Here is a 72,089-nt window from a genome sequence, read left to right as displayed (position 1 = left end):
GGACTCTCTAAGTCCCTAGTGGAGTCGCCAGCTGTCGCGCCCCATTTTTTACAAGAAAAATAAATGTGTTGATAAATGGTTTAAAAAGGTGAATTTCAATTTGATTTGAAAAATGAATTTTTGATTTAGTAAAGAAAATGAAATGGGAATTTGAAATGCGACGATTTTGATCCAAAGTGAGTTTAAAAAAGGGTTTTGAAATAAATATCGGAGTCGCCACTTGGTATTGAGTTAAGGTGTACCAAGTCACCAAAAATGAGTTTTCAAAGGAAAAGTAGAAAAACCCCTTCTAAACAACTCCTAGTCTACGAAAATCAAAGGAAAGGTTCGGGAGTCACATTTGACGAAGGGGAAGGCAAGGATGTGAGGACTCGCAAATTCCTTGTATTTTTCCTCAAAAATAACCTTTTATTTGAAAATTAGTATTTATCAAAGGCCACTACCCAAATATTTCACATTAAGTGTAGATAAACCTAGAAAATAGGGTTTTACGCTTCGGTTTCAAGTTTGGAGCGAAATTAGGGTTTTCGCGATTTTTAGCCGGATGAATTTTCGGTACAGAGTAAAAATTAATTTGGGGATTAAAAGTGACTTTTAAGTGAGAAATAATATGTGACTAGTGGCAATGATATAAGGTTAGTGAATGGGAAGTAAAAACCCTAGTACGTGAGTTTTTAAGAAAAACGGCGCGATCCGGCGGGTCCCGCGCATTACCGATTGAACGCACTGCTTGACCACCATTTTTCTTACCCAACAAGTTTGTTGACTTTTGTACATAATATCTTCTTAAATTGCAGCAAGGTTGACCGAAATTAGTGGCCAAGAAAGGCAAGAAAGAAAGAGAAAAAAAAGAGGTGGTGGTGGTGACACTTGTCACCACCTCATGGCTTCTTAACCAAGACAATTACCATCCATTTAACTCCAACACTTAGCCAATTTCTTCTTCATTTCTGCTGCTGCTGGCCGAGAGAGAGAGGAGGGAAAACACCAAAGGAAAACATTTCATTTCATCTTCAAATCCAACAACTTAGTGAGAAAACAAACAAAGTAAACCGATTAAACTTGTTCTTGAGTGATTAGCTAGTGGCTTGTGGTGTGATTTTTGAAGGAGAGAGCTTGGGCTACTCTTAGTGACCTTTATTCAAGGTAAAAGAGTTTATCTCTCTAAGTTTTGCTTTCAATTTTGTTAAATTAAGCTTAGTAGTTTGATTTTGTGGTGGAATCATGGATGATTAGCATGTTTTAGAAGTTTTCCCCAATTTATTTGATGAACTAGGGCTTGTGGAAATTCTGCCCAAATTGTTGTAAGATGCTTATATGTTGCAATTGAAGTTTTATAGGGTGTTGTGGTAGTGATTAGACCAAGAAATTAAGGAAAGTTGCACTAGAAACTCAAAATTCCAGAATCTGGAAAATTTTCCCAACATTCTGTCCGAATTTGTATCTGTGTGTTAGAGGCCGAATTGGCCTTAGATCAAAGAAGAAAAGTTGTAGAGAATGGAATTTTATAGGTACCTACAAAATTTCAGCTCAATCGGAGCAACGTGGGAAGTGAAAAGTCCAAAATACCCTTACTGTTCTAAGTATTTCCCAGCAGTCCGTTTCACCAGTTAAGTCCAGTTTATCGCGTTTTTTGACTAGGATCCATTCTGATTTAGTGTTTTGCCAAAACATGAAAGTTGTAGAATTCTGAAGTACCTTTCAAATGCCTCTAAGAACACCTGATTCGGACTTGTGTACTCTGAGTTATGTCCATTACAGTGTTCTGCGTTTAAACAGCCGACGAATTGGTTTCTGGTTTAGTAATTCGAGATTTTGACCAAGTTACATTAGAAACTGGACTAAGTGACCTTCATGAACATTGTAGCCCTGAGTCTTAGCTTCGAAACGGCATAGGTTGCGTCTTAATCCGATAAGCGTAGCCTCGGATAAGTTATTTCCGCTTTCATACGTCAAATCTGTCTTTTGCTAAATTGAATTTCTGCACTTGTTATTACTGTATTTCTTATTCTTATGATATTGTGAGCCTATGGAATGGCTCTTGACTTGAATTGCTTATGTGTGATGTTGGGTTGTGTTTGAGGAAAAATAATGAAGCCAAAATGGCTGGAAAATTAGGTAAAGACAAAGGGCGTGCTGCCCAAATTTTCGCCCGAGGGCTAGGTTTCTATTTGAACTTGTATACTTTTGTTAGGCCAATACCATGACCGGTTTTTCATTTTAAAACATGATTTTTCATCCTTGGGTTCAAACAACCATCTTCTTACTTGAAAGTCATCTTTACACGTTTTACTCCTAATTAGTCGGATTTCTTTGTTTCCCTTAAATGTTTTGCTCGATAAACTGTAATATGTTCTCTTGTTCAACCTTAGGTTTCATTGGTGATTAAGGGTAATATCCGGAAGGATATTTTGCACGATATTTTGCATTTCTAGGTGAGTGTTCCTTATTTGATTCTATGGCTTGTTGTTATCATTTGCTAATGTGTTAAGTGCTTTTAATGATTTCCAAAACGAGCTTCCTAGGCGAGTGTGTACTTTATCGCACTCGACCTAAATAACTGTGCAATTTTCAAGGATTTAATGATTGAAATGTTACTTGCGCATGAATGTAAGCCTTTTGGGCTGAACTGGCCATTGCCCCTTGTTACCGGTCGTCTCGAGCCAGAAGCGGACTCGGTCGGGCGATTAGGGACTTGGGTGAACGTTTGGTATACTCGAGTATTACCCTGTAGGTTTGTGGAGACTGGCCAACGGCCAGGACGGGGGTGAATGAATGAATGAACGAACGAACGATCGAACGAGGGTTATTGATAAACGAAAAATGCAGTTTCAAATGATTGGAGGAATAAGGGGAAATGTCAGGAGAACGAATGAACGAAATAACGAATTGCTCCTTGTGAGCCGTATCCTTTTAATGAATGTGTTACTATCGCTTTCCATTGAAAATGTTTCTTGAATTATTGATACTCCATGTTTAATGTATTGGATTGATTATCTGATTATGTGTTCGGAACCTCACTGGGCTTTTAGCTCATCCCTTTAGTTTTGTTTTCCTTACAGGGGAAGGCGAGCGAGGACGTGAGCTTGAGATAGACTAGCCAATCTAGTTTTGTTTCTTTTGTTTATTTTGTAGTGGTTCTCGCCTAGTGCTTGGCACGGGCTGGGCGTATGAAGGATTGAGAACCCTTGTATATTTGATGTTTATATTCTCTTTTGGGTTGGCAATGTATATAAGTTCCGCTTTAAGTTTGGATCAATGCCCTATTTATTCTTGTGATTTATTTCAATTTTTAATTGAGGACTGTAGCGAACGACTGAGTCCCGGCGAGAGCTGGGCAGGCGGCCCGCCGAACCCTCTGGTACGCCTTAGGGGGAGGTGGGGTCGTCACAAAGGATACAAATCCAAGGCACCCCTTCGACCTAGCCAAGGCTAGTTGCGTGATTTAGTCAAAAATTTTTCTTGTTTTAACCTAAAGATTTATCACATTTGGATGTACTATATGAATGCAAACCCTAGACCTAGGAGGGTATCGGGGGGATCGAAATTTCTCTTCAAAGCTTGAATGGTGCCAATCACATTAATTGTGACGCCCAATAGTGATTCTTTGGAGAAGTCACGAATAATGCAAAATATGAGACTCTAAGAAAAGAAAAGGAATAAAATAATCATACAAATATACATGTCTTAAAGGAGTGCATCATGTCGGGTACGGGGGACTAATGTTCGTGACTCAATTTTCCCTTTAAATAGAGGGAATACGAGCGTGCTAAGGCTAGAAAGCCAAACTCGTCCATATCCCATATCCAAGGGGTTATCTCTAGTCTAATCAGGCAAAATGCACTAATCTACCCCATAATTTCCTAAATGAGATGCAAATCTAAATGTTATATATACATAGGGGTAAGGGATATTTTATTAGAGGAAATATTATGTAAAAATGATAAGATCCTAAAATGGAAAAATATGCACGAAGTGTAGTGTAATCATACAAACATGATCTAACGAGGGAGGTCCCTAAGGGTCTAGCATTGGACTAGCCCATGTCTATGAATCCTCACTAGCATTGGACTAGTGAGAAATCGGAATAAAGAGCCACTACTAGCGTTGGACTAGTGTGGTGACGGGAAAGGAATCACATCTAGCATTGGACTAGTGTGATGACATGCATTTATCACAGTCTAAGAAAATTAGATAAAGCAAAATAAAGCAAATAAATGCATAAATCACATAAGACACATAGCACATAGGCATGATATCTAGATGCACGTCCTAAGAAAGCGGTAACACATAGCACGTAGGCATACAAATCACACACAGCGAAAATAAAACGAATAAATCCCTATCTATTACATTCGGGGGGAAGCCTACTACAATCTAAGAGGGGAAGCGGAATAAAAATAAATAAAATAACCTATCTATTACAACTTTGGCATTCGAGTGCCTCCCAAATGATAAAATTGAACTAAAATTAAAGCAAAAACTAAGCAACTAAAGGAGTAAATAAAGTGAAAATGAAATAAACACTTAAAGTCATGCAATTGCACACATAAGCCACGTAGATACACATAGGATCAAATAAAATGAAAATAAGGAATAGAGTGTACCTCCCTTGAGTTGGAGTCCTAATGGAGTGAAATTACTCATTTACCCTCCAAAAATAAAGAAAAGGTCAAGGCACCAATTTATTTGGAAAAATTAAAGGAAATAAAATTAAAGGAAATATGCAACACAAACTCACTTTGGTTATAAAACCCTTAAAATCATGAATTAAGTGCAATTTAAACAAAGCATGATGGTTAATTGAAGTAAACAAACAGTGAAGTTGCAAAATTAAAGCTGCCAAGGACTAAATTGCAAACATCAGAAAGTTTTTATGGCCTAATCATGATTTCCAGAACTTTGGGGGCAAAATTGAAGGAATGATGAAGTTCAAGGACCAATTTGCAATTGCAGCAGGGACTCTATTGAAAGCATTTATAAAAGTCTTGGGGTCAAATTATGAAGTCCTAAAACTTTGGGGTTAAATTACAAAGAGATGGGAAATGGAAGGACTAAAATTGTAAATAAAAAATAATCATCTTCTCCAAATGGCTCAACATCAGACAACCATTTTCGTTTGTTTTTCGCGATCAGAGCAAACCACAGAAATTCATTTTCTACTCTAGCCATTCCCAATCAAAACGAAAATCACACAAGCCCCTTCTCATACCCTTTCAATTTGAATTCATACAACAACAAGCACGTCAGGGCCACTCGAAACATAAGAAAAGAAAACAACAGCAAGCCTATCAGAGTCACTCGGAACTCTGCTTTCTACCATGAATTCTTACTCATTTTTCTTCACGCAAAGACACAGATAAATCATCTTTCCAATACAGCGCTTAGTTAGGCATTTCGTCGAACAGGTTGGGGACATTAAAATTTTCACTAATTCCTTACTCAAATGCAGCTATAATTGGCCCAAAATTATTCAGTAATCCAAAGAACATCAGCCCAAACAAACACAGAAAACATGTGCGATCAAAAATTTACAGAGAATCAACAGGAAAATTGCAATTTCAAATTCACAAGACATGTTTCGGGATTCCAGCGTTTATCTTCGACGAAGAAAGAATAACTGATATTCAAAGGGAAAGAGATGGCTTGCCGTGCTTTTGCTCGGTGAAAATCTGCAGGCTGCGACGGTGGAGTCGGTGAAGTGGTGATGGCTACGAGCGGCGGTGGCTCTGTGTTTTCCCCGTCGTCCGCCATCCTTTCTTTTCTCTGTTTTTCTTAACGCCCGAAGCCCCCCTTTTTGTTTCCTGAAGCCCCCTTTTTATTTTCTTTTCCTCACTCTATTTCCTTTACCAGCCGTCCGCTCTGTTTTCCTTTGATTCTGCTCAGGCCCCAGACAAAACTTGTTTCTTTTCTTTCTCTTTTCGCTTTCCTCTAGCCGAAGCCCTTACTCGAATCCCCTTTTTTGTTGCTCTGTTTTCCTCTTTTGTTTCTTCACTGGCTCTCTCTCTCGTTTAATTCCCGAAAACCCTCTCCAATTTCCTAGATTTCCCCCTTTTGTTCTTGCTCGGCTTTCTTGTTCGGTCGTCCCTCTGTTTTTCTTTCTTCTCCCTCTGTTTTTTTTTTGTTGAGCCGCCACTCCTCTCTTGCTCTCTTTTCCTTTTCCTCTCTTTTGCCGAAGCTCCCTCTTCCCAGTTTTTCTTTTTCCTTTTCTGTTTTTCTAAAACCTAGCCGTCAATCACCTTTGTTTTCTTGTTCTTGTCTTTTTCCTTTTCTTTGTTTTCAAATCCTCAACCTACAAGTGTCTCAATCTCCCCCCCTAAGTGATGTGTTGTCCAAATATAAAAGGGACACTTGTCCTGCATGTAAAGCCTACACATATTCACATATTTTCTTTTTCCTTATTTTCCATTTTTCATTTTCATTTTTTTCAAAATCAATTTAAATAAATAAACCAAATTATAAACAAATTAAAAAAACAAACTAAAACTTTCAAAAATATCAATTACATTTTTTCTCTTCTTCAAATTGAAACTCAAAAATGATTAAAACAATTTTTTGTGGGCATTTTCTTTTTTTTTTGAAAAATAATAAAGCTAAATAAATAATAATAAAAAAATAATAAAGAAATAATAAAATAAAATAGCCGATATTATCAATAAAAGTAAAAATGAAATAAATTAAAAATTTGGTGTCTACAGTTATTTCGTTTCTTATTGAGGTTGCACCCTATTTTATTTTATGTGAGTGAGTGAGTTCTGGCGAGAGCTAGGCAGGCGACTCACTAAACCCTAGGGTACGCCCTAGGGGAGGTGGGGCCGTCACAGATGGTATCAGAGTTCCTATCGAGCTCGTGCCGGGAGAGGGTTCTCGGAATATGGGGATTGGCTTGTTAAGTGTGGAACAAATGTCTATTGTTGGGGACCTTAGATATGTATGTTGGGTAGGAATCTCAAGAGTGGTTGATTTCCTCTTGAGCCTAGCTAACTCGAGTGGTGAATTATCATATTTTCATATTCGTGTACCCGACTACCAAAGAGTGATACCTTTATGATAAGTCGATATCCCGAGCAATATGAGAGTAAGTTTGAATGGTGAAAGCCAAGGCACGGGGAATGCGAATAGTTTGGATTTAGGATATATTGAAGAAATTAGTGAGATTGGGGACCTTGATTATTCACGCGTACGTACTTGGTTGTACTTCGTCAAGTTTTAATTAAATATAGTTCTTGAGCAATACCTAGGGTTAATGTCCCGTAGGATGTGTGTGATATGTATATAAAGAAAGTATGTTATTTTCAATGTGTTTTATTAGTTTTCATTTTATGATTTGAAAATGCTTTTACCGGCCTTTATAGTTACTTTATTTTGCTTCTACTTATATAGGAAAAGAAGTATGGAGGGTAGACGGAGTCAAGAACGTGGAACTACCCGAGGATGCGGTTCTAGCCGTGGCCGTGGGGCTAGACCGACACAAGAACCAGTACGGTAACCAAGAGATGAGAGAGGTGAAACGGTTGAATCACAACTTGGACCCCGAGCTGAAGGGGGCGACCAGGTAGCAACAGCAATTCAGCAAATGACCAATATACTTGCTCGACTGGTAGAGCAGCAGGGTCAAACCCCTGTTAATCAACTCAGGAATCTTGAAATTGGACAAGATAGGGCTTTAGAGAGATTCCGAAAGTTCTCTCCTCCTAAGTTTCTGGGAGGGCTGGACCTTGAGACAGCTAAGAGGTGGTTAGAGTCGATGATCAATATTTTCGCTGCCTTAAACTATATGGAGGATAGGCAGGTGCATTTCACTGTATTTCAGTTTGAAGGACCAGCTAAGGCCTGGTGGAATGTAATTGGGCCTAAATGGGAAAGAGAGGGGACTGCATGGACTTGGGTGAATTTTGTGCGAGAGTTTAATGAGAAATAGCTTCCACCGATATTCCATGAGAAGAGGGAAGATGATTTTATTAATCTTCGTCAAGGAACCCTAAGTGTATCTGAGTATGAGACTCAGTTCACGAAACTATCTAAATTTGCTCCCGAATTGATATCTACGGAGCAAAGGAGGGTGAGAAGGTTTGTCCAGGGACTGAATGTGGAAATACAGGAGGCTTTGGCGGAGGCACAAATTAATACTTTTACGGAGGTTTTGAAGAAAGCCCAAAGAATAGAAATTGCTAGGGCACAAGTGAGGGCTTTTCATGCAAAAAGGAGAGGTGTGCCAGGTGGAAGTCAAGGACAGGGACAAGGTGATGTAGATATGCCACCCTCTAAGGTGGGTCGAGGGGATGGTGGTAGGCAAATTTCGGGGACACCGAAGGAAATTACTCCAAGCGGAGCCTCGAGTGGAAATGGACAAGCAAGAGGTGCCTCGCAGGGAGGTCAGACCTCAGCCCCTCGAGTATCTTGTGGGTACTGTGGGTAGACCAATCATACCGAGGATGATTGTTGGCAAAAGGCACGAAAATGTTTATGGTGTGGTAATGCCGAGCACCAACTTGCAACTTGCCCCCGAAGGTCACACCTAAATTTTGAACAAGTAAATGTATGAGGGACTAAACCAAAGGTGCCAGCTAAAGTGTACGCCTTGGACCAACAGGCAGTTCTTGAACCATCGGAGGTAGTAGAAGGTACGAATTGTGTTTTCCATTGTTTAGCTAAATTGTGGCTAGGGCGAGACCTGGGAGCTAGAAGCGGATATGCAAAGAAAATATCCTAAGTTGTTTACGACTAAAGGTACGAATTTCGAGGTCCAAATTTTCTTAAGGGGGAAAGAGTGTGAGGACTTGTAAAATTTCTTATATTTTTCTTAAAATCCCCTTTTATTTGGAATTTATTACTTTAGAATTGCCATACTACTCATTTACCCCACAATAAGTGCAAATAAACATAGAATCAAGGGTTTTTCCTTTCGTTTTCAAGTTATCGTAAATTAGGATTCTTACGCCTTTTCGTCGGTACGGAGTGTGTATCAAATTTAGTGATTAAGAGTGAGTTTTAGATGATATTAAGTGTGTGATTGGAAGTGATAATAATAAGTTAGTGAATCATATGTGAAAACCCTAGTACATGCGAGTTAAGGAAAAATGGTGTGAACCGACGACTACCGTTCACTATCGATTGAACACACCATTTGACCACTATTTTATCAAGTTAATCTCATTGTTATTAGAGCCTATATATCAGCTCTAAATTTGATCAAGGGGGCAAAAAATGTTGACTTCAAAAACCAATAGAAAAGAACAAAATTTAGATGTAAATTGGTGGTGACAAGTGGAAGCAATCCATGCATCTTTGACCCAAACTAGGACTAAGCCTTATAACCTTTCTTGGCCTTCATTCCTCTTCATTTTTCAGCTATGGTGGCCGAGATATTGAGGGAGAAAAACAAGGGGAGAGAACTTCATTTCATCTTGGGATTTTAGCTTAGTTTTAGTGAAAATCAAGAAACTAAACCGATTAATCCTTTCTTTGACCACTTGGGAAGCTTGGTGAGCTAAAACTTTACAAGGAGAGGTGGTGGATATCTCTTACAAGCATCTTAGTGAGGTAGATTGGCTGTCCATCATCTTTATTTCCCTTAATCTTGCTTAAGTTGCTCATATTCTTGGTTAATTGATAGCTATGCAACTAGTTTTTATGATTATGGAGAATTTGTGAGTTAGGGTTTTGAATTGTTCAGCTATATTTCTTCTTGTTTAGATAGAATATGATGTGAATAAGCTTAGATAAGGAGGTGAAGTAGTGGTTCAAGCTAGAATAAGAAGAGTATCACTTGAATTTATCAAATTCCAGAATTTAGGATTGAAGTTACCCTGTTCTGCCAGTTTCATTCGGCCATGATGGAGGCTGAATCAGCCTTAGATTAAAACATGAAAATTGTAGGAAATGATGCTTTATAGCTGTCTGCAAAATTTCATCTCAATCCTAGCACTGTAGCATGTGAGAAGATAAAATTACCCTTGCTGCCATAGGTATAGTTTTGCGGACAGTTTTGACATTTCATCATTCTGGGTGCATTTTTTCACCTTGATCCATATCAAATTAGCCTTTATCCAAAACATGAAACTTTTAGCCCTATGTTTCAGCTTTCCAACGCATCCGAAAACACCTCAAAAAAAATTGTGTAGCCTGAGTTATTGTCATTTGAATTCAGTACTGACAACCGTACTGACAAGGACATTCTGGTTCTGTAATCTGTACTTTCGACCTGGATCAATTGTGAACTGTGTCGCGCCCCATTTTTTTTATATGAAAAATAAAAGACGAGTTTAGAAAAATGGCTTTTGATTCAATTTTTTGATTGAAAATGAATTTTTGATTTAAAAAGAAAATGAAAAACATGGGTCTAAATGGGACTTGAAAATGCGACGATTTGACCCAAAATATAGTTTTAAAAGGGTTTTTTGAATGAAAAATGGAGTCGCCACTTGGTATAGAGTTAAGGTGTACCAAGTCACCTAAAAAATGAATTTTTAAAGAAAAAAGTAGAAAACCCTTTTTAAACGACTCAAAGTCTACGAAAATCAGAAAAAAAGATTCGGGAGTCACATTTCAAGAAAGGGAAGGCAAGGATAAGAATCCAAGGCACCCTTTCAACCTAACCAAGGTTAGTTGCGCGATTTAGTCAAAGATTTTCTTATTTTAACCTAAAGATTTATCACATTTGGATGTACTATATGAATGCAAACTCTAGACCTAAGAGGGTATCGGGGGTCGAAATTTCTCTTCAAAGCTCAATTGATGCCAATCACATTAATTGTGATGCCCGATGTGGACTCCTCGAAGAAGTCACGAATAATGCAAAAATATGAGACTCTAAGAAAAGAAATAAAATAATTATACAAATATACATGTCTTAAAGGAGTGCATCATGTCGGGTACGGGGGACTAATGTTCGTGACTCAATTTTCCCTTTAATAGAGGGAATACGAGCGTGCTAAGGCTAGAAAGCCAAACTCCTCCATATCCCATATTCAAGGGGTTGTCCCTAATCTAATCAAACAAATGTACTATCCTAATTCTAATTCTTAAATGAAATGCAAATCTAATGTTATGTATCACACATAGGGGTAAGGAATATACATATATAAGGGGAAATACGGAATAGGGGATATAAATAGAAAGGAATATGGGATAAAGGATGTACATATAAAAGAAAGTGTCATGCAACATGGTAAAACCCTAAAAAGTGAAAACATGCATGAGATGAAGTGATTTTATCACACAACCATGATCTAACGCTCGAGGGGCTCCTAAGGGTCTAGCGTTGGACTAGCCCATGTCTACAATTTTCCACTAGCATTGGACTAGTGAGAAAAGTCGGAACAAAGGGCCACAACTAGTGTTGGACTAGTGTGGATTCGAGAAATTGACCACAACTTGTGACAGCCCCACCTCCCCCTAAGGCGAACCAGAGGGTTCGGCGGGCCGCCTGCCCAGCTCTCGCCGGGACTCAGTCGTTCACTACAGTCCTCAATTAAATTGCAAGAATAAACCTCAAATATTACAATATAAATCTCCAATATACATCAAATTCTCCAATAATTACATGTCAAAAGCAAAGCGGAAATAATTCTCAACTATACATAAAATGATTTCCAAATCCAAATTGTACAAAACATAGGCTATCCAGACATGTGAATAAGCACAACAAGACCTTCCTTCGCTTTGAGCCCTGTGGAGGGGAATAAAATATTTTTGGGGTGAGCTAGAAGCTCAGCGAGTAACCAGTAAAATCCTTAAACAAATATATTTCACAATGTTGCATTTCGATCATTTCGATGATGTCATGATTCAGAGATCAAATGTTCGTTTAGTGCTCTCGTGAGCCAGGGAAATCATAGCACTTGAACACCCAACGCTCAAATAGATCATTTAACATTAACATTAACATTCAGAGGGAGCCCCTTCTTGAGCTCCAAATAAACATGAACATGAACTATAAACAGAGTGGAGACGTTGGTGTCCAGCACAAGACTTTCCCAGAACTCATTGAAGCCAAATCATGTCATGAGCTCACATGCAAGCACGCATGATATGCAATCGAGTACATAATGCAAGAAACATTTCACAAGTACTTTGGAAATAGTTTAGGGTCACTCACCTCCACGACTCAGAAATCATCCAGCATATAACATTGCCTTGCTCAAATCCAAGTCTTAGATCACAAACTCAATGCAATCAAGTCCCTTCAAAGTTCGGACAGCACTTCCCCTGAATTTGCTAACTTTTCCAGCCATCATGGCTTCATTATTTTTCTCATTCAAACCCAAAGGTACACCCACAACAACAAGTTCATCCAATAGCCATTCAGCAAGCTCCAAGTAAGACAAGTACAAGTCAAGCTAGGGAAAAGTTCGGAAACGAAAGTTAAGCTCAAAACCAGAAAAACAGTTTTTGACGTCATTTTGCGGTAATGGCACCAATGGAACTACGATGGTCAGATGAAGGTGTACGATACACCGTTTCGAATCTAAGAGACAGGGCTACAATATTACAGAAGGTCACTCAACCCAGTTTCGAGTGTAACCAGGTCAAAAATACAAGATACTATACCAGAATCACAAAAACAGATTCACTGAACGCATTCTAGCGGAAACATCATAACTCAGGCTATCCAAGTCCAAATCCAGAAATTCCAAAACCAACTGAAATATAAGGAACAGGGTTAAATTTCATCAGAAGACCTCAACAACCAATTCTGAAGAAATTCCAGCCACAACAACCAATTACAGGCGCAATTCTTACATTCGGGTAAAACCAGAACAGCAATAGTAATTTCGACTTTTCTCACTCTACACTACTACGATTGACCTGAAATTTTTCATACACCTCTAAAATATCATTCCCTACAACTTTCATGTTTTATGCCAAGGCCAATTCGGCCTCTAACTAGGAGCTAAAAATTCGGGCAGAATGTTCCTTCACAAAACCTAATTTTCTGAAATTTCTTCCAAAACAGAAATTGATTGCAATTGTCCACTTTTTCCACCTTCTAGAATAATTATATACCATTTCCAATCATCATAGATAGCCACACAATCATGCTTATATTAAAACAGAAAAATCCCCAAAAATAATAAAACTTCATCACTTCAACCACAAATCAAGAAATATTCCATAAAACCATCTCTTTAGCCATCACAAGTCACTAATTTAGCATAATCAAGAACAAAGAAAGGATTGCTAGACATGAACCTTGAAATATCAAGAAAGTTGATGGCTTAGTCCTTTGCCTTCTCTAATCACTCCACCACTACCTTCAATCTTCCTAAACAAGTGACTTTTGTGGAGGAATTTGAAAGTTTAACGGTTGATTCACAAGATTGAGCAAGAAATGGAGTTGGAGTTGAAGGCTTTCTTCTTGTATTTTTGCTCCAAGAGGTTCGGCCAAGACAAGCTTAAAATGGAGAGAAATTGGTCAATTTTTGAGGTTTAGTAAAGGTGATGCAAATTAGTCAAAGTCCAACTGTGAATAAGAAGGTGACACATGTCACCTTTTGGTTTAAAACTTATCTTTTTGTCTCTCCAATACAAATATCTTAACACTCTGTAAAATAATATCACTTAATACAAAATTCCAACAAGTTGTCAAAAATATAATGCATTTACCGCACTTGCGGGTCCCACGTTCAAAATACGCTTTTAATTTCTCAAAAACTAACCGATACTAGAAAAATCATTTTCAAACTATCTTTGCTCATAAACTTTATCTGGGGAATGTTTCTAATAAAGAAAATGTAGAAAAAGCGGGCGATTAAATAAAATAAACACTAGAAAATTAGAAAATTTCCGGGTTCTCACACTCATTCTTTTCGGGGCGTCACACAACTAGCATTGGACCAGTGTGGTGACGTCACACATCGGTTACAATCAAATAAATCATGTAAGACCTAATAAAAGCATGTAAACACATAAATCACATATAGCACATAACACATAAGCATGATATCTAGATGCAAGACCCTAAGAAAGCGATAACACATAGCACATAGACATGCAAAATACACATAAGGCAAATAAAGCAAATAAAGCCCTAACTATTACATTCGGGGGAAGCCTACTACAATCTAAGAGGGGAAACAGAATAAAATAAATAAAATAATAACCTAGCTATTACAACTTTGGCATTCAAGTGCCTTTCAAATGATCGAAATTGAAAATAACTATACAAAACTAAAACAAATAAAATGGATAAATAAATAAATAAATCAAATGAAAACATTCAAAAGGCATGCAATTAAGCACATAAATCACATAGACACATAGGGTCAAATAGAGTGAAAATAAGGGATAGAGTGTACCTCCCTTGAAATGGTAATCAAATGAAGGAAAAATAGCTTCAAAACAATAAAAGGGTCAAGGCACCAATTAAATAGTAAAGTATAAACAAAATCACCAAATCCCTCCCAATTGCAACTTAAATGAAATCAAATAATGCATAATTTCCAAGAAAATTCAATTATTGATCAAATTTCTAAAATAGAAATACTACCAAGGACCCAATTGCAAATATTAACCAATCACTCAAGCCCAATTAACACATTTTGGGAAATTCACGGGTCCAAGAGCAAAGAAGGGGTCAAGTAATGGTTCAAATTGCAATTACTCTAGGACCTAATTGCAAGAAATTAGAATATAATTGGGCCTTTGTAACATGAGGAGGAACATGTGGGGTTAACATGCAATTTTTCTGAAAATCTTCATGCAATCTACGTGGGAGAAGCTTATACTTCTGCAGCTTCCAGCCACAATATTTCTGCAACTCCGAACCATTTAGTAACCCAGGCAGCTTACGAAAATATGAAACAGAGCTTCAAATTCCATACACCCTTATCAAACACAAGATTAACATACAAATGGCGGAAATCTAAGATGAGAAAACTAGCAAGTTCGAATGCATTCATGGGTTCATTTCAGGCAATTTTCAGCTTCCATATACACGGGAAAACAACCATGAATATTAACTCAAATGAAACCTGCAAACCTGTCAACTAATCCCACAAACTCAAACCAACAAAAATCATGCAATGGCACGAGATCAAAGATTCAAAATCCCTCCTCCCAAACAGATTTGCAAAGACAAGAAAACATCTTTGTTGCTTCTACTAGGTTCTTGCATGTTGGGTTCAATTTTCTGGTAGGTTTTTGAATGCCATCCAAACATAACTAATGGCCAAACCAACAAAACTTGGATCCAAACAATAAGATTACCCAGTATTCTTTCCATTTTTAACCACAAAATCTTATGTTTTAAACATGAAAATCCGAGAGAAAGAGGATGCGAAAATCTGGACAGTGTTCGGCCACTTGGGTGTTCATGTTCAGAAATCACAGAAAACTCGCAGCCCAACATTCATTAGATTCACCATAAACACACAAATGAACATGCAACCAAGGAAATCTAGGGTAGAGAGGGGCCAAAGATATCAAGACACCAAGCCTTTCTTCACTTTTGACCATAAACTCTCATGCTTAAACACAAAAATCAGGAAAAAAAGAGATATACGAAGCCAGAAATAAACTTTCTGCAACTTGTATCTGCCATTTTCACAACTTCCAGCTATTGCACATTCAACACAGGGTAGGAAAGAAGAACTACAGCACGCCATTTTAACAAGAACTAACCATCCCAAACCCCAACATAGTAACTGTAAAGAAACTCAACGAAAGCTACCAAATTTGCAGAAAACGGAACAGATCATTGGACAAGGAATGAACGGGAAGAAACGAAGGAGAAGCGACAAAAAAATAGCAACCATGAGCATCTAGTCTCAACCAAATCAGACGCGACGTTGATGCACATTGGCTTAGCAGAGACCCAACAAATGAACCAAAACCAAGTTTCGGTTTAGCAGATCTGGTTCCGAACAAGAAAAAAAGGTTTGGTTATTACCTGTTTCAGCGTCTTTGGACTTCAACCTTCTGCCTGGGTTTGATGAAGAGGTAACTGCAGATCCTGACGGAGAAATCTACCTGGGTTTTCAGCATTTTCCTTGTTCTTTCTCGGATCTATCGGTTCCTCCACCCCCCACGGCTTTTCTTGCTTTCTTTTGCCCTCTCAAGTTCACAGACTTCCCTTCCTTGCTGTTTTTCCAGATTCTCCCTTTACTAACCGTAGCCTCTCCTTCACTCCTTGCTCAGCCTTTCTTTCTCTCCCTTTCGCGCTTGCTATCTCCCCTTCCACTGTTAGCTCCTTCGTTGTCGTTTTCTTTTCTTCTCTGCCTCCCACTCTCTCTCGGTTTCTTCTCCAGCCGTCCAGTCTTGCCCTTACTCTCAGTTTAAGCCCCAAGTTTCAACCGTCAGTCCTCTTTTTCACTCTCATTCTCAGTTCTCCCTCGCCCTCTTCAGTTTTCTCAACCTCCGCCGCAACTCCAACTCTCTGGTTTCTTCCTTACCTAGCCGTCAAAATCTCCCTTTCCGCCGTTTTTCTCTCAGCCCCAACCTTCCTCAGATTTCCCTTCTCTCTTTTTTTTTCTCTACCAACCTTCTTCATCCGCCGCCACCCCAAAAACCTCTCCATCCCTCGGTTTCTTTTCGTTCAAACCCTTTTTTCCCCGTCCAAAGAACCCCTTAGCTGCTAAAACCTCCTCCTCCAGAAAGCTCCTCACTTTTGCTTAGTTTCCCTCTAGCCGTCTGTCCTTTCTCTCACTCTCAATTCACTCCCCCGTAGCCTCTCTTCAGCTTTCAGCCGCTACCCCCCCTGTAGCTCTCTCTCTCGCTTAGTTTTTTCAGCCGCAGTTCACTCTTTTTCCTTTTATATCATCATGAATCTCTCTTAACCCTCATCTGGATGGTCACAAACCACCCCAGCTCAATGCTTCTGCCTTGGCCATCCGATGGCTATTGTTCTAGAAGGTTTTTGATAAGAATCCAAAAGGGGATGAGGTGGCCGAAGGTTTGGAAGAAAGAAAAGCAGAAAAAATCGTGGAAAATGGTATTCTTCATGATTCTGTAATTCCGCTGCATGCGTGGCTTTTCCCCCTTTTTTTATAATAACTTAATAAAAATGAAAATAACATCAAATAAAATGAGGAAAACCGGGAATAAAAGATAAAACGCTAAAGGATTTTTCTGCTTGTTGATTTTCTTTTTCATTTTTTTTGTCCAAAAATTTAGTGTAAAATGCACTTAAATCGATTAAAATAAAATGAGAGACATGAAACATAATCAAAAAAAAATAAAACAAAATCAAATCAAATAAAAACCTAAAATTGAATCAAATAAGTCTAAAAATAAAAAATTTGGGGTCTACAAACTGGATTGAGTTGTCTTCATGAACATTGTAGCCCTTTGTCTTAGCTTCGAAACGGTATAAAGTTCACACCAATCCGATAAACGTAACTCTAGTTTTGACCAAAATGTTATAAGATGTCGAATCTGCCATTTAGTCTTTTGCCTTCAAAACTTGATTTCCGATTGGATTATTATACTTGTGTTGTACTTGGATGATTTTGAGCCTATTGAATGGCTATTGTGATGAGATTATTTGTATGTGTTTTGGGGCTGAATTAAGAAAACAATTAAGCCATAAATGGATGGAAAATAGGTAAACACAAAGGGCGTGCTGCCTAAATTTTCACTCGAAAGATATACTCACGGCTTGAGTAAGGGTTTGAGGACGAATTGAACTTGAATCGTCTAGGGTATTCAAGTCTTATTTCATAGAGGTCTATAAGTTAGCATTCGGCCAAAATTTGTACCCTTTAAAAAATGAAATTTACGACTAATAGAAATATGTTTTCTCCATTTCTTCGACTCAAATGGTATTTCAAAGTATAATTGCTTCAAAGTTTCAAAGTTTTAAGAACGAGCATGAATTTTTCGGAATTTGATAAGTATCTTGAATACTACTTAAACGAGTTGCATTCACTTGATTTTCTTGAAGCGAAACTCCTATGTTTCGAACTCTAGAGAGTTTTACATTCGCAAATTGTGACGCCCCGAAAGAATGAGTGCGAGAACCCGAAAATTTTCTAAGTTTCTAGGGTTTATTTTATTGATCGCCCGCCTTTTTGAAAGTTTGTTTATTAGAAAATTTTCCCAGATAATTTTATTGAGTAAATATAGTTTTTAGATGATTTTTCTAGTATCGGTTAGTTTTTGAGAAATTAAGAGCATATACCGGACGTGGGACCCGCTAGTGCGGAAAGTTCGGAAAAATTCGGCCATTTAGGTTAAGTTTGGGATACTGTGATTATTTTACAAGGTGCTAAGAGATAATTAGATGTTACTTGGATGGATTATTATTGGAGAGACAAGAAGATAAGATTAAAGCTTAGAGGTGCCTAGTGGTGGCTAAAGTGCTGAAATTTGTGGTTTGTTTCTTGGTTTGAGATGAATTGGTGAAGTTTTTATTTTATTGAGGAATTTTCTGGTTTAATGTGATCATGATGTTGTGGTTATTTATGATGGTTGGTAATGAGGGGTTATGACTCTAGTGGATGTAAATGATTGGTAATTGCAACCAATTTTGGGTTTGGAAGGAAATGTGAAAAGTTAGGGTTTCATAACCCCAATTCTGTCCGGTTTTGTATCATATAGTTAGAGGCCGAATTGGCCTTTTCTTAAAACATGAAAGTTGTAGGTATTGATATGTTTGAGGTGCCTGTAAAATTTCAGGACAATTGGAGTAGTGTAGAATGAGATATGTCGAATTTACTATTGCTGTTCTGGGTTCATCAGGATGGCCGAACCGCGCCTGTAATCGTCTGTGTTGACTGGAATTTCTTTGGATTTGGATGTTGGTGTCTTCTGATGAAATGTAACCTGATGGCCTAGCTATCATATGCCTTTGGAACTTCTGCATTTGGACCTGTATAGACTGAGTTGTACTGATTACAGCATAGTGTGATTTGCAAACCTGCAATTACGGTTCTGGTTTGGTATTTCGCATATTTGACCTAGTTGTGCTAGGATTTGGACTGAGTGGCCTTCTACATTGTTGTAGCCCTGTCTTTTAGCTTCGAGATGGTGGGTCTTACACCCTCATCCGATAATCGTAGCGCCTTTGGTACCATTACCGCAAAATGACGTCAAAACTGTTTTTCTGGTTTTGAGTTTAACTTTCATTTCCGGACTTTTCCCTAGCTTGACTTGTACTAGTACTACTTGGAGCTTGCTGGATGGTTATTGGATGAACTTTTTGTTGTGTGTGTACCTTTGGGTTTGAATGAGAATATAATGAAGCCGTGATGGCTGGAAAAGTTAGCAAATTCAGGGGAAGTGCTGTCCGAACTTTGAAAGGACTTGATTGCCTTGAGTTTGTGATCTAAGACTTGGGTTTGAGCAAGGCAATGTTATATGATGGATGATTTCTGAGCCATTGAGGTGAGTGACCTCAAACTATTTCTAAAGTTATTTATGAACCGTTTCCTGCATTATTTACTTTTGAACTGTTTCCAAAGTTACTTTTGAACTGTTTTCTTGCATATCATGCGTGCTTGCATATGAGTGTTCCTTGTTTGCTGTATTCTTTGACTTATTGGCTTGTTATTATTGTGTTAAGTGCTTTCAATGATTGTTAAAACGAGTTTTCCAGGCGAGTGTGTACTTTATCGCACTCGACCTAAATACATGTGAAATTTTCAATGGTTAATGATTAAATGCTACTTGCGTATCAATGTAAGCCTTTTGGGCTGAACTGGCCATTGCCCCTTGTTACCAGTCGTCTCGAGTCAGAAGCGGACTCGGTCGGGCAATTAGGGACCTGGGTGAACGTTTGGTATACTCGAGTATTACCTTTGTAGGTTGGTGGAGGTTGGTGGAAAATGATGCAATTTCAAATGAAAAAAAAAAAGAAATGACAGGAGAACGAACGTATCCTTTTCATGAATGTTACTATCGCTTTCTATTGTACATGTTTCTTGAATTATTGATACTCCATATTTAATGTTTTGTAAATGTTGTAATTGTTTCTGGACTTATCATTTGATTTATGACATCATTGAAATGAACTATTGTTAAACCGATTTGATTACTGATTTTACTGGTTACTCACTGAGCTTCTAGCTCACCCCAACACTATTTTATTCCCCTCCACAGGGCTCAAGGTGAAGGAAGGACTTATAGTACTTATTCACGTGACTGAATAGCTGATATCTTGTATAGTTTGGATTTGGAATCATTTGATGTATAGTTGGGAATTGTTTCCACTACATTTGTGACATGTAATTATTGGAGACTTGGATGTATATTTGTGGACCATGTGATGTATATTTGAGGTTTATTCTTGTAATTCATTTGAGGACTTTAGTGAACGACTGAGTCCCGGCGAGAGCCGGGCAGGCGGCCCGCCGAACCCTCTGGTTCGCCTTAGGGGGAGGTGGGGCTGTTACACAAATGATATTTTATCGCAGATTTGGACGCCAACCAAGGAGTTGGACCTGAACGTGACTTTTGAGAGGCATTAGACCTTTGGTGAGTGCTTCCAAATACCTGATTGAACTGAACCCTTGTTTTCAATACTTGACCAATGTGATTTAATGATATGTAATTTGTTTAATCTGGCAAGAGTGTACTTTATCGCACTTGCCCTAATATGATATATACTTGTTTATTATTGCAATGGATTTGATATATTTGTGTATAAGGTGCGCACTCCCTGGAATTCCAGAAACCATGTGGCGAGTTACTCGAGTCGAGCCGACAAGGGCTTGGTCAATTGGGTAATGAACCCTGAGTCTTTTCTTTTGTCGAGTGGAGTGATATCTTCTCGGCTAATCGGTATACTCGAGTATTACCACCAGTGTTCATTGACGATTTTGGGCCCAGTAGGGGGTTTGGATGGTGGAAGGAGAGTAGTTTAAGTGGTGTTCTACTGGAGTGGTTACTTACTTGAAAGTTAACGGAGTGTCAACTATTACTTGATCAAGCTCTGGTGATGCAATGGGAATTTGGCTCCTGAGAGCCATCCGTATCCTTATACTTTGGAATGATTAGTACTTATCGTGTTATTGTTTCGTTTTAAAATAAAAATTTTACACTCGCTCTTTTTGAGATTTGCTACTTGAAGTGTTATTGATCACTTTTATGAATTTTTCATGCTCATTACTTTGCTACATTGAAACTTGTACTTATAAACAAACAATGGTCGATTTGTTATTTGGAACCTCATTGGACTTTTAACTCATTCCACGCCATTTGTTTTCCTTACAAAGGGTACGAGCGAGGCGTAGGACTGGTACAGACTAGCGTAGTCTAGTTTTTCAATTTTGTAATTGTACTCGCACTAGTCGCTCAATTAGGGTTAAATGTATTTAGAACTCCAATCTTTTAATGTATTTGGGATTGTATGGATGGTTGAGATAGAAATAAATGTATTTGTATGTCCCAAACTTGGGAACTGTTATTTCATTTATTATTGAGGTTGCATCCTATTTTATTTGAAGTGAATGAGTGAGTTCTGGCGAGAGCTGGGCAGGCGACTCACTAAACCCTAGGGTATGCCCTAGGGGAGTTGGGGCCGTCACATATGGTATCAGAGCTCTTATCGAGCTCGTGCCGAGAGAGGGTTCTCGGACTATGGGGATTGGCTTGTTAAGTGTGGAACAAATGTCTATTGTTGGGGACCGTAAATATGTATGTTGGGTCGGAATCTCAAAAGTGGTTGATTTCCTCTTGAGCCTAGCTAACTCGAGTGGTGAATTATCATATTTTTGGATTCGTGTACTCGAGTACCAAAGAGTGATACCTTTATGATAAGTCGATATCCCGAGCAATATGAGAGTAAGTTTGAATGGCGAAAGCCAAGGCACGGGGAATGCGAATAGTTTGGATTTAGGATATATTGAAGATATTAGTGAGATTGGGAACCCTGATTATTCACGCGTACGTACTTGGTTGTACTTCGTCAAGTTTTGATTAAATATAGTGCCTTATCAATACCTAGTGTTAATGTCCCATAGGATGTGTGAATTGCTATGATATGTATATAAAGGAAGTACGTTATTTTCAATGTATTTTATTAGTTTTCATTTTATGATTTGAAAATGCTTTTACCGGCCTTTAGAGTTACTTTATTTTACTTATACTTATATAGGAAAAGAAGTATGGAGGGTAGACGGAGTCAAGGACATGGAACTACCCGAGGACGCCGTTCTAGCCGTGCTCGTGGGGCTAGACCGGCACCAGAACCGGTATGGGAACCAAGAGACGAGAGAGGTGAAATGGTTGAACCTCTACTTGGACCCCGAGCTGAAGGGGGGGACCAGGTAGCAACGGCAATTCTGCAAATGACCAATATACTTGCTCGACTGGTTTAGCAGCAGAGTCAAACCCCTGTTAATCAACTCAGGGATCTTGAAATAGAGCAAGATAGGGCTTTAGAGAGATTCCAAAAGTTCTCTCCTGCAAAGTTTCTAGGAGGGTCGGACCCTGAGGCAGCTGAGAGGTGGTTAGTCGATGATCAATATTTTCGCTGCCTTAAACTATACGGAGGATAGACAAGTGCATTTCGCTGTATTTCAGTTCGAAGAACCAGCTAGGGCCTGGAAGAATGTAATTGGGGCTAATTGGGAAAGAGAGGGGACTGCATAGACTTGGGTGAACTTTGTACGAGAGTTTAATGAGAAATACCTTCCACCGATAGTCCAGGAGAAGAGGGAAGTTGATTTTATTAAGCTTCGTCAAGGAACCCTAAGTGTATCTGAGTATGAGACTCAGTTCACGAAACTATCTAAGTTTGCTCCCGAATTGATATCTACGAAGCAAAGGAGGGTAAGAAGGTTTGTCCAGGGACTAAATGTGGAAATACAGGAGGCTTTGGCGGCGGCACAAATTAATACTTTTGCGGAGGTTTTGGAGTAAGCCCAGAGAATAGAAATTGCTAGGGCACAAGTGAGGGTTTTTCGTGCAAAAAGGAGAGGTGTGCCTGGTGGAAGTCAAGGGCAGGGACAAGGTGATCTAGATATGTCACCCTCTAAGGTGGGTCGAGGAGATGGGGGTAGGCAAATTTCGGGGACACCGAAGAAAATTACTCCAAGCGGAGCCTCGAGTGGAAATGGACAAGCAAGATGTGCCTCGCAAGGAGGTCAGACCTCTGCCCCTCGAGTATCTTGTGGGTACTGTGGGAAGACCAATCATACTGAGGATGATTGTTGGCCAAAGGCACGAAAATGTTTATGATGTGGTAGTGCTAAACACCAACTTGCAACTTGCCCCCGAAGGTCACACCTAAATTTTGAACAAATAAATGTAGGGGGGACTAAACCAAGGGTGCCAGCTAGAGTGTACGCCTTGGACCAACAGGCAGTACCTGAACCATCGGATGTAGTAGAAGGTACGAATCGTGTTTTCCATTGTTTAGCTAAATTGTGGCTACGGTGAGACCTGGGAGCTAGAAGCGGATATGCAAGGGAAATACCCTAAATTGTTTACGACTAAAGATACGAATTTCGAGGTCAAAATTCTCTTAAGGGAGAGAGAGTGTGAGGACTTGTAAAATTCCATATATTTTTCTTAAAATCCCCTTTTATTTGGAATTTTTTACTTAGAATAGCCTTCCTACTCATTTACCCCATAATAAGTGCAAATAAACATAGAATTAAGGGTTTTTCCTTTCGTTTTTAAGTTATCGTAAATTAGGATTTTTACGCCTTTTCGTTGGTACGGAGTGTGTATCAAATTTAGTGATTAAGAGTGAGTTTTATATGATATTAAGTGTGTGATTGGAAGTGATAATAATAAGTTAGTGAATCATAAGTGAATAATAATAATTTAGTGAACCGACGGCTACCGTTCGCTACCAATTGAACACACCATTTCACCACCATTTTATCAAGTTAATCTCATTGTTATTAGAGCCTAAATATCAGCTCTAAATCTGATCAAGGTGGCCAAAAATGTAGATTTCAAAACTAAGAGAAAAGAAAAAAAATTAGATGTAAATTGGCGGTGACAAATGGAAGCAATCCATGCATCTTTGACCCAAACTAGGACTAAGCCTTATAACCTTTCTTGGCCTTCATTCCTCTTCATTTTCAGCTATGGTGGTCATGATATTGAGAGAGAAAAACAAGAGGAGAGAACTTCATTTCATCTTGGGATTTTAGCTTAGTTTTAGTGAAAATCAAGAAACTAAACCGATTAATCCTTTCTTTGAGCACTTGGGAAGCTTGGTGTGCTAAAAATTTACAAGGAGAGGTGGTGGTTATCTCTTACAAGCATCGTAGTGTGGTATATTGGCTGTCCATCATCTTTATTTCCATTATTCTTGCTTAAGTTGCTCATATTCTTGGTTAATTGATAGCTATGCAACTAGTTTTGATGATTATGGAGAATTTGTGAGTTAGGATTTTGAATTGTTCAGCTATATTTCTTCTTGTTTAGATAGAATATGATGTGAATAAGCTTAGATAAGGAGGTGAAGTAGTGGTTCAAGCTAGAATAAGAAGAGTATCACTTGAATGTATCAAATTCCAAAATTTAGGATTGAAGTTACCCTGTTCTGCCCAGTTTCATTCGGCCATGATGGAGGCCAAATCAGTATTAGGTTAAAACATGAAAGTTGTAGGAATAATGTTTTATAGCTGCCTGCAAAATTTCAGCTCAATCCGAGCACTGTAGCAGGTGAAAAGACAAAATTACCCTTGCTGCCATAGGTATAGTTTTGCAGACAGTTTTGGCATTTCATCATTCTGGCTGCATTTTTTCACCTTTATCCATATCAAATTAGCCTTTGGCCAAAACACAAAACTTTTAGCCCTATGTTTCAGCTTTCCAACGCATTTGAAAACACCTCAAACGGAATTGTGTAGCCTGAGTTATTGTCATTTGAATTCAGTACTGACAACCGTACTGACAAGGACATTCTGGTTCTGTAATCTGTACTTTCGACCTGGATCAATTGTGAACTGGATTGAGTTGTCTTCATGAAAGTTGTAGCCCTTTGTTTTAGCTTCGAACGGTATAAAGTTCACTCCAATCCGATAAACATAACTCTAGTTGTGACCAAAATGTTATAAGATGTCGAATCTGCCATTTAGTCTTTTGCCTTCAAAACTTGATTTCCGATTGGATTATTATACTTGTGTTGTACTTGGATGATTTTGAGCCTATTGAATGGCTATTGTGATGAGATTATTTGTATGTGTTTTGGGGCTGAATTAAGAAAACAATGAAGCCATAAATGGCTGGAAAATAGGTAAACACAAAGGGCGTGCTGCCTAAATTTTCACTCGAAAGATATACTCACGGCTTGAGTAAGGGTTTGAGGACGAATCGAGCTTGAATCGTCTAGGGTATTCAAGTCTTGTTTCATAGAGGTCTATAAGTTAGCAATCGGCCGAAACTTGTACCCTTGAAAAAATGAAATTTACGACTAATAGAAATACGTTTTCTTCATTTCTTCGACTCAAATGGTATTTCAAAGTATAATTGCTTCTGTGACGGCCCCACCTCCCCCTAGGGCGTACCCCAGGTTTCGGCGGGTCGCCTGCCCAGCTCTCGCCAGGACTCACTCACTCACTCAAAATGTAAGAAAATAACGTACATCCATAGAAAATAAACAACACAGCCACTTCAACTTAATATGTACATTGATACTCAAAACCAGATACAAAACTTCTACACACCAAAATACTTCAAAGTTTTACAATTTGAGTACAATCAACCCTAGTCGGGTACTAGCGTGAGTACAATATCAAAAGTCAAAATAACTAGACTACGCTAGCCGGTATACGTCTCACGCCTCGCTCGTACCCCCTGTAAGGAAAACAAATGACGTGGAATGAGCTAAAAGCCCAGTGAGGTTCCAAATAGCAAGTTAACCCTTATTTAAAAGTGCAAGTATCATGTAGCAAAGTAATGAGCATGAAAAGTTCATAAAAGTGAGCAATAATTGTGATGCCCCGAAAAAAAATGAGTTTGAGAACCCGGAAATTTTCTAATTTTCTAGGGTTTATTTTATTTAATCGCCCGCCTTTTCTTCATTTTCTTTATTAGAAAAATTCCCCAGATAAAGTTTATCAGCAAAAATAGTTTTAAAATGTTTTTTCTAGTATCGGTTAGTTTTTGAGAAATTAAAAGCGTATTTTGGACGTGGGACCCGCAAGTGCGGTAAACGCAATATATTTTTGACAACTTGTTGGATTTTTGTATTAAGTGATATTATTGTACAATGTGTTAAGATATTTGTATTGGAGAGACAAAAAGATAATTTTTAAACCTAAAGGTGACAAGTGTCACGTTCTTACTCAAGGGTGGACTTTGACCATTTTACTACCTTTACTAATTGATTAAAAACTTGACCCAAAATTCATCTTCTTCATAAGCTCCTTGGCCGAACCTCTTGGAGACAAAAAGAGAGAAAAGCTTCCAATTTCTTCCTTCTGTTGCTTGCCCAATCTCACAAACCAACCGTTAAAACCGTGATTTGCTCCATAAAAACCTTTCTCTTGGTGGTATTAAGGTGTGTGGTGAAGTTGTTTGAGAAGCAAAGGTGCTAAGTTGGGTCTTTCCTTGGGTTTGCATGGTAAGTGACTTAGGAACCTTTCCTTTGATCTTGATAATGTTCAATTAGTGATTGGTGGTGGTTGAATAAGTGATTTTATGGATGATTTCATGATTTTGGTTGAAATTAGTGAAGTTTTATATTTAATTAGGATTTTTCTGTTCTCATATGATTGTTATTATGTGGTTATGTATGATGATTGGAAATGATGTTTAATGATTCTAGAAGGTGGAAAAAGTGGAAGATTGCAAGTAAATTCTGTTTTGGAAGAAATCTGGAAAATTAGGGTTCTTGGTTCTTCATTCTGTCCGAAATTTTTGGTCCTAGATAGAGGCCGAATTGGCCTTGGCTCAAAACATTAAAGTTGTAGGTATTGATTTTTTAAGGGTTCCTGTAAAATTTCAGGTCATTTGGAATAGTGTAGAGTGAGAAATGTCGAATTTACTATTGCTGTTCTGGGTTCTTCAGGATGGCCGAACTGCGCCTGTAATCGTCTGTTTTGACTGGAATTGCTTTGGATTTGGTGCTTGAGGTCTTCTGATGAAATGTAGCTTGATGTCCTAGCTATCATATGCCTTTGGAATTTCTGCATTCGGACCTGTATAGACTGAGTTGGACTAATTACAGCATAGTGTAATTTGTGAACCTGCAATTACGGTTCTAGTTTAGTATTCTGTCTTTTTGACCTAGTTGTGCTAGGATTTGGACTGAGTGGCCTTCTACATTGTTGTAGCCCTATCTTTTGGCTTCGATATGGTGGGTCTTACACCCTCATCCGATAAGCGTAGATCATTTTGTGCCATTACCGCAAAAGGAGAACGAAAACTGTTTTTTTGTTGAGGTCAAGTTAGTGCATTGCTGAAATTTCTGGTTTGCTATAATGCTTATATATGCATATGAAACCTTATTGGGATTGTGATTGGCATTGCTTTATGACTCGTTATCGAGTCTCATTGCACTTGTTTGCATGTTCTAGGAAGTGACGTTGGTGCACGACGTTCGTTTAACGACGGTGCTTGAAACATCACCTACTTGAGTGGTGAGTATACTACTCACTTGAATGTTACAATGTGGCTTTGCTAAATGTGATTTTTATGCCTTGAAGGTTTATTTGGCTATTGGAATTGATTGAGGTGAGGGTGTACTTGACCGCCCTCACCCCTTGTGATACCGTTAATGACTGATTACCGTTTTACTGAAATACTGCACTTGCTATATGAGATATTGAATTCCATTCATGGAAAACTGATTTGGTGTCGTTTGGACGAATATCCAACGGCCTTACTGTATTACTGAGCTCAACCCCGTAGGTAGTCAATTGAATCGAGCCGGCGAGGGCTTGGTCGTGAAAATTGACATGCCACGGGGACTGTACTGGGGAATCTTGTAGTAATGAGACTCTTGGTTCCGGTATACTCGAGTATTACCAAAAGCTACTGATTGGAGTGCGGGCCCGGTTGGGGTATGTTTGGTGGAAGGAATGGGAGTGAAGTGGGTTCTACGGTTGGTACTCATAAACGTTGACGGAGAGTCAATGAGATCGGATCAAGAATGTAAGCGTGGAAATGGGCTCTTGAGAGCCGTCCGTATCCTTTTACTGATTTGTTTCATTCCTTAATTGTGTACTGAAATGAAAAGTTATGCTTAAGTGATCTTTGTTGCTTATGTGGTAGTAACTCACTAGGCTTAAGCTCATTCCGTTCCATTTGTTTTCCTTACAGGAAATGACCACTTTTGGAAAAGGTTGTGTTAGTTGGTTGCCAAATTGAGCCATGTATATGTCTATTTTGAATAGCTCTTTGCATGAAACCCTAATGTGTATTGGGTTCATCTTTTGATTGGCAAACCGAATATGTGTATCCATGATGATTAGCTTTTGACATGCCAATGTGGTTGTAAATGTTGAATTTCAATGTATTTATGTCTGGTTGATGTTTGGTTGACTTTCGGATCGATTCAGCTTGCAAACGGCAAAAGAAAAATTTTTGACGGAAAGGCACTGGACTGAATCCGGCCAGGAATCCGGCCAGGAACTGGCCGGATTGTCGGCCGGATTGCTTGGGGAAAATTTTGAATCCGGAAGTTCGCCACTGGACAGTATCCGGCCAAGAATCCGGCCACTAATCCGGCCAGATTCCGGCCGGATTCTGCTGTCTCAGGCCACTATTCACTGTTTTCATTTTTTTTATTTTGTTATTTTGATACTTGTGGCTTGTCCGAGCGCGCTTTTATTTTCCCGAAACGTTTTAGAACGCGTGTAACTGCTCGTTAGTCCTGGCGAGAGCTGGGCAGGCAGTCCGCTAACCCCTTTGGTTCGCCTTAGGGGAAAGTGGGGCTATTACAATAATACTTCAAGTAGCAAATCTCAAAGTGAGCGAGTGTAAAAGTTTTTCAAAAGAAACAATAATCCAATAAATAATAATCACTCCAAAGTATAAGGATACGAATGGCTCTCAGGAGCCAAATTCCCATTGCATCACCAGAGCTTGATCAAGTAATAGTTGACACTCCGTCAACCTTCAAGTAAGTAACCAATCCAGTAGAGCACCACTTACACTACTCTCCGTCCACCATTCACACCCCCTACTGGGCCCAAAATCCTCACGAAATATTGGTGGTAATACTCGAGTATACCGATTAGTCGAGGAGATATCACTCCACTCGACAAAACAAAAGACCCAATGTTCGTTACCCAATCGACCAAGCCCTTGCCGGCTCGACTCGATTAACTAGCCAATGGGGTTTGGGGTCCCCAAAAAAAAGTCGATGAGGTAACACTCCAATCGACTGAATTAAAATAAAAGTATGGAGACGGGAATGAGAGGCACCTCCCACTCGGATTGAGTGTGGTACATACTGCCGCTCCACACTTACAAATCAAGTACAAGTATATCAAGTTAATTGCAACAATAAACAAGTAGATATCATATTAGGGCAAGTGCGATAAAGTACACCCTTACCCGATCAACAAATCTCGTATCATGTATTTTCATGGATCAAGTATTAAAACAAGTGTCCAGTTCAACCAGATATTTGGAAGCACTCACCAAAATGAAGTGCCCCTAGTATTCACGTCTGGGTTATACTCCGGGTTCGGAGTCCAAATCTGCGATAAAACTTTGTTTCAGAACTTTAAAAATCAACTAAGGTTCGAAACGTAGACGTTTCGTTCAATAAGAATTTAGAAATGGAAATTCACTTGGAGAGTATTCGTGAAACACTCGCTCGCTTTTCAAACTATATAACTTTGTAACATTTATACTTGGAAATGCCATTTGAGACAAAAGTACAAGGAAAACATACTCTGAGCAGTCATTATTTTATTTCTCAAGGGTACAAGTTCGGCCAAATCCTCACTGATATACCTCGATAAAAGAAGACGCAAATATCCTAGATAGTTCAAGCAGTAATCACTCTTAACCCTTACTCAAGTTGCAAATATATCTACCTAGCCCTCGAGCGTAAATTTGGGCAGCACGCCCTTTGTATTTACCTAATTTTTCAGCCATTTACGGCTTCATTATTTTCCTCAGCCAATCCCAAAATCATACACAATATAAATTCATCACAATAGCCGTTCAATAGGCTCAAGGTAATACAAGTACAAAATCAAGCTAGCAACATGTGCGGAAATGAGGTTTAGCAAAAGACAGATTTGACATGGTTTTTCTGTAACGGACACAACCGAAGCTACGTTTATCGGATTGAGGTGTAACTTATACTGTTTCGAAGCTAAGACAAAGGGCTACAATTTTCATGAAGATCACTTAGTCCAAATTCCAGTTTAACCCAGTCAAATTCCCAATTCACAGAGCCAAATTCCAACTAATAGACTAGTTAACTGCACTACATTTAAATGGACATATCTCAAGCTACCAAAGTCTGTTTAAGGCGTTCTTGGAGGCGTTGAAAGTTAAGACAAAATACTAAAACTTTAATGTTTTGGCTAAAAGCTAGTTCAGTACGTATCCAGGTGAACAAATGGAACCAACTTAGTGTACTGTCAAAACTGTCCACTGACTTTACTCCTAAGGTGGTCAGGGTATTTTCATCTTTTCATAGGCTATGTTGCTCCGATTGAGTTGAAATTTTGTAGAAAACCATAAAATGTCATTCGCTACAACTTTCATGTTTTGTACTAAGCCTATTTCAGCCTCTAACATGATGAAATAGAACCAGACCGAACTGAAGCTACAATTTCCAGAAATCTGGAATTTTGCTATATTCAAGCTATACTTCTCATTTTTATCTTGAAACTACCACTACTATCTCCTTTACAAGATTATATACCACATATATACATCATACAACTCCTAACCCATAAGAAACCCTAACTTAAAAGTCATCCATCTAATCATCAAAATCACTTGAAACAAGCATCACAAGCACAATACTACCATTAATACCCAACTTAATCAGGATTAATGGGGAAAGAAAGGTTGATCAGCCATTATACCTCAAGACAAGAGCTTGCAAGAATGATCCTCCACCTTTCCTTGAAATTTTTTGTTCCTTAAGCTTCCCAAGCTTCCAAACTAGGGATTAATCGATTTAGTTTTTCTTGGTTTCACTCAAATGGTTCAAACTCAAGATGGATTGAAGGTGTTGCTCTTGCTTTCTCTCTCTCTCCCTTAACCTCGGCCAAAACAGAAAAAAAATGAGGAAAGATGAACTCAAATGGAAGATAAGAAGGCAAGACAAGAGGTTGGTCAAGGAACCATAGATGGTTGACACTTGTCACCACCAAAGCCATCCAAGTTTTGCTTTCTTTTTCCTTGCATTTTGGCCACAATTTTCAGTTATATGGCTGAGGATGAGGGGGATATTTTGCAAAAATATCAAGGGTATGTGGTGGTAGGGAAGTGGTGGTCAAGTGGTGGGTTCAATCGGTAGTGATCGATACCCGTCGGTTCGAGCCGATTTTCCTTAAATCGCGTATACTAGGGTTTTAACTTATAATTCACTAACTTATTATTATCACTTCTAATCACACTCATAATATCATTTAGAACTCACTCTAAATCACCAAATTTGATCCCCACTCTGTACCGGATAGTCACACTACGGATAGACGTAAAACCCTAATTCGCGCTAACTTTAAAATGAAAAGTGAAACCCTACTTTCTAGGTTCATTTGCACTTATTGTGGGGTGATTGAGTAGTAAAGCTATTAGAAAGGAATAAACGCCAAATAAAAATACATTTAAGAAAAATGTGAGGGATTTTACAATTCCCTTGATTCCAGTTAGGGTTTCGGGTAAAATATGAGAGATTTGAGAAAACCGAGTAGTCACAAGTAAAACTAGAGTTTTTTATTAGAATTTAGGGTTTCTAGTCTTTAAAACAAAACAATGTCTTAAAATAAAACTAAACTAAAGAAAGCGTAATATTTTTTTTTTTTTTAGACTAAACAACAATAGTATCCTAAAAGTTGGGGTATCACAGCTTCAAAGTTTCAAAGTTTTAAGAGCGAGCATGAATTTTTTGGAATTTGATAAGTATCTTGAATACTACTTAAACGAGTTGCATTTACTTGATTTTCTTGAAGCGAAACTCCTATGTTTCGAACTCTAGAGAGTTTTACATTCGCAAATGATATTTTATCGTAGATTTGGGCGCCAACCAAGGAGTTGGGCCTGAACGTTACTTTTGAGAGGCACTACACCTTTGGTGAGTGCTTCCAAATACCTGATTGAACTGGACCCTTGTTTTCAATACTTGACCAATGTGATTTAATAATATGTAATTTGTTTAATCGGGCAAGAGTGTACTTTATCGCACTTGCCCTAATATGATATATACTTGTTTATTATTGCAATAGATTTGATATATTTGTGTATAAGGTGCGCACTCCCTGGAATTTCAAAAACCCTGTGGCGAGTTACTCGAGTCGAGCCGACAAGGGCTTGGTCGATTAGGTAATGAACCCTGAGTCTTTTCTTTTGTCGAGTGGAGTGATATCTTCTTGGCTAATCGGTATACTCGAGTATTACCACCAGTGTTCATTGATGATTTTGGGCCCAGTAGGGGGTTTGGATGGTGGACGGAGAGTAGTTTAAGTGGTGCTCTACTGGAGTGGTTACTTACTTGAAAGTTGACGAAGTGTCAACTATTACTTGATCAAGCTCTGGTGATGCAATGGGAATTTGGCTCCTGAGAGCCATCCGTATCCTTATACTTTGGAATGATTAGTACTTATCGTGTTATTGTTTCATTTTAAAAGAAAAATTTTGCACTCGCTCTTTTTGAGATTTGCTACTTGAAGTGTTATTGCTCACTTTTATGAACTTTTCAAGCTCATTACTTTGCTACATTGAAACTTGTACTTATAAACAATGGTCGATTTGCTATTTGGAATCTCACTCGGCTTTTAGCTCATTCCACATCATTTGTTTTCCTTACAGGGGGTACGAGCGAGGCGTGGGACTGGTACAGACTAGCGTAGTCAAGTTTTTGAATTTTGTAGTTGTACTCGCACTAGTCACTCAATTAGGGTTGAATATATTTAAAACTCAAATCTTTTGATATATTTGGGATTGTATGGATGGTTGAGATAGAAATGAATGTATTTGTATGTCCCAAACTTGGGAAATGTTATTTTGTTTATTATTGAGGTTGCACCCTATTTTATTTGATGTGAGTGAGTGTGTCCTGTCGAGAGCTGGGTAGGCGACTCACTAAAGCCTAGGGTACTCCCTAGGTGGAGGTGGGGTCGTCACAGATGGTATCAGAACTCCTATCGAGCTCGTGCTGGGAGAGGGTTCTCGGACTATGGGGATTGGCTTGTTAAGTGTGGAACAAATGTCTATTGTTGGGTACCTTAGATATGTATGTTGGGTAGAAATCTCAAAAGTGGTCGATTTCCTCTTGAGCCTAGCTAACTCTAGTGGTGAATTATCATGTTTTCAGATTCTTGTACCCGAGTACCAAAGAGTGATACCTTTATGATAAGTCGATATCCCGACCAATATGAGAGTAAGTTTGAATGGCGAAAGCCAAGGCATGGGGAATGTGAATAGTTTGGATTTAGGATATATTGAAGATATTAGTGAGATTGGGAACCCTGATTATTCACGCCTACGTACTTGGTTGTACTTCGTCATGTTTTGATTAAGTATAGTCCCTGAGCAAAACCTAGGGTTAATGTCCCGTAGGATGTGTGAATTGCTATGATATGTATATAAAGAAAGTATGTTATTTTCAATGTGTTTTATTAGTTTTCGTTTTATGATTTGAAAATGCTTTTACCGGCCTTTATAGTTACTTTATTTTGCTTATACTTACATAGGAAAAGAAGTATAGAGGGTAGACGGAGTCAAGGACGTGGAACTACCCGAGAACGCGGTTCTAGCCGTAGCCGTAGGGCTAGGCCGGACGAGAACCAGTACGGGAACCGAGAGATGAGAGAGGTGAAATGGTTGAACCACAACCTGGACCCCGAGCTGAAGGGGGGGACCAGGTAGCAACGGCAATTCAGCAAATGACTAATATACTTGTTCGACTAGTAGAGCAGTAGGGTCAAGCCCCTATTAATCAACTCTGGGATCTTGAAATAGGACAAGATAGGGCTTTAGAAAGATTCCAAAAGTTCTTTCCTCCTAAGTTTCTGGGAGGGCCGGACCCTGAGGCAGCTGAGAGGTGGTTAGAGTCGATGATCAATATTTTCGCTGCCTTAAACTATACGGAGGATAGACAGGTGCATTTCACTCTATTTCAGTTTGAAGGACCAGCTAGGGCCTGGTGGAATATAATTGGGGCTAAATGGGAAAGAGAGGGGACTGCATGGACTTGGGTGAACTTTGTGCGAGAGTTTAATGAGAAATACCTTCCACCGATAGTCCAGGAGAAGAGGGAAGATGATTTTATTAAGCTTCGTCAAGGAACCCTAAGTGTATCTGAGTATGGGACTCAGTTCACGAAACTATCTAAATTTGCTCCCGAATTGATATCTACGGAGCAAAGGAGGGTAAGAAGGTTTGTCCAGGGACTAAATGTAGAAATACAAGAGGCTTTGGCAACGACACAAATTAATACTTTTGCGGTGGTTTTGGAGAAAGCCCAGAGAATAGAAATTGCTAGGGCACAAGTGAGGGCTTTTCATGCAAAAAAGAGAGGTGTGCCTGGTGGAAGTCAAGGGCAGGGACAAGGTGATCTAGATATGCCACCCTCTAAGGTGGGTCGAGGGGATGGTGATTGGCAAATTTCGGGAACACCTAAGGAAATTACTCCAAGCGGAGCCTCGAGTGGAAATGGACAAGCAAGAGGTGCCTCGCAAGTAGGTCAGACCTCATCCCCTCGAGTATCTTATGGGTACTGTGGGAAGACCAATCATACTGAGGATGATTGTTGGCAAAAGGCACGAAAATGTTTATGGTGTGGTAGTGCCGAGCATCAACTTGCAACTTGCTCCCAAAGTCACACCTAAATTTTGAACAAGTAAATGTAGGAGGGACTAAACCAAGGGTGCCAGCTAGAGTGTACGCCTTGGACCAACAGGCAGTACCTGAACCACCGGAGGTAGTAGAAGGTACGAATCGTGTTTTCCATTGTTTAGCTATGGTAAGACTTGGGAGCTAGAAGCGGATATTCAAGGGAAATACCCTAAGTTGTTTACGACTAAATGTACGAATTTCGAGGTCAAAATTCTCTTAAGGGGGAGAGAGTGTGAGGACTTGTAAAATTCCCTATATTTTTCTTAAAATCCCCTTTTATTTGTAGTTCATTACTTTAGAATAGCCTTACTACTCATTTACCCCACAATAAGTGCAAATAAACATAGAATCAAGGGTCCTTTCGTTTTCAAGTTATCGTAAATTAGGATTTTTATGACTTTTCGTCGGTACGGAGTGTGTATGAAATTTAGTGATTAAGAGTGAGTTTTAGATGATATTAAGTGTGTGATTGGAAGTGATAATAATACGTTAGTGAATCATAAGTGAAAACCCTAGTACGTCCGAGTTAAGGAAAAACTGTGTGAACCGACGGGTACCGTTCACTACCGATTGAAAACACCATTTGACCACCATTTTATCAAGTTAATCTCATTGTTATTAGAGCCTAAATATAAGCTCTAAATCTGATCAAGGTGTGCGAAAATGTTGACTTCAAAAACCAAGAGAAAAGAAAAAAATTTAGATGTAAATTGGTGGTGACAAGTGGAAGCAATCCATGCATCTTTGACCCAAACTGGGACTAAGCCTTATAACCTTTCTTGGCCTTCATTCCTCTTCATTTTTTGCTATGGTGGCCGAGATATTGAGGGAGAAAAACAAGAGGAGAGAACTTCATTTCAACTTGGGATTTTAGCTTAGTTTTAGTGAAAATCAAGAAACTAAACCGATTAATCCTTTCTTTGAGCACTCGGGAAGCTTGGTGTGCTAAAACTTTACAAGGAGAGGTGATGGATATCTCTTACAAGCATCTTAGTGAGGTATATTGGCTGTCCATCATCTTTATTTGCATTAATCTTGCTTAAGTTGCTCATATTCTTGGTTAATTGATAGCTATGCAAATAGTTTTGATGATTATGGAGAATTTGTGAGTTAGGGTTTTCAATTGTTCAACTATATTTCTTCTTGTTTAGATAGAATATGATGAATAAGCTTAGATAAGGAGGTGAAGTAGTGGTTCAAGCTAGAATAATAAGAGTATCACTTGAATGTATCAAATTCCAGAATTTAGGATTGAAGTTACCCTGTTCTGCCCAGTTTCATTCGGCCATGATGAAGGCCGAATCAGCATTAGGTTAAAATGTGAAAGTTGTAGGAATGATGTTTTATAACTGCCTGCAAAATTTCAGCTCAATCCAAGCACTGTAGCACGTGAAAAGACAAAATTACCCTTGCTGCCATAGGTATAGTTTTGCAGACAGTTTTGACATTTCATCATTCTTGCTGCATTTTTTCACCTTGATCCATATCAAATTAGCCTTTGGCCAAAACATGAAACTTTTAGCCCTATGTTTCATCTTTCCAACGCATTTGAAAACACCTCAAACGGAATTGTGTAGCCTGAGTTATTGTCATTTGAATTCAGTACTGACAACCGTACTGACAAGGACATTCTGGTTCTGTAATCTGTACTTTCGACCTGGATCAATTGTGAACTGGATTGAGTTGTCTTCATGAAAGTTGTAGCCCTTTGTTTTAGCTTCGAACGGTGTAAATTTCACACCAATCCGATAAACGTAACTCTAGTTGTGTCCAAAATGTTATAAGATGTCGAATCTGCCATTTAGTCTTTTGCTTTCAAAACTTGATTTCCGATTGGATTATTATACTTGTGTTGTACTTGGATGATTTTGAGCCTATTGAACGGCTATTGTGATGAGATTATTTGTATCTGTTTTGGGGCTGAATTAAGAAAAACAATGAAGCCATAAATCGCTGGAAAATAGGTAAACACAAAGGGCGTGCTGCCCAAATTTTCACTCGAAAGTTAGGTAGATATACTCACGACTTGAGTAAGGGTTTGAGGACGAATCGAACTTGAATCATCTAGGGTATTCAAGTCTTGTTTCATAGAGGTCTATAAGTTAGCATTCGGCCGAAACTTGTACCCTTGGAAAAATGAAATTTACGACTAATAGAAATACGTTTTCTCCATTTCTTCGACTCAAATGGTATTTCAAAGTATAATTACTTCAAAGTTTCAAATTTTTAAGAGCGAGCATGAATTTTTCAGAATTTGATAAGTATCTTGAATACTACTTAAACAAGTTGCAGTTACTTGATTTTCTTGAAGCGAAACTCCTATGTTTCGAACTCTAGAGAGTTTTACATTCGCAAATGATATTTCATCGCAGTTTTGGACGCCAACCAAGGAGTTGGACCTGAACGTGACTTTTGAGAAGCACTAGACCTTTGGTGAGTGCTTCCAAATACCTGATTGAATTGGACCCTTGTTTTCAATACTTGACCAATGTGATTTAATGATATGTAATTTGTTTAATTGGACAAGAGTGTTCTTTATCGTACTTGCCCTAATATGATATATACTTGTTTATTGTTGCAATGGATTTGATATATTTGTGTGGATTTTTCTATTTTTTCTTTAAAAATTTCATTTTTTAGGTGACTTGGTACACCTTAACTCAATACCAAGTGGCGACTCCGATTTTTATTTCAAAAACCCTTTTTAAAACTATTATTTTGGGTCAAAACGTCGCATTTTCAAGTCCTATTTAGACCCGTGCTCTTTATTCATTTTTCAAATCAAAAATTCACTTTTTAAACCATTTATTTATTTTTAAAAAAAATGGGGCGCGACAGCTGGCGACTCCACTGGGGACTTAGAGAGTCCGAGCAAATTTGATTTAGTCAATCTTTTTCTTCTTTTAACCTTCTCATATATCGCATTTGGATGTTTAGGGTTGCATTCTTCGTTCCCTTTTGCCCTTTTTCTCTTTTTAGGGTTTTTGCATCTACCACGCGCATAATCGCTCTTCGCACACTATGTATGTGATGAATGAATGGTTCATTTATTTCTTTACTTTTACTTGTTTCGCGATTGCATTTTGGGGATGGGGGGTAGTTACCCTAGAACCTTCGACCACGTCTAATGGTACAATCCCTCCCCTCAATAAGAAAGCACCTCATACGTGCATGCATAGTCTTATTGTAACAGCCCCACTTTCCCCTAAGGCGAACCAAAGGGTTCGGCGGACTGCCTGCCCAGCTCTCGCCGGGACTCAGTCGATCACTTCAAGCAACCATAAGAACATCTAACCATGATCCAACTAAAAACAAAACGTCTATACAATAATATCTCAAGAAGAAGTACAACCGTCAAATATACAGAGGTTCTCAACTCAAATCACTATACATCCAGCCCGTGCCAAGCACTAGGGCGAAAACCATGACAAAAGAAAACCAAGGCTAGACCCAGCTAGTCTATACAGGCTCTCGTCCTTGCACGCCTTCCCCTGTTAAGGAAAACAAAACTAAAGGGATGAGCTGGAAAGCTCAGTGAGGTTCCTAACACATAGGCAAACAAGAAGTTCAATGCATTCATTACATGTTACCAATCATTCAAATACAAAAGAAAGCGATAAACACCGTCATTAAAAGGATACGCGCTCACAAGGAGCCATTCGTTCATTCATTCGTTCATTCATTCTCCTTTCGTTCCCTTATACCTTCAATCATTTGAAAATGCATTTGTATATAAGTAAAACCCTCATTCATTCATTCGTTCATTCATTCATTCACCAGGCTCCACCAACCTCCACCAACCTACAAGGTAATACTCGAGTATACCAAAACGTTCACCCAGGTCCCTAATCGCCCGACCGAGTCCGCTTCTGCCTCGAGATGACCGGTAACAAGGGGCAATGGCCAGTTCAGCCAAAAGGCTTACATTCATGCACAAATAACATTTCAATCATTCAATCATTGAAAATTTCACAATCGTTTAGGCCGAGTGCGATAAAGTACACACTTGCCTAGAAAACTCATTTTAACAATCATTGAAAGCATATAACATGTTATCAATCATTCATACCAGCCATATAATCATGAAACATATCAAACAGGGAACACTCACCTATACACGCAAAATAACGTCCACTTCTCAATCACCAATGAAACCTAAAAGTAAACAAAGAACACATTACAATCCATCTAGCATGATTTGGATGAAATCAAGAATTACCCGACTACTCGCGAGTAAATGTATAAAATGACTTTTAAAGTGTCAATAGAGCATATGGATCCGTGGACGGGAATTACTAGGGTTCATAAACCAACCTAAAGAGGTATTAGGTTTTTAGAATGGTAAAATGATCATTTTATTTGCCAAGCGGAAATATACAGGTTCAAATAGAAATTTAGCCCTCGGCCACCTTTTGAAAGAGCCGGTAACATTTTCAGTAAATACGTCCAATTCGTCACAAAATACATTCGCAAAATCGCTTTAACTTGCTTACATTATAAGAAGATGAACGGACGACATGTCCCTTGTGTTTACCTATTTTCCAGAAAACAGTCCCAACATCTCATATAGAATAATCTCATGTCCAAAAGCCGTTCACTAGGCTTAATGTCATATAAATACAAAAATCAAGCTAGAAACATTTCCGGATAAAAACAGTTTGTGACACCATTTTGCGGTTTTGGCACCATTGGCGCTACGATTATCGGATTAGGGTGTAAGACCCACCATTTCGAAGCTAAGAACCAGGGCTACAACAATGTAGAAGGTCACTCAGTCCAAATCCCAACACAACTAAGTCAAATATGCCAAATAACAAACCAGAACCGTAATTCCAGGTTTACAAATTACACTATGCTGTAATCAGTACAACTCAGTCTAAACAGGTCCAAATGCAGAAATTCCAAAGGCATATGGTAGCTAGGACATCAAGCTAAATTTCATCAGAAGACCTCAACCACCAAATCCAAAGCAATTCTAGTCAAAACAGCCAATTACAAACGCAGTTCGGCCATCCTGAAGAACCCAGAACAGCAACAGTAAAATCGACATTTCTCACTCTACACTACTCCAAATGACCTGAAATTTTACAGGCACTTCAAAAACATCAATACCTACAACTTTAATGTTTTAAGCCAAGGCCAATTCGGCCTCTAGCCATATGATACAAAACCGGACAGAAAAGGGGATATGAAACCCTAACTTTTCACATTTCCTTCCAAATCCAAAATTGGTTGCAATTATCTATCATATACACCTACTAGAGTCATTACCCTTCATTACCAACCATCATAGATAATCACAACATCATGATCACATTAAACCAGAAAATTCATCAATAAAATAAAAACTTCACCAATTCATCTCAAACCAAGAAATAAACCACAAATTTCAGCACTTTAGCTACCACTAAGCACATCTTAAGCTTCATTAAGTGTAGGAGGAAGTTCAATCACCACTTACCTAGTAAACAGGAGAGAAGGAGTTGTAGGACACCTTAGCTTCCTTGAACACTTTCACAAAATCACTTACTAGCACCAAATGGAGGGATTTTATGGAGTAGAAACAAATTTCAGCAATTGGTTTGGATGATTTGCACTAGATGGTAGCTAAAAGTTTGAAGAGTTTTCTTCCCTCTTAAGCTCAAGATGGCCGGCCAACATGAAGAAATAAAGAGTGAATATTTGGTCAATTTTGAGATATTTAATCAAATGGTAAAGAAAGGTCAAAAAGGTGAATAGTTGTCTTAGGCTTCAACCAATGGAAGTGTGACACTTGTCACTCCATTAAATGCATTTCTATCCTTTTGTTTCCTCTCACATCAATCACATCTCATCCTCTACTTATCTCTTAACACCCGATAAATTTCACCCAGTATCCGGAACTTAACCTAATTGGTCGAATTTTTCCGAACTTTTCGCCCTAGTGGGTCCCACATCCGGTATACACTCTTAATTTCTCAACAACTAACCGATACTAGAAAAATCATTTAAAAACTATATTTACTCATAAAATTGATCTAGAAAAATTTTCTAATAAAGAAAATGCAGAAAACGTGCAATTAAGAAAAGTACGGGTCCTCACACTCTCTCCCCCTTAAAGAAATTTCGTCCTCGAAATTTTTACCTTCATTTGCCTCAGACGAGTCCGGAACTGTTTGGGTGCCTAACGCATAAGCTTTTACTGGCCCACTAGTTCGGTTCCCTCTTTCATTTGCTTGTTTTGTTTTAGCTCCCTCCAGTTGCGGAATACTACCTGCGCGTGACTGTCTCCTCGGACAGTTGCTAACTTGGTGCTCACCACTCCCACAAATCAAGCACTTCCGCCCTTTCCGCCAACAATCATTCTCGGTATGATTGGCCTTTCCGCAATACCCACAAGTCAGGTGAGAAGCCATCTTTTGGCTTTCTTGAGAAATTTCCTTAGGTTCGATTTGGCTCCCTTTAGTAGACTTTTTTTCTACCGCCCCTATTGTCCATGGTGGGTAAGACAAAAAATTTGTTTTCTGCATTTTGGAAGGGACTATAGATTCACTTGGTTCCTCACTCATACTACCAGCTACACCTCTTTTCCGTGTTTGGGAGGCTTTTACTTGTGCCTTTGCATTCTCGATTCGTTGAGCCTTCTCAAGGGCCTCCGTAAATGTATTCACTTGCGCTGCTGCCAACGCCTCTTGGATGTCCAAATTTAGTCCCTGTATAAACCGTCTCACTCTTCTCGGTTCTGTGGCTACTAATTCTGAAGCAAACTTGGATAGTTTGGTGAATTTCGTTTCGTATTCAGCCACACTTAAGGTCCCCTGGCGTAGTCCAATAAATTCGTCCTCCCTCCTTTCTTGAACCAAGGGTGGGAGGTATTTCTCGTTAAATTCTCTTACAAAATTCGCCCATGTCCAAACAGTCTGTTCTCTTTCCCACTTTGTTCTAATTACGTTCCACCATGCCCGGGCCGGTCCCTCAAATTGAAACACTGCGAAGTTCACCTGCCTCTGTTCAGTGTAATTCAAAGCTGTGAATATATTCACCATGGCCTCTAGCCACTGTTCAGCGATATCCGGATTAAGCCCTCCAGCGAATTTTGGAGGTGCAAACTTCTGAAACCGCTCCAGAGCCTTATCCTCACCCGTCTCAGGGTTCCTGGGTTGATTTACGGGTATTTGATTTTGTTGATCTACTAATCTTGCCAAGATATCCGTCATTTGTTGCATTGCCGTCGCCATTTGGTCTCCGGTTGCAACTCTCGGTCCTTGTTCTTGTTCAGCGGACGTTTCCCTTTCTGCTCTAGGTTCTGGGGTCCGTTTAGTTCCACGTCCCTGACTACGTCTCCCGTCCATATTTTTTCCTTCCCTCTTTTTTTTTTTTTTTCCAAAAGTAGTTTAATGAATAAATGCAATAAGGTGACTCAAAAGTAACCAAAATTGAGGCACCAAGTACACAAGTAAACATATAGGCACTTAACACTCCACATATCACAAAATAGATGACCAAATACACAAGCACATATCAAGTCAGGCAAACATTCGTATGCTCAAATACACCAATTAACGTCATGTAATAAGAATATATAGGCGAATCAAACGAGGAGGTGATGTGTCGTCCCAGTCTTAGCTAAGGTAACCCCGTCCGGTCCCTCACGTCACTTACTATTCACACCAGATATCCCTTAACGTCTTGTACTCATTCCAGTCGAACAAAGCCTGTTCATGTTCCCACAATACAAGTCTCAAATACTTAGCACTACCCCAACTCTGGAGTACTCGGGTACGAGAATCCGAAATAAGATAATTCACCTCTCGAGCTGGCCAGTCCCAAGAGTAAACCATCTACAATCGGAATTCCTCCCAGACGTACCTATCTATGGTCCTCAGATTCCACAGGAAAATTTAAGGCCTATAACGGTCACAACTCATAGCTTATGCTCGAACGAGCACTTAATCCTTCATACCTATTCACCACTCAGTCCAGGCTCACTCCGCGCAGAGACCACGCGAAGCAGGCTCTGATAACAACTGTAACAACCCCACTTTCCCCTAAGGCGAACCAAAGGGTTCGGCGGACTGCCTGCCCAGCTCTCGCCGGGACTCAGTCGATCACTTCAAGCAACCATAAGAACATCTAACCACGATCCAACTTAAAACAAAACGTATATACAATAATATCTCAAGAAGAAGTACAACCGTCAAATATACAGAGGTTCTCAAATCACTATACAACCAGCCCGTGCCAAGCACTAGGGCGAAAACCATGACAAAAGAAAACCAAGGCTAGACCCAGCTAGTCTATACAGGCTCTCGTCCTTGCACGCCTTCCCCTGTTAAGGAAAAAACAAAACTAAAGGGATGAGCTGGAAAGCTCAGTGAGGTTCCTAACACATAGGCAAACAAGAAGTTCAATGCATTCATTACATGTTACCAATCATTCAAATACAAAAGAAAGCGATAAACACCGTCATTAAAAGGATACGTGCTCACAAAGAGCCATTCGTTCATTCATTCGTTCATTCATTCTCCTTTCGTTCCCTTATACCTTCAATCATTTGAAAATGCATTTGTATATAAGTAAAACCCTCATTCATTCATTCGTTCATTCATTCATTCACCAGGCTCCATCAACCTCCACCAACCTACAAGGTAATACTCGAGTATACCAAAACGTTCACCCAGGTCCCTAATCGCCCGACCGAGTCCGCTTCTGGCTCGAGACGACCGGTAACAAGGGGCAATGGCCAGTTCAGCCAAAAGGCTTACATTCATGCACAAATAACATTTCAATCATTCAATCATTGAAAATTTCACAATCGTTTGGGCCGAGTGCGATAAAGTACACACTTGCCTAGAAAACTCATTTTAACAATCATTGAAAGCATATAACATGTTATCAATCATTCATACCAACCATATAATCATGAAACATATCAAACAGGGAACACTCACCTATACACGCAAAATAACGTCCACTTCTCAATCACCAATGAAACCTAAAAGTAAACAAAGAACACATTACAATCCATCTAGCATGATTTGGATGAAATCAAGAATTACCCGACTACTCGCGAGTAAACGTATAAAATGACTTTTAAAGTGTCAATAGAGCATATGGATCCGTGGACGGGAATTACTAGGGTTCATAAACCAACCTAAAGAGGTATTAGGTTTTTAGAATGGTAAAATGATCATTTTATTTGCCAAGCGGAAATATACAGGTTCAAATAGAAATTTAGCCCTCGGCCACCTTTTGAAAGAGCCGGTAACATTTTCAGTAAATACGTCCAATTCGTCACAAAATACATTTGCCAAAGCACTTTAACTTGCTTACATGATAAGAAGATGAACGGACGGCATGTCCCTTGTGTTTACCTATTTTCCAGAAAACAGTTCCAACATCTCATATAGAATAATCTCATGTCCAAAAGCCGTTCACTAGGCTTAAAGTCATATAAATACAAAAATCAAGCTAGAAACATTTCCGGATAAAAACAGTTTGTGACACCATTTTGCGGTTTTGGCACCATTGGCGCTACGATTATCGGATTAGGGTGTAAGACCCACCATTTCGAAGCTAAGAACCAGGGATACAACAATGTAGAAGGTCACTCAGTCCAAATCCCAGCACAACTAAGCCAAATATGCCAAATAACAAACCAGAACCGTAATTGCAGGTTTACAAATTACACTATGCTGTAATCAGTACAACTCAGTCTAAACAGGTCCAAATGAAGAAATTCCAAAGGCATATGGTAGCTAGGACATCAAGCTACATTACATCAGAAGACCTCAACCACCAAATCCAAAGTAATTCCAGTCAAAACAGCCAATTACAAACGCTGTTCGGCCATCCTGAAGAACCCAGAACAGCAACAGTAAAATCGACATTTCTCACTCTACACTACTCCAAATGACCTGAAATTTTACAGGCACTTCAAACACATCAATACCTACAACTTTAATGTTTTAAGACAAGGCCAATTCGGCCTGTAACCATATGATACAAAACCGGACAGAAAAGGGGATATGAAACCCTAACTTTTCACATTTCCTTCCAAATCCAAAATTGGTTGCAATTATCTATCATATACACCTACTAGAGTCATTAGCCTGCATTACCAACCATCATAGATAACCACAACATCATGATCATATTAAACCAGAAAATTCATCAATAAAATAAAAACTTCACCAATTCATCTCAAACCAAGAAATAAACCACAAATTTCAGCACGTTAGCTACCACTAAGCACATCTTAAGCTTCATTAAGTGTAGGAGGAAGTTCAATCACCACTTACCTAGTAAACAAGAGAGAAGGAGTTGAAGGAAACCTTAGCTTCCTTGAACACTTTCACAAAATCACTTACTAGCACCAAATGGAGGGATTTTATGGAGTAGAAACAAATTTCAGCAATTGGTTTGGATGATTTGCACTAGATGGTAGCTAAAAGTTTGAAGAGTTTTCTTCCCTCTTAAGCTCAAGATGGCCGGCCAACATGAAGAAAGAAAGAGTGAATATTTGGTCAATTTTGAGATATTTAATCAAATGGTAAAGAAAGGTCAAAAAGGTGAATAGTTGTCTTAGGCTTCAACCAATGGAAGTGTGACACTTGTCACTCCATTAAATGCATTTCTATCCTTTTGTTTCCTCTCACATCAATCACATCTCATCCTCTACTTATCTCTTAACACCCGATAAATTTCACCCAGTATCCGGAACTTAACCTAATTGGTCGAATTTTTCCGAACTTTTCGCCCTAGTGGGTCCCACATCCGGTATACACTCTTAATTTCTCACAAACTAACCGATACTAGAAAAAATCATTTAAAAACTATATTTACTCATAAAATTATTCTAGAAAAATTTTCTAATAAAGAAAATGCAGAAAACGTGCAATTAAGAAAAGTACGGGTCCTCACACTCTCTCCCCCTCAAAGAAATTTCGTCCTCGAAATTTTTTTTACCTTCATTTGCCTCAGACGAGTCCGGAACTGTTTGGGTGCCTAACGCATAAGCTTTTGCTGGCCCACTAGTTCGGTTCCCTCTTTTATTTGCTTGTTTTGTTTTAGCTCCCTCCAGTTGCGGAATACTACCTTCGCGTGACTGTCTCCTCGGACAGTTGCTAACTTGGTGCTCACCACTCCCACAAATCAAGCACTTCCGCCCTTTCCGCCAACAATCGTTCTCGGTATGATTGGCCTTTCCGCAATAGCCACAAGTCAGGTGAGAAACCATCTTTTGGCTTTCTTGAGAAATTTCCTTAGGTTCGATTTGGCTCCCTTTAGTAGACTTTTTTTCTACCGCCCCTATTGTCCATGGTGGGTAAGACAAAAAATTTGTTTTCTGCATTTTGGAAGGGACTATAGAGTCACTTGGTTCCTCACTCATACTACCAGCTACACCTCTTTTTCGTGTTTGGGAGGCTTTTACTTGTGCCTTTGCATTCTCGATTCGTTGAGCCTTCTCAAGGGCCTCCGTAAATGTATTCACTTGCGCTGCTGCCAACGCCTCTTGGATGTCCAAATTTAGTCCCTGTATAAACCGTCTCACTCTTCTCGGTTCTGTGGCTACTAATTCTGAAGCAAACTTGGATAGTTTGGTGAATTTCGTTTCGTATTCAGCCACACTTAAGGTCCCCTGGCGTAGTCCAATAAATTCGTCCTCCCTCCTTTCTTGAACCAAGGGTGGGAGGTATTTCTCGTTAAATTCTCTTACAAAATTCGCCCATGTCCAAACAGTCTGTTCTCTTTCCCACTTTGTTCTAATTACGTTCCACCATGCCCGGGCCGGTCCCTCAAATTGAAACACTGCGAAGTTCACCTGCCTCTGTTCAGTGTAATTCAAAGCTGTGAATATATTCACCATGGCCTCTAGCCACTGTTCAGCGATATCCGGATTAGGCCCTCCAGCGAATTTTGGAGGTGCAAACTTCTGAAACCGCTCCAGAGCCTTATCCTCACCCGTCTCAGGGTTCCTGGGTTGATTTACGGGTATTTGATTTTGTTGATCTACTAATCTTGCCAAGATATCCGTCATTTGTTGCATTGCCGTCGCCATTTGGTCTCCGGTTGCAACTCTCGGTCCTTGTTCTTGTTCAGCGGACGTTTCCCTTTCTGCTCTAGGTTCTGGGGTCCATTTAGTTCCACGGCCTCGACCACGTCCCTGACTACGTCTCCCGTCCATATTTTTCCTTCCCTCTTTTTTTTTCCAAAAGTAGTTGAATGAATAAATGCAATAAGGTGACTCAAAAGTAACCAAAATTGAGGCACCAAGTACACAAGTAAACATATAGGCACTTAACACTCCACATATCACAAAATAGATGACCAAATACACAAGTACATATCAAGTCAGGCAAACATTCATATAATAAGAATATATAGGCGAATCAAACGAGGAGGTGATGTGTCGTCCCAGTCTTAGCTAAGGTAACCCCGTCCGGTCCCTCACGTCACTTACTATTCACACCAGATATCCCTTAACCTCTTGTACTCATTCCAGTCGAACAAAGCCTGTTCATGTTCCCACAATACAAGTCTCAAATACTTAGCACTAACTCAACTCTGGAGTACGCGGGTACGAGAATCCGAAATAAGATAATTCACCTCTCGAGCTGGCCAGTCCCAAGAGTAAACCATCTACAATCGGAATTCCTCCCAGACGTACCTATCTATGGTCCTCAGATTCCACAGGAAAATTTAAGGCCTATAACGTTCACAACTCATAGCTTATGCTTGAACGAGCACTTAATCCTTCATACCTATTCACCACTCAGTCCAGGCTCACTCCGCGCAGAGACCACGCGAAGCAGGCTCTGATACCAACTGTAACAGCCCCACTTTCCCCTAAGGCGAACCAAAGGGTTCGGCGGACTGCCTGCCCAGCTCTCGCCGGGACTCAGTCGATCACTTCAAGCAACCATAAGAACATCTAACCACGATCCAACTTAAAACAAAACGTATATACAATAATATCTCAAGAAGAAGTACAACCGTCAAATATACAGAGGTTCTCCAATCACTATACAACCAGCCCGTGCCAAGCACTAGGGCGAAAACCATGACAAAAGAAAACCAAGGCTAGACCCAGCTAGTCTATACAGGCTCTCGTCCTTGCACGCCTTCCCCTGTTAAGGAAAACAAAACTAAAGGGATGAGCTGGAAAGCTCAGTGAGGTTCCTAACACATAGGCAAACAAGAAGTTCAATGCATTCATTACATGTTACCAATCATTCAAATACAAAAGAAAGCGATAAACACCGTCATTAAAAGGATACGTGCTCACAAGGAGCCATTCGTTCATTCATTCGTTCATTCATTCTCCTTTCGTTCCCTTATACCTTCAATCATTTGAAAATGCATTTGTATATAAGTAAAACCCTCATTCATTCATTCGTTCATTCATTCATTCACCAGGCTCCACCAACCTCCACCAACCTACAAGGTAATACTCGAGTATACCAAAACGTTCACCCAGGTCCCTAATCGCCCGACCGAGTCCGCTTCTGCCTCGAGATGACCGGTAACAAGGGGCAATGGCCAGTTCAGCCAAAAGGCTTACATTCATGCACAAATAACATTTCAATCATTCAATCATTGAAAATTTCACAATCGTTTAGGCCGAGTGCGATAAAGTACACACTTGCCTAGAAAACTCATTTTAACAATCATTGAAAGCATATAACATTTTATCAATCATTCATACCAGCCATATAATCAGGAAACATATCAAACAGGGAACACTCACCTATACACGCAAAATAACGTCCACTTCTCAATCACCAATGAAACCTAAAAGTAAACAAAGAACACATTACAATCCATCTAGCATGATTTGGATGAAATCAAGAATTACCCGACTACTCGCGAGTAAACGTATAAAATGACTTTTAAAGTGTCAATAGAGCATATGGATCCGTGGACGGGAATTACTAGGGTTCATAAACCAACCTAAAGAGGTATTAGGTTTTTAGAATGGTAAAATGATCATTTTATTTGCCAAGCGGAAATATACAGGTTCAAATAGAAATTTAGCCCTCGGCCACCTTTTGAAAGAGCCGGTAACATTTTCAGTAAATACGTCCAATTCGTCACAAAATACATTCGCCAAAGCACTTTAACTTGCTTACATGATAAGAAGATGAACGGACGGCATGTCCCTTGTGTTTACCTATTTTCCAGAAAACAGTTCCAACATCTCATATAGAATAATCTCATGTCCAAAAGCCGTTCACTAGGCTTAAAGTCATATAAATACAAAAATCAAGCTAGAAACATTTCCGGATAAAAACAGTTTGTGACACCATTTTGCGGTTTTGGCACCATTGGCGCTACGATTATCGGATTAGGGTGTAAGACCCACCATTTCGAAGCTAAGAACCAGGGCTACAACAATGTAGAAGGTCACTCAGTCCAAATCCCAGTACAACTAAGTCAAATATGCCAAATAACAAACCAGAACCGTAATTGCAGGTTTACAAATTACACTATGCTGTAATCAGTACAACTCAGTCTAAACAGGTCCAAATGCAGAAATTCCAAAGGCATATGGTAGCTAGGACATCAAGCTACATTACATCAGAAGACCTCAACCACCAAATCCAAAGCAATTCCAGTCAAAACAGCCAATTACAAACGCAGTTCGGCCATCCTGAAGAACCCAGAACAGCAACAGTAAAATCGACATTTCTCACTCTACACTACTCCAAATGACCTGAAATTTTACAGGCACTTCAAACACATCAATACCTACAACTTTCATGTTTTAAGCCAAGGCCAATTCGGCCTGTAACCATATGATACAAAACCGGACAGAAAAGGGGATATGAAACCCTAACTTTTCACATTTCCTTCCAAATCCAAAATTGGTTGCAATTATCTATCATATACACCTACTAGAGTCATTACCCTTCATTACCAACCATCATAGATAACCACAACATCATGATCACATTAAACCAGAAAATTCATCAATAAAATAAAAACTTCACCAATTCATCTCAAACCAAGAAATAAACCACAAATTTCAGCACTTTAGCTACCACTAAGCACATCTTAAGCTTCATTAAGTGTAGGAGGAAGTTCAATCACCACTTACCTAGTAAACAAGAGAGAAGGAGTTGTAGGACACCTTAGCTTCCTTGAACACTTTCACAAAATCACTTACTAGCACCAAATGGAGGGATTTTATGGAGTAGAAACAAATTTCAGCAATTGGTTTGGATGATTTGCACTAGATGGTAGCTAAAAGTTTGAAGAGTTTTCTTCCCTCTTAAGCTCAAGATGGCCGGCCAACATGGAGAAAGAAAGAGTGAATATTTGGTCAATTTTGAGATATTTAATCAAATGGTAAAGAAAGGTCAAAAAGGTGAATAGTTGTCTTAGGCTTCAACCAATGGAAGTGTGACACTTGTCACTCCATTAAATGCATTTCTATCCTTTTGTTTCCTCTCACATCAATCACATCTCATCCTCTACTTATCTCTTAACACCCGATAAATTTCACCCAGTATCCGGAACTTAACCTAATTGGTCGAATTTTTCCGAACTTTTCGCCCTAGTGGGTCCCACATCCGGTATACACTCTTAATTTCTCACAAACTAACCGATACTAGAAAAAATCATTTAAAAACTATATTTACTCATAAAATTATTCTAGAAAAATTTTCTAATAAAGAAAATGCAGAAAACGTGCAATTAAGAAAAGTACGGGTCCTCACACTCTCTCCCCCTCAAAGAAATTTCGTCCTCGAAATTTTTTTTACCTTCATTTGCCTCAGACGAGTCCGGAACTGTTTGGGTGCCTAACGCATAAGCTTTTGCTGGCCCACTAGTTCGGTTCCCTCTTTTATTTGCTTGTTTTGTTTTAGCTCCCTCCAGTTGCGGAATACTACCTTCGCGTGACTGTCTCCTCGGACAGTTGCTAACTTGGTGCTCACCACTCCCACAAATCAAGCACTTCCGCCCTTTCCGCCAACAATCGTTCTCGGTATGATTGGCCTTTCCGCAATAGCCACAAGTCAGGTGAGAAACCATCTTTTGGCTTTCTTGAGAAATTTCCTTAGGTTCGATTTGGCTCCCTTTAGTAGACTTTTTTTCTACCGCCCCTATTGTCCATGGTGGGTAAGACAAAAAATTTGTTTTCTGCATTTTGGAAGGGACTATAGAGTCACTTGGTTCCTCACTCATACTACCAGCTACACCTCTTTTTCGTGTTTGGGAGGCTTTTACTTGTGCCTTTGCATTCTCGATTCGTTGAGCCTTCTCAAGGGCCTCCGTAAATGTATTCACTTGCGCTGCTGCCAACGCCTCTTGGATGTCCAAATTTAGTCCCTGTATAAACCGTCTCACTCTTCTCGGTTCTGTGGCTACTAATTCTGAAGCAAACTTGGATAGTTTGGTGAATTTCGTTTCGTATTCAGCCACACTTAAGGTCCCCTGGCGTAGTCCAATAAATTCGTCCTCCCTCCTTTCTTGAACTAAGGGTGGGAGGTATTTCTCGTTAAATTCTCTTACAAAATTCGCCCATGTCCAAACAGTCTGTTCTCTTTCCCACTTTGTTCTAATTACGTTCCACCATGCCCGGGCCGGTCCCTCAAATTGAAACACTGCGAAGTTCACCTGCCTCTGTTCAGTGTAATTCAAAGCTATGAATATATTCACCATGGCCTCTAGCCACTGTTCAGCGATATCCGGATTAGGCCCTCCAGCGAATTTTGGAGATGCAAACTTCTGAAACCGCTCCAGAGCCTTATCCTCACCCGTCTCAGGGTTCCTGGGTTGATTTACGGGTATTTGATTTTGTTGATCTACTAATCTTGCCAAGATATCCGTCATTTGTTGCATTACCGTCGCCATTTGGTCTCCGGTTGCAACTCTCGGTCCTTGTTCTTGTTCAGCGGACGTTTCCCTTTCTGCTCTAGGTTCTGGGGTCCATTTAGTTCCACGGCCTCGACCACGTCCCTGACTACGTCTCCCGTCCATATTTTTCCTTCCCTCTTTTTTTTTCCAAAAGTAGTTGAATGAATAAATGCAATAAGGTGACTCAAAAGTAACCAAAATTGAGGCACCAAGTACACAAGTAAACATATAGGCACTTAACACTCCACATATCACAAAATAGATGACCAAATACACAAGTACATATCAAGTCAGGCAAACATTCATATAATAAGAATATATAGGCGAATCAAACGAGGAGGTGATGTGTCGTCCCAGTCTTAGCTAAGGTAACCCCGTCCGGTCCCTCACGTCACTTACTATTCACACCAGATATCCCTTAACCTCTTGTACTCATTCCAGTCGAACAAAGCCTGTTCATGTTCCCACAATACAAGTCTCAAATACTTAGCACTAACTCAACTCTGGAGTACGCGGGTACGAGAATCCGAAATAAGATAATTCACCTCTCGAGCTGGCCAGTCCCAAGAGTAAACCATCTACAATCGGAATTCCTCCCAGACGTACCTATCTATGGTCCTCAGATTCCACAGGAAAATTTAAGGCCTATAACGTTCACAACTCATAGCTTATGCTCGAACGAGCACTTAATCCTTCATACCTATTCACCACTCAGTCCAGGCTCACTCCGCGCAGAGACCCCGCGAAGCAGGCTCTGATACCAACTGTAACAGCCCCACTTTCCCCTAAGGCGAACCAAAGGGTTCGGCGGACTGCCTGCCCAGCTCTCGCCGGGACTCAGTCGATCACTTCAAGCAACCATAAGAACATCTAACCACGATCCAACTTAAAACAAAACGTATATACAATAATATCTCAAGAAGAAGTACAACCGTCAAATATACAGAGGTTCTCAAATCACTATACAACCAGCCCGTGCCAAGCACTAGGGCGAAAACCATGACAAAAGAAAACCAAGGCTAGACCCAGCTAGTCTATACAGGCTCTCGTCCTTGCACGCCTTTCCCTGTTAAGGAAAACAAAACTAAAGGGATGAGCTGGAAAGCTCAGTGAGGTTCCTAACACATAGGCAAACAAGAAGTTCAATGCATTAATTACATGTTACCAATCATTCAAATACAAAAGAAAGCGATAAACACCGTCATTAAAAGGATACGTGCTCACAAAGAGAGCCATTCGTTCATTCATTCTCCTTTCGTTCCCTTATACCTTCAATCATTTGAAAATGCATTTGTATATAAGTAAAACCCTCAATCATTCATTCGTTCATTCATTCATTCACCAGGCTCCACCACCATCCACCAACCTACAAGGTAATACTCGAGTATACCAAAACGTTCACCCAGGTCCCTAATCGCCCGACCGAGTCCACTTCTGGCTCGAGACGACCGGTAACAAGGGGCAATGGCCAGTTCAGCCAAAAGGCTTACATTCATGCACAAATAACATTTCAATCATTCAATCATTGAAAATTTCACAATCGTTTAGGCCGAGTGCGATAAAGTACACACTTGCCTAGAAAACTCATTTTAACAATCATTGAAAGCATATAACATTTTATCAATCATTCATACCAGCCATATAATCAGGAAACATATCAAACAGGGAACACTCACCTATACACGCAAAATAACGTCCACTTCTCAATCACCAATGAAACCTAAAAGTAAACAAAGAACACATTACAATCCATCTAGCATGATTTGGATGAAATCAAGAATTACCCGACTACTCACGAGTAAACGTATAAAATGACTTTTAAAGTGTCAATAGAGCATATGGATCCGTGGACGGGAATTACTAGGGTTCATAAACCAACCTAAAGAGGTATTAGGTTTTTAGAATGGTAAAATGATCATTTTATTTGCCAAGCGGAAATATACAGGTTCAAATAGAAATTTAGCCCTCGGCCACCTTTTGAAAGAGCCGGTAACATTTTCAGTAAATACGTCCAATTCGTCACAAAATACATTCGCAAAATCACTTTAACTTGCTTACATTATAAGAACATGAACGGACGGCATGTCCCTTGTGTTTACCTAATTTCCAGAAAACAGTCCCAACATCTCATATAGAATAATCTCATGTCCAAAATCCGTTCACTAGGCTTAAAGTCATATAAATACAAAAATCAAGCTAGAAACATTTCCGGATAAAAACAGTTTGTGACACCATTTTGCGGTTTAGGCACCATTGGCGCTACGATTATCGGATTAGGGTGTAAGACCCACCATTTCGAAGCTAAGAACCAGGGCTACAACAATTTAGAAGGTCACTCAGTCCAAATCCCAGTACAACTAAGTCAAATATGCCAAATAACAAACCAGAACCGTAATTGCAGGTTTACAAATTACACTATGCTGTAATCAGTACAACTCAGTCTAAACAGGTCCAAATGCAGAAATTCCAAAGGAATATGGTAGCTAGGACATCAAGCTACATTACATCAGAAGACCTCAACCACCAAATCCAAAGCAATTCCAGTCAAAACAGCCAATTACAAACGCAGTTCGGCCATCCTGAAGAACCCAGAACAGCAACAGTAAAATCGACATTTCTCACTCTACACTACTCCAAATGACCTGAAATTTTACAGGCACTTCAAAAACATCAATACCTACAACTTTCATGTTTTAAGCCAACGCCAATTCGGCCTATAACCATATGATACAAAACCGGACAGAAAAGGGGATATGAAACCCTAACTTTTCACATTTCCTTCCAAATCCAAAATTGGTTGCAATTATCTATCATATACACCTACTAGAGTCATTACCCTTCATTACCAACCATCATAGATAACCACAACATCATGATCACATTAAACCAGAAAATTCATCAATAAAATAAAAACTTCACCAATTCATCTCAAACCAAGAAATAAACCACAAATTTCAGCACTTTAGCTACCACTAAGCACATCTTAAGCTTCATTAAGTGTAGGAGGAAGTTCAATCACCACTTACCTAGTAAACAAGAGAGAAGGAGTTGTAGGACACCTTAGCTTCCTTGAACACTTTCACAAAATCACTTACTAGCACCAAATGGAGGGATTTTATGGAGTAGAAACAAATTTCAGCAATTGGTTTGGATGATTTGCACTAGATGGTAGCTAAAAGTTTGAAGAGTTTTCTTCCCTCTTAAGCTCAAGATGGCCGGCCAACATGGAGAAAGAAAGAGTGAATATTTGGTCAATTTTGAGATATTTAATCAAATGGTAAAGAAAGGTCAAAAAGGTGAATAGTTGTCTTAGGCTTCAACCAATGGAAGTGTGACACTTGTCACTCCATTAAATGCATTTCTATCCTTTTGTTTCCTCTCACATCAATCACATCTCATCCTCTACTTATCTCTTAACACCCGATAAATTTCACCCAGTATCCGGAACTTAACCTAATTGGTCGAATTTTTCCGAACTTTTCGCCCTAGTGGGTCCCACATCCGGTATACACTCTTAATTTCTCAAAAACTAACCGATACTAGAAAAATCATTTAAAAACTATATTTACTCATAAAATTGATCTAGAAAATTTTCTAATAAAGAAAATGCAGAAAACGTGCAATTAAGAAAAGTACGGGTCCTCACACCAAGGGCTTCATCAATCATTAGCCCTTGACAACCATCAATCACTTCCAACTACAATTCAATCAAGAATTCAAACCATCCATTCATTTCTTATAGAACTCCAAAATAACATATTCCAGGCATTTCCAACCATTATGTTTCAAAGAAGAATTTAAAAACCAAGCTGAGATTCCAACTCAACCTTGGCTAAAACATGGTTTTAGATTCTCAAATTCATCATGTGAACCTTTGGCTAACTAATTAACATTTCTGGTTCAAAATCGAATTCGAATAACAGCTTCAAACATCCCAAAAATCCAGAAATCTGTCCAGCTAGCTACGGATGAATCACGCATGAAGAAACTTTCAGTTTTCATTTTATTTTCTTGGTTAAAACATGCTATTAAACTCTCAACTTCCTCATGCAATTACATAGCTAAACAATGAACATTTCCAGTTCAAGAGTTGAGTTTAAACCATGGTTACAAACCCCAAAATTTTCAGGTTTAAACCTCACGGCTTTTCTCAAAATTTCCAGCAATAACAATGGTTCTAAAACCAGATTTTCCTTGGTTAAGTCGAGGTGTTAGGAGCTCAAATTCAATATGCAGATGCTTAACCACTGATTAGCATTTCCAGTTTAGAAATCGAGTTCAAGTAACAGCCATTAACATCAAAATTCCTAAAAATTATTCCAGCTTGGCTCGGATGAACATGCATGTGGCAGGTTGCATTTTGATTTTATTTTTTTCTAGTTTAACCTAATTAATGAACTACATGCAGAGCCTAATTAACTTGTTATTAACTATCTAATCACCACAATAAGCTCGGCTTACACCAAGTAGACCAGATTAAGGCTGCATTATCCAATTAACACTCGGCAAAAAGTTTTCTTTCTTATAATCAGAATCTTCTTTTCCAAAATCATCATCCGATGGTTTTAACTCAGCATGCAAAGCTTTAAACAATTTAATTGGTTAGTGATTAGTTATTTAATCAACCATGCAAGCTCAGATTTTCGAAAATTATTAACTTAAGATCAACATTTCATAATCAACTCTCGGAAATCCCAAAGGTGCGCACAACAGAATTTTTTTCTTCTTTAAGTCATCATCCAGTACATAAATTCAACATGCATGCTACCAATCACTATCATCTACCATTAATTAGCTTAACTTGGCACAGAAATTACCTCAGAAACAACTTAGCTCACACACGAAAATCTAGAAATTTTTCTTTCCTTCCTCTCGGCTTCACGCGCAGGTTTGTTGGTCCTGGTTCCTGAGTTGCGGCAGGAGTGGTGTTGTGGTGGGGTTGATTTCGGTTGGTTGGATGTGAAGGGTGCAGAACTGGAAGTGCAGAATGGTGGGACTTGCTCACGGTTTTCTCCCTCAGCTTGCGGCCCGAAGCAGAAAATTTTGCAGCTCGCGGATTGCAGCTCTCACGGTTCCACTTTGCTGCTCACAAGGTAAGTCTCTCTCTCCCTCTTTGTTCTTGGTCCGGAGCTAAGTAGAATGGTGGAGTGTGGTTTGGGATATGAAATGAAAAGGAAGAGGGATGGTGCCGCTGTTTTGAGTAGGAGATTGTGTGTTGAGATGGTTAAAATTTCTATTGGTCGGATGTGCGGTGCTTGTAATGCTGTCAGAGGGATTGTTTGGTTTTGCATGGAAATGTTGTGGTGAGTTTGGGGTGTGGTCTGAGGTGAATTAGTGCACGGTTGGGGAGGTTGAGTGTTCATGTTGTCCGCCAATGTTTGTGGATTGCATGGACATTTTGGGATCGTATGGAGGGCATTCTAGTCTTTTCGCATCCCCTCCTAATATCCACTTAAGTCCTTATCTCTAACTTAATTCCAAAAATTATCCCCAAGTGTGATTTGAACGCCTAATTATACACTAATCTTGCAAGGCTTTAATTATCGAAATTCAAGAAATTTTATATAATTAATCTACTCAGGTAGTACTAATTTTTATCATAATGAAAACTAAGTATTTTAGCGTTTTATGTTAGGGCGATATATTATTCTAACTCAAGCAATATTAATTTATCTTGACAAGAACCAAGTAATTTAATATTTTAGCACAATTAAGTTGTTTGCAACTTAAAGCTACTTTTACATACTTATTCAAGAACAAATAAAAAGAAATATGAAGTTTATTTAACAATTTAAAAATGCAGGTGCAATACATATGTTTTATATTATATATTTATATATATATATTTTCCCTTGCTTGTTTAAGAACGAATAAGATTAGGAGTAGAATTTATTACAAGTCCAAGATGCAAAGGAAATACGTAAGTACACCTTTATTTTATACGTATATATCTGTAGGCATATTTTCGAGGTTCTCACAATATTGGGGAGGGAGATCGGAGAATTTTCCAAAAAGGAGAAAATGCTAAAATTAAAAGAAAAGAGGGAATCACAAATTGGAGAAATTTGACTCTACCTGGGCTTCAATTATGAAAAAGAGAAGAAAAGAAAAGAAGAAGAAAGGGAAAAGAAAAGGAAGAGTTTTGTCCGGCGGATCACCTATGTGTCACAGATATGGGTGAACAAGGGTCTTCCTCAGTCAGTTAATTCAGATACAAGCAAGAAATTTCCCATTAATGAAAGTTTCCTTTCAGAGTTAATGTAAGGAACGGAATAAAAGTCAGGCCCTTTTTTTTTCCAATCAGACATTCTATCCCTAGTTATCCCTTTTGAGCCTTCAGAATAAATTATTTCGTTCGGCAACCACTGAGAATCGCAAACCCCACACTGGGGCAAGTTTGAGTTGAAAAGGAAAAAGTTTCAAGAAGTGAAAAGTGATAATGCAACAAAATCAAAAGACAAAAGAAGAAAAGAGAACCTCAATTCAAAAATAAATTGGGACAAATTTTGTGAAAAGTTCAAAAGAACGGCAGAAGGCCGAAAAATCAAAAGAAGAAAGAAAATGAAAGAGAAAAAGCCTCAATTGAGCATAAACTGGGGCAAATTCTGATTTAGCCCTAAAATAGGGTTGGCGCAACAATGCGATCTCGGATTCTTCAAACCGCTTTTGAAATCTGCTTTCAAGCCTTAACTTTTCTAAACACCTCACCTGACCCCGTTACAAAAGCCGAAAGTCCTGACTTATGTTCTTTGCAATGGCCCTGTCAAGAAAATTTCTGATGCCGAAAAATTTTAGCTGTATTTCTGAATTGCTTGGGTATGGGGTTGACGCTACTCATCATGTGAAAACCCACCCGGTCGAGGAAAAGAAAAAAAAAGAAGCAAAAGCAAAGCAAGAAAAGTAAATGCGAGAAAAATACAGAAAAATTCGACGCTGAAGTCCCTGGGGAATTATGAGAAAAATGCAAACAAAGTCTGAGATCTTTGAGTTCAAAATATGGGCAATTTTGGAAAAGTACGATCTTCGGTGCAATGTCCTTGAGAATCTTATTTCTTTAACTATCGCTTTCAAGCCACATTACAAGCTCATAAAGTCCATCGTTGACTTATTCCTTCATGACAACCCAAAGTGAGGATTATGCTCATAAGAAATCCATCAATCACTCATGATCATAAGGGTATAACCAGTTTTCACATGTTTAGCTATCGTTTCTACCCATTTGTTGCAAGCTTAAAGCTTATATGTTGACTAAATTTTCTTAAGAAATAGGGGTGACAAACTATTTGCTTTCACTAAGATGTGGTATTGAAGGGATTACATACAATTTGGGCACAAGAATAAGACAAATTTTGACCTCCCATTTCCAAATCAGAAATAACGCCCCACTTGATTGGTCCTGAAAGATGAGCCAACAAGAAGTGGTGACCCGCTACTCTAAGCACAGATGCTAAAAAGTAAGGAAGGAATCATTTGTAATTTGGTATTATTTTGAGAAATTCATCATGAAATTGTCTGTTAGGAAACATAGTTTCTTACCTTGTTCAAATAAATGGAGAGTCGTCCAAACAAATTTTTTGCAATTAAATGGGTCCACACTGGGGCAAATTTTCATTTGAGAGATTTGGCAAAAGGGGCCCACATTTGGGCAAATTTTTATTCATGAGACTTCACAAAATAAGCTCACACTGGGACAGATTTTTTGTTATACGTTTGAGAATTTCGAATCAATCACGCTGCTCTTTTCATGAGTACTAGTTGCATTAATTTTCAAAATAAGAAGTTCAAGTGCATATTGTACTTTGACAAGCCCCCTGTGCAGGTATTCATGGCTGAAATCGATGGAGAAGCATCAAGTAATGTGGAAGACCGATACCAGAAAAAGAAAAGAAAGAAGGGCCCTACACTGGGACAAATTATTTTTGAAAAAGATTCCAAAAAACAAAAAAAAATCATCAAATTCAATTTCTTGTTTCTTGAAAAATCAAATTGAATTCTTGTTGGCGATGTCTCAGCATCCGCCGCGCTCCCTTCTATCTTCCCCTTTTGACAGTCACACTTAATTTTTGGGGCTAATTGAAAGGCAGGCTAGGGTGTTAATCCCACTGACCAATTTGTCAAAGGCAGGCTTGGGTTTAATCCCACTGACCAATTTGTCAAAGGCAGGCTTGGGTATTCATCCCACTGACCAAATGACGGCAGGCTCGGGTGTTGATCTCACTGACCAACCGATTGAAGGCAGGCTCGGGTATTGATCCCACTGACCAATTTGCCAAGTAAATGACCAAGTGACGGCAGGCTCGGGTGTTGATCCCACTGACTAATTTGCCAAGTAAATGATCAAGCGAATGGCAGGCTCGGGTGTTATCCCACTGACCAACCAATTGAAGGCAGGCTCGGGTGTTGATCCCACTGACCAATTTGCCAAGTGACTGACCAATTTCCTGAGTGAAGGCAGGCTCGGGTATTCATCCCACTGACCAATTGACGGCAGGCTTGGGTTTAATCCCACTGACCAATTTGTCAAAGGCAGGCTCGGGTATTCATCCCACTGACTGACCAATTTCCTGAGTAAAGGCAGGTTCGGGTGTAATCCCACTGACCAATTCTCAAGGCAGACTTGGGTTTAGTCCCACTGACCAATTTGTCAAAGGCAGGCTCGGGTGTAATCCCACTGACCGATTCTCAAGGCAGGCTTGGGTTTAATTCCACTGACCAATTCTTACGATAGGCTCGGGTGTAATCCCACTGACCGATTCTTACGGCAGGCTCGGGTCTAATCCCACTGACCGATTCTCAAGGCCGGCTTGGGTTTAATTCCACTGACCAATTTTTCACGGCAGGCTCGGGTTTATTCCCACTGACCAATTCATCATTGGGGCAAATTTTTGGATGATTTTTCAAGTAAATCTTATATAGTTTCTTCATACATACCAGCATTTCATTTGCATCGCCACTAGCCGTGGGTCAGTCCCACTAGTGAGCATTTTATTTTGCATCGCCACTAGCCGTGGGTCAGTCCCACTAGTGAGCATTTCATTTACACTGCCACTAGCCGTGGGTCAGTCCCACTAGTGAGCACTTTATTTTGTACCGCCACTAGCCGTGGGTCAATCCCACTAGTGAGCATTTCATTTTGCATTGCCGCTAAACATGGGTCAGTCCCACTAGCGTGCATTTCATTTTCATTACCACTGAACATGGGTCAGTCCCACCAGTGAGCATTTCATTTGTATTGCCACTAAACATGGGTCAGTCCCACTAGTGTGCATACCATGATTTTAAATTTTGTTCGGGCCAGTCCCATGATTAATTTTTGTTCGGGTCAGTCCCATGATTTAAATTTTGTTTCGGGTCAGTCCCATGATTTTAATGTTTGTTCGGGTCAGTCCCATGATTTTAATGTTTGTTCGGGTCAGTCCCATGATTTAAATTTTGTTTCGGGTCAGTCCCATGATTAATTTTTGTTCGGGCCAGTCCCATGATTTTAAAATTTTGTTCGGGTCAGTCCCATGATTAATTTTTGTTCGGGCCAGTCCCATGATTTTAAAATTTTGTTCGGGTCAGTCCCATGATTTTAAATTTTGTTTGGGTCAATCCCATTTAAATTTTCTATTTGGGTCAGTCCGTTTTAAATTTCTCGTCCGAGTCAGTCTCATCAAAAGGGGTCAGTCCTCATTTCAAGAACGTCAGTCGTTCGAGTAGCTGCAGCCGAATAACACAGGTAAGTATTTGGTGTCTATTTCTTTGTCTCAAGTTTTTCCAAAAGTCAGACAAAGAGGGGCAAACTGTAGACACCAAATTTTTAGTGCATTTTTGTTAGTTACTTTTAGTCTATTATTTTTATTTTTATTTTTATTTTTTTAAAGTCATTTTAGCATAAAATTTATCGAAAAAAAATCATTCACAAAAATATGTTTTAGTTATTTTAGATTCAAGTTCATTGTTATTTAATTAAAAAAAAAAGAAGGAAAATCAAAAGGAAAAGGAAAATCAAAAAAAAAAAAAAAGAGTCTAGCATTTCATTTTTTTTTCTTTTCTTTCTCTTTCTTTTTATGCCTAGTTTTTCTCCTTTTATTCGATTTTACTTATTATTAATTAACCGGAAAAAGAAAAAAAAAAGAAAAAAAGGAAAAAGTTGTTTCATGCAAGAATCCAATCGGATGGCCAAGTGAGAAGGGTTGAGCTGAGGTTCGCTTTGTGACCATTGAAATGAGGGTTTAGGGTCTTCTACTTGATATAAAAAGACTGAGATTGAGCCGCAGCAAAGGGGGGTGGCAACGAAACAAAAAAGGACGGCTGAGGAAAGGGGTCTGTGGAGCAAAAGGGAAAAACAAAAACAGGGGGCTTCGTCTAAGCGAAAAAAAGAGGAAATCAAAAGGAAGAAGAGAGGAGAGGATGGCTACGGGTTTTGAGGGGGAAGCGACGGAAGAGCAAAAAAAAAAAACAAAGGAAACTAGAGGGGAGAAGAAAGAGACTTCGGCGGGGAAAAAGAAAAAACGAGGAAAAAACAGAGGGCGGTGGACGGAGGAGCTAAGGGAGATTGGGAGTGGCGGCTAAAAAAAACGAAGCAACAAAGAAAGGCTGAAAAAGAAGCTTCGGGCAGTTGAAAGCTTGGGCGAGGGAACAAAAGAAAACAGAGGAGAAAGGTTTCAACAAGAAACTAGAGTCAAGGAAAAGCAGAGGAGCAAAGCCGCGGAAAAATAGGGTAAGGAAGGTTCATCGGAAGAGCTGCCGAAACCGCCGCCGCTCATGGTCGCCACCACCTCACCGAACCCACCAGAATCTTCACTTGTTATCTGCGAAATTTTGCCAAGCAAGAGCACTGTAAGTTTTTTTTCCTCTCTTTAAATTTCAGTTCTTGTCAAGCTTTGAAATGGGTCTGCCGTGGCATTATTTGGTGCAATTTTCCTGTTAGTTGGCCTTAATTTCTGAATACACATGATGCATACGTTGATTGGGCTGAATTTCTTTGTTTTTGAACAATTTTGGGGCCGATTAATTTCAATTGGGCAAAGAATTGGTGAAATTTTTTAATGCCCCTTACCTGTTTGATGAAATGCCTGAACCAAAAAAGGAGATTTGTATGTAATTTCTGTACGCAATCGAGAGGAGTTCTGGCCAGTGCAAAGCTGGCCAGAACCTGAGCATTCGCTAGTCGAGCAGAGGGAAAGAAAATCATGATTTCCGAAGTTGATTTCTTCCATTTTTATTGTTGTATCTTGCGATGATTTAGTGCGTTTTTGCCGCGTAAACCTGCTGAAGCTTGGAGTTTCGGAAGTTGCAGAAAGTAAAATGAAGAAGAGGGCTTCGATTCTGATTTGCATGATCTTTTTAAATTTCATTTTGGTCCTTCAACTTTTGCACAATTTCACTATGGCCCGAATACTTCTGCAATCCAACCATTTTTGCCCCTATTGAGATCTAATTTTCTTTTTCATATTTCAAAGCCATTTTTGAGCAAATAATTTCTAGAAATTAGAGTATAATCAGTCTTTACTAAATTTTAGTAGATTTTTTATATTGTTGGGTTTAGTAAGAATAGTTGGAGGATTGGATTAAGTTTTGTTGTTGGTTTATTATTTTGGGGTTTTGGTTTGGGCCAAGGGGTAGAAGCCCACCGGTTTTGTTGGTTAATCTTTGGGGCCAAAATGGTAGACTGGCCTACTTCTTTTACCTTGGGTTTTCGGTTGGGTTTGGGAAGTCTTGGCCCACGAAAATAAATACCATTGCCCAATGGCCTGACCCCTTAAGAAACCAGCAAACGAATTCACAAATCGGTCCCTGTACTTCTAAATAACTATACTATGGTCCTAAATACTTTAAGTTTCTTTCAATTAGGTCCTTAATATAATTGCAAGTAGGTCCTTAAACTTTATTTTTCTTTAATTTTGACCCCAAAACTTTGTTAATGTTTGCAACCAAGTCCTTTCTTCTTTTGACTTTCTAAATATGGGTTGTTTACATGATTTAATTGATTCAATTTCATGTTCATTTTTATCTTTTGTGGTTACTTGTTAATTAAAGTGATGCCTTGACCTTTTTCTTTTATTTTGGAGGGTAAATAAGTAATCTCACCCCATTAGAGCATCAATTCAAGGGAGGTACACTCTATCCCTTATTCTTACTTTATTTGACTCTACGTGCCCTATGTGACTTTACATGTTTGATTGTATGCCTCTTGAATGTTTTTTTTCTTCATTTCATTTATTTATTTATTGGCTTTGCATATTTATTTTAGTTCAATTTGATTATTTGAAAGGCAATTTAATGCCAACGTTGTAATAGTTAGGTTTATTTTATTTTATTTATTCATCCCCCATTAGATTGTAGTAGGGCCTTCCCCTAATGTAACATATAGGGATTTATTCGTTTTATTTTTGCTGTGTGTGATTTGCATGCCTATGTGCTATGTGTTATCGCTTTCTTAGGACGTGCATCTAGATATCATGCCTATGTGCTATGTGTCTTATGTGATTTATGTGTTTATTTGCTTTATTATGCTTTTATCTGATTTTCTTAGACTGTAATAAATGCATGTTTGTCACACTAGTCCAATGCTAGCTGTGATCCCTTTCCCGAATCCACACTAGTCCAACGCTAGTTGTGGCCCTTCATTCCGATTTTCCACTAGTCCAACGCTAGTGAGAATTTATAGACATGGGCTAGTCCAATGCTAGACCCTTAGGAGCCCTTCGCGCGTTAGATCATGATTGTGTGACAAAACACTTCATCTCATGCATATCTTTACTTTCTAGGGTCTTTCATCATTTTGTATGATATTTCCCTTATACGTATAGCCCTTATCCCTAATTTTCTTATATATATACCCCTTTGTATGGAAACATGACATTAGACTTGCAGAATACTCGAGATATACCCGTAGATAATTGGAAGCAGTATACTTGTGTATACCCTTAGATAATTGGAAGCAGTATACTTGCGTATACCCTTAGATAATTGGGAGCAGTATACTTTAGTATACCCTCAGGAAGTTGGTCGAGGGATTCACCCAACGACGTTTCTACATTTAGATTCAAGGATTCGTGAGAAAAATGATTCACGCAAGTCACCACTCGAACGGCTAGTACGATAAAGTACACACTGCTCACTTCGATGGATCAAAAACTAGTTTTGCAAATTATCACATATCGAGTCAAGAAAGCACTTTAACCAAGTAAGCATAGAACAGGCAGGGACACTCACCAAGAGTGGAGTTCAGATATCAAGTTGGGAATCGAATTCCGCGTCCTCGCAATATCCTAAAAACCAAAATTTGAAACTATAAGTCTTCTATTCAATTTTTAAGCTTGTACGTATTGTGGATTACCTAATATTTTACTAGTTAACCTTCTCAAAATAATTTCAAAAATCTACTTGGGTTGAAGTTTGACAAAAGTAGAGAAAAAGTGTTTCTTATAGTTTTCCTGGAGATACTTTTCCTTATAAAAGGGTAACTAGTATTATTTTCTTGAAACAAGTCGACAAACCACTTGATATCAGGGCTAGAGAGATACTTTGAAAGATTTCTTTAAAGTTACGGTACATGCAAAATTTGTCATTAAAACTATTTTACCTAAAATAAAGTTTCTTGCCGAGCAAGTTTCTATGCTTTTAACTAAAATTATTAAAACTCGTATTTTGGAACTTTTCCTATAGTCAACTAGCCAAGAACAATTCTTAGAAAAAAAAGGAAAAGGAGTAAAACAAAGCCTAGAGTTTTAGAAACTAGTGAAATCATTTTCTAAAGGTAATAAGGCTAGTTTAAACTTAAAGGAAGAAATATCGAGTTGGCAAGGTTTAGAAAATCCCTATACGAAGTTTCTAACTTTAACATACAGTGCTAAGTTTTATCGTACCATACTAGAGTGAAGATATATTTAAATAGCTTGCTTGAAAACTTCTCAAGTTCACAGGACCAAAATGAATTCCTTACGATTCCAATTTACAAGCACATAATATTTCAGATTTGTCAATATGACCAACTCACATTTCAAATAGAAATCTCACTAGGGCTTCGTCAATCATTAGCCCTAGGTTTCAACAGATTCAATTCCGATCAAGAATAAAACGAATGGCCAAGGCTTCGTCAATCATTAGCACTTGGTTTTGGCAAGCTCATATCACATCTTAACTAAAACAAAATGAAGGTAAGGCCTCCAAGAAATTCCAGCAGTTAAAATACATCACCCTTTAATATTTATAAAATCATTCAAATGGCCAAGGGCTTCATCAATCATTAGCCCTTGACAACCATCAATCACTTCCAACCACAATTCAATCAAGAATTCAAACCATCCATTCATTTCTTATAGAACTCCAAAACAACATATTCCAGGCATTTCCAACCATTATGTTTCAAAGAAAAATTTAAAAACCAAGCTGAGATTCCAACTCAACCTTGGCTAAAACATGGTTTTAGATTCTCAAATTCATCATGTGAACCTTTGCTAACTAATTAACATTTCTGGTTCAAAATCGAATTCGAATAACAGCTTCAAACATCCCAAAAATCCAGAAATCTGTCCAGCTAGCTACGGATGAATCATGCATGAAGAAACTTTCAGTTTTCATTTTATTTTCTTGGTTAAAACATGCTATTAAACTCTCAACTTCCTCATGCAATTACTTAGCTAAACAATGAACATTTCCAGTTCAAGAGTTGAGTTTAAACCATGGTTACAAACCCCAAAATTTTCAGGTTTAAACCTCACGGCTTTTCTCAAAATTTCCAGCAATAACAATGGTTCTAAAACCAGATTTTCCTTGGTTAAGTCGAGGTGTTAGGAGCTCAAATTCAATATGCAGATGCTTAACCACTGATTAGCATTTCCAGTTTAGAAATCAAGTTCGAATAACAGCCATCAACATCTACATTTCTAAAAATTATTCCAGCTTGGCTCGGATGAACATGCATGTGGCAGGTTGCATTTTGATTTTATTTTTTTCTAGTTTAACCTAATTAATGAACTACATGCAGAGCCTAATTAACTTGTTATTAACTATCTAATCACCACAATAAGCTCGGCTTACACCAAGTAGACCAGATTAAGGCTGCATTATCCAATTAACACTCGGCAAAAAGTTTTCTTTCTTATAATCAGAATCTTCTTTTCCAAAATCATCATCCGATGGTTTTAACTCAGCATGCAAAGCTTTAAACAATTTAATTGGTTAGTGATTAGTTATTTAATCAACCATGCAAGCTCAGATTTTCGAAAATTATTAACTTAAGATCAACATTTCATAATCAACTCTCGGAAATCCCAAAGGTGCGCACAACAGAATTTTTTTCTTCTTTAAGTCATCATCCAGTACATAAATTCAACATGCATGCTACCAATCACTATCATCTACCATTAATTAGCTTAACTTGGCACAGAAATTACCTCAGAAACAACTTAGCTCACACACGAAAATCTAGAAATTTTTCTTTCCTTCCTCTCGGCTTCACGCGCAGGTTTGTTGGTCCTGGTTCCTGAGTTGCGGCAGGAGTGGTGTTGTGGTGGGGTTGATTTCGGTTGGTTGGATGTGAAGGGTGCAGAACTGGAAGTGCAGAATGGTGGGACTTGCTCACGGTTTTCTCCCTCAGCTTGCGGCCCGAAGCAGAAAATTTTGCAGCTCGCGGATTGCAGCTCTCACGGTTCCACTTTGCTGCTCACAAGGTAAGTCTCTCTCTCCCTCTTTGTTCTTGGTCCGGAGCTAAGTAGAATGGTGGAGTGTGGTTTGGGATATGAAATGAAAAGGAAGAGGGATGGTGCCGCTGTTTTGAGTAGGAGATTGTGTGTTGAGATGGTTAAAATTTCTATTGGTCGGATGTGCGGTGCTTGTAATGCTGTCAGAGGGATTGTTTGGTTTTGCATGGAAATGTTGTGGTGAGTTTGGGGTGTGGTCTGAGGTGAATTAGTGCACGGTTGGGGAGGTTGAGTGTTCATGTTGTCCGCCAATGTTTGTGGATTGCATGGACATTTTGGGATCGTATGGAGGGCATTCTAGTCTTTTCGCATCCCCTCCTAATATCCACTTAAGTCCTTATCTCTAACTTAATTCCAAAAATTATCCCCAAGTGTGATTTGAACGCCTAATTATACACTAATCTTGCAAGGCTTTAATTATCGAAATTCAAGAAATTTTATATAATTAATCTACTCAGGTAGTACTAATTTTTATCATAATGAAAACTAAGTATTTTAGCGTTTTATGTTAGGGCGATATATTATTCTAACTCAAGCAATATTAATTTATCTTGACAAGAACCAAGTAATTTAATATTTTAGCACAATTAAGTTGTTTGCAACTTAAAGCTACTTTTACATACTTATTCAAGAACAAATAAAAAGAAATATGAAGTTTATTTAACAATTTAAAAATGCAGGTGCAATACATATGTTTTATATTATATATTTATATATATATATTTTCCCTTGCTTGTTTAAGAACGAATAAGATTAGGAGTAGAATTTATTACAAGTCCAAGATGCAAAGGAAATACGTAAGTACACCTTTATTTTATACGTATATATCTGTAGGCATATTTTCGAGGTTCTCACAATATTGGGGAGGGAGATCGGAGAATTTTCCAAAAAGGAGAAAATGCTAAAATTAAAAGAAAAGAGGGAATCACAAATTGGAGAAATTTGACTCTACCTGGGCTTCAATTATGAAAAAGAGAAGAAAAGAAAAGAAGAAGAAAGGGAAAAGAAAAGGAAGAGTTTTGTCCGGCGGATCACCTATGTGTCACAGATATGGGTGAACAAGGGTCTTCCTCAGTCAGTTAATTCAGATACAAGCAAGAAATTTCCCATTAATGAAAGTTTCCTTTCAGAGTTAATGTAAGGAACGGAATAAAAGTCAGGCCCTTTTTTTTTCCAATCAGACATTCTATCCCTAGTTATCCCTTTTGAGCCTTCAGAATAAATTATTTCGTTCGGCAACCACTGAGAATCGCAAACCCCACACTGGGGCAAGTTTGAGTTGAAAAGGAAAAAGTTTCAAGAAGTGAAAAGTGATAATGCAACAAAATCAAAAGACAAAAGAAGAAAAGAGAACCTCAATTCAAAAATAAATTGGGACAAATTTTGTGAAAAGTTCAAAAGAACGGCAGAAGGCCGAAAAATCAAAAGAAGAAAGAAAATGAAAGAGAAAAAGCCTCAATTGAGCATAAACTGGGGCAAATTCTGATTTAGCCCTAAAATAGGGTTGGCGCAACAATGCGATCTCGGATTCTTCAAACCGCTTTTGAAATCTGCTTTCAAGCCTTAACTTTTCTAAACACCTCACCTGACCCCGTTACAAAAGCCGAAAGTCCTGACTTCTGTTCTTTGCAATGGCCCTGTCAAGAAAATTTCTGATGCCGAAAAATTTTAGCTGTATTTCTGAATTGCTTGGGTATGGGGTTGACGCTACTCATCATGTGAAAACCCACCCGGTCGAGGAAAAGAAAAAAAAAGAAGCAAAAGCAAAGCAAGAAAAGTAAATGCGAGAAAAATACAGAAAAATTCGACGCTGAAGTCCCTGGGGAATTATGAGAAAAATGCAAACAAAGTCTGAGATCTTTGAGTTCAAAATATGGGCAATTTTGGAAAAGTACGATCTTCGGTGCAATGTCCTTGAGAATCTTATTTCTTTAACTATCGCTTTCAAGCCACATTACAAGCTCATAAAGTCCATCGTTGACTTATTCCTTCATGACAACCCAAAGTGAGGATTATGCTCATAAGAAATCCATCAATCACTCATGATCATAAGGGTATAACCAGTTTTCACATGTTTAGCTATCGTTTCTACCCATTTGTTGCAAGCTTAAAGCTTATATGTTGACTAAATTTTCTTAAGAAATAGGGGTGACAAACTATTTGCTTTCACTAAGATGTGGTATTGAAGGGATTACATACAATTTGGGCACAAGAATAAGACAAATTTTGACCTCCCATTTCCAAATCAGAAATAACGCCCCACTTGATTGGTCCTGAAAGATGAGCCAACAAGAAGTGGTGACCCGCTACTCTAAGCACAGATGCTAAAAAGTAAGGAAGGAATCATTTGTAATTTGGTATTATTTTGAGAAATTCATCATGAAATTGTCTGTTAGGAAACATAGTTTCTTACCTTGTTCAAATAAATGGAGAGTCGTCCAAACAAATTTTTTGCAATTAAATGGGTCCACACTGGGGCAAATTTTCATTTGAGAGATTTGGCAAAAGGGGCCCACATTTGGGCAAATTTTTATTCATGAGACTTCACAAAATAAGCTCACACTGGGACAGATTTTTTGTTATACGTTTGAGAATTTCGAATCAATCACGCTGCTCTTTTCATGAGTACTAGTTGCATTAATTTTCAAAATAAGAAGTTCAAGTGCATATTGTACTTTGACAAGCCCCCTGTGCAGGTATTCATGGCTGAAATCGATGGAGAAGCATCAAGTAATGTGGAAGACCGATACCAGAAAAAGAAAAGAAAGAAGGGCCCTACACTGGGACAAATTATTTTTGAAAAAGATTCCAAAAAACAAAAAAAAATCATCAAATTCAATTTCTTGTTTCTTGAAAAATCAAATTGAATTCTTGTTGGCGATGTCTCAGCATCCGCCGCGCTCCCTTCTATCTTCCCCTTTTGACAGTCACACTTAATTTTTGGGGCTAATTGAAAGGCAGGCTAGGGTGTTAATCCCACTGACCAATTTGTCAAAGGCAGGCTTGGGTTTAATCCCACTGACCAATTTGTCAAAGGCAGGCTTGGGTATTCATCCCACTGACCAAATGACGGCAGGCTCGGGTGTTGATCTCACTGACCAACCGATTGAAGGCAGGCTCGGGTATTGATCCCACTGACCAATTTGCCAAGTAAATGACCAAGTGACGGCAGGCTCGGGTGTTGATCCCACTGACTAATTTGCCAAGTAAATGATCAAGCGAATGGCAGGCTCGGGTGTTATCCCACTGACCAACCAATTGAAGGCAGGCTCGGGTGTTGATCCCACTGACCAATTTGCCAAGTGACTGACCAATTTCCTGAGTGAAGGCAGGCTCGGGTATTCATCCCACTGACCAATTGACGGCAGGCTTGGGTTTAATCCCACTGACCAATTTGTCAAAGGCAGGCTCGGGTATTCATCCCACTGACTGACCAATTTCCTGAGTAAAGGCAGGTTCGGGTGTAATCCCACTGACCAATTCTCAAGGCAGACTTGGGTTTAGTCCCACTGACCAATTTGTCAAAGGCAGGCTCGGGTGTAATCCCACTGACCGATTCTCAAGGCAGGCTTGGGTTTAATTCCACTGACCAATTCTTACGATAGGCTCGGGTGTAATCCCACTGACCGATTCTTACGGCAGGCTCGGGTCTAATCCCACTGACCGATTCTCAAGGCCGGCTTGGGTTTAATTCCACTGACCAATTTTTCACGGCAGGCTCGGGTTTATTCCCACTGACCAATTCATCATTGGGGCAAATTTTTGGATGATTTTTCAAGTAAATCTTATATAGTTTCTTCATACATACCAGCATTTCATTTGCATCGCCACTAGCCGTGGGTCAGTCCCACTAGTGAGCATTTTATTTTGCATCGCCACTAGCCGTGGGTCAGTCCCACTAGTGAGCATTTCATTTACACTGCCACTAGCCGTGGGTCAGTCCCACTAGTGAGCACTTTATTTTGTACCGCCACTAGCCGTGGGTCAATCCCACTAGTGAGCATTTCATTTTGCATTGCCGCTAAACATGGGTCAGTCCCACTAGCGTGCATTTCATTTTCATTACCACTGAACATGGGTCAGTCCCACCAGTGAGCATTTCATTTGTATTGCCACTAAACATGGGTCAGTCCCACTAGTGTGCATACCATGATTTTAAATTTTGTTCGGGCCAGTCCCATGATTAATTTTTGTTCGGGTCAGTCCCATGATTTAAATTTTGTTTCGGGTCAGTCCCATGATTTTAATGTTTGTTCGGGTCAGTCCCATGATTTTAATGTTTGTTCGGGTCAGTCCCATGATTTAAATTTTGTTTCGGGTCAGTCCCATGATTAATTTTTGTTCGGGCCAGTCCCATGATTTTAAAATTTTGTTCGGGTCAGTCCCATGATTAATTTTTGTTCGGGCCAGTCCCATGATTTTAAAATTTTGTTCGGGTCAGTCCCATGATTTTAAATTTTGTTTGGGTCAATCCCATTTAAATTTTCTATTTGGGTCAGTCCGTTTTAAATTTCTCGTCCGAGTCAGTCTCATCAAAAGGGGTCAGTCCTCATTTCAAGAACGTCAGTCGTTCGAGTAGCTGCAGCCGAATAACACAGGTAAGTATTTGGTGTCTATTTCTTTGTCTCAAGTTTTTCCAAAAGTCAGACAAAGAGGGGCAAACTGTAGACACCAAAT

This window comes from Coffea eugenioides, chromosome 9, assembly GCF_003713205.1.
Source record: "Coffea eugenioides isolate CCC68of chromosome 9, Ceug_1.0, whole genome shotgun sequence".
Taxonomy (NCBI): Eukaryota; Viridiplantae; Streptophyta; class Magnoliopsida; order Gentianales; family Rubiaceae; genus Coffea; species Coffea eugenioides.
The sequence above is the reverse complement of the archived record's forward strand: the minus strand, read 5'-3'. Positions refer to the sequence as shown.